We start from the raw sequence: 72,089 nt of genomic DNA, 5'->3' as shown, positions 1-72,089 counted from the left end.
AGCGTGAACTGGTAAGAACTGTTTGTTTTCGGCTACTTTGTAACATTCGAGGCTTGAATTGTAAACAGTCGGTTTATCGTGCGTTGACACAAAACATATTATATTGTAGTTTATAATTGATTATTTAACTTAATTGTTCCATCGTTGGTTCTTTAAACTGTTTCTAGAATTATGCGCATGGCTCCTCGGTGAGAATGGAATTTCGACGCACATTTTAACAGCAGTAGTACTACGGGGCAACCACGTTTCCCTTCTGTCGCTATGTGGCTTGTATGAATGTTACTTTTCACGACCAACAAACATTTGATCCATAATGTTCACAATTTAACTCATGTAAAATGGAACATGTTTAAGTAAAAATCACAGTGAAATTGTGATGGCATACTTATAAAATGAAGAGGGATAATTAATTTCCATTAGGAAATTAATGGAATGCCATCACTCAAAAGTAGGGCATACTTGATTTTTGCTTCACTCTACCTGGACTAGAAATGCCTTGAGTAATGTATGGGATATTCAACAAATCATGAATATGATGTTTGGTTGCAGTCTTCACAGTATTCTACAGTAGTGTTTTGGAGGAGTACACAACTTTCGCATGATCTTGTAAATGTTGTACATTAGCAATGATCAACTATACTGTTTTAGGTGTAGGACAACTTGTAAGTATGCTTATAAATGTTTTTTTCCCCTCCTGTTCCAGGTTCACAGCCATCTATAAAAATTCTGTCTCCACTTGATCACTAGCTTCAAACAACAGAACCATCATGTCATCCACAGAAGAGCCGTCTGGCACGGTCCTGCACCGCCTCATCCAGGAACAACTACGCTACGGCAACCCCACAGACGCACGCACCCTCCTTGCCATCCAGCAGCAGGCCCTGCGCGGAGGCAGCGGAGGGTCCCCTAGTGGAGGGCCTGGGAGTGGAGCAGGAGAGGGCCCCGGTGGAAGTCCTCGCTCCTCTCTGGAGAGTCTCACCCAGGAAGACTCCTCGTTCCTCCAACTGTCAGCCCGCCAGGAGCCCCAGGGCCAGGAACACCAGGGAGACTACCAGCACTCGGAAAGTAGCTACCAGCTTTACCAGCTCCACGGCGAGGAGCTGCCCACCTACGAGCAGGCCAAAGCCAACTCTCAGTACCTGGCTCAGCATTGGGCACCCGCCACAGGCGCCCACAAGCAGCTGCGCGAACGGGACTACCGTGCGGCGGATGAGGAGCTGATTGAGTTGAAGCGAGGGCATATGCGATCGCTGAGTGAGCATCTCCTGCAGCTGTCTCTGGAGAGGAATGGTGCCATGGCGAAGTCTGAGGCAGTCAAGAGCTCTTCACATAGCTACCCGGAGCTGGGTTACTACGCCCCCCCACAAGGCCTCCAGGACAAATGTAGCCCACACCCAGAGTACTCATCTGTTCCCATCATGTCCCAAGGATATATGCCCATCCACACCCAAGAGCCCCAGTGTGTGTACAGGGACATTCCCCAGCCAATCCAGACCCAGCAGCACAGGTACTAAGGCATTACGGCAAGCACAACCGTGTGTGTGGGTGTTGGCCGTACAGTGAGATCATGTAAAGGCGTTCTCGCTGTTTATGTGTTCCCAATGTCTTTGCCATGAATCAACAACGATCACACATTAAATAGTGTGCTAATTTCTGTGGCCATAGCCGCTCGCATAATGGATTCCAAGCCTTGTCATTATGCGTCCTGACTTCCTTACCTCCTAGCGTGCATTGTGAATCATTACATGCGTAGGTTGGAATTTCGATCGCCTTTCTGAAACACTATATGTCAACCTACCTAGGGTGGAGTTTATGTGTTCATTATAGTATAAGGTAGTTGTGATATCCGTGGATGCCAGACTCAGAGTGTCGCAATGTCGTTTTTCATCACAAAAGGGGCGGCTTCTTGTAATACGCTCCGGCATTCAGCGTACTTTTTTACTACCTGAAAATGATACACGGCGCAGAAGTCACAGCAGTGGGGGCAGTGTTGTCTCTTGGTTCTTTGATCTATAGTCTCTATAGGCAATTCATCAAAGTAACCAATTATGCATTGATCACCAAATATAATCTCAGCGACTGTTCAAACAGTAAATCAAACGACAAGAATCCACCCAAAAACGAGTAATTACAGGCTATTGTAATGGGTAGAACCTGCGGTAGCCAACTGGCTAGCCATGTGCTTTTTTCTCTGTGACCAAAACATGTCATTCTATTTTTAGCCGATATGGGAATGAATACAAAAGCAGCATATCAAACTGGGATAATGTTTTATAAGAATACTCGCCAGGGCATATTTATTTACATAGAGATGTGGGAAGCTGAAAAGGCTAGCTAGCTTGCTATTTTTTAGCCAGGCTAAAGCCAGGCTGCCAGGTATCTACTACTAGCAAGGGAAGGCGACTCTTCCTTGCTTTCACAAAATGAAAAGACAAAAATAAAAAACCGTTGAATCGCCCCCTTGTGAATGGGAGTGGGACTGGCAAGAATATCATGATACCAAAAGGTGTCAGCGACTCAAAAAAAATCCCACTCCACCCACATGCGCGGACATACGTAGATCAGCGGCGGTAAGCTTGTGGTAAACTTTACGAACAAAGGTTGCTCACGTAACCACAGTTCTATGAGCTAAGGTACTATTGCTAGCTAGTCACACTCATTGGAAGACGGTAGTGGCTAGTCACACTCAGTTCAACAACACACGTCCTTCTTCACAGGTATGTGGCCCCAGTTCTGCAGCAAACGGAGACCTGCTACAGCATGTTCACCAGTCGGCCCCCTGGTGTCGTGGAGGAGCCCAAGCAGATGGAACTGCTAATGCTGGAGAACGAGAGGCTGAGGCAGGAGCTGGAGGGCCACCGAGAGAAGGCCTGCCGCATCCAGAAGGTGAGAATCACACATTTTAATTGAAGAGAATTATATTGTATCTATATGGTGGGAATATTCTCCTTTCAGTCCCTCTCTAAAATGGCGGCATGCCATTGGATAAGTTTGTACTGTTATATGCATGAAAGAATGATATTACATTGGAGAAACAAATAATGTTCAACATTGGGCAAATCTCATTTGAAATCAATACACGATGAATGCACAACTTTGAGTTGCACACAACACATGTACCGTAATTTCCGGACTATTGAGCGCACCTGAATATAAGCCGCACCCACTGAATTTAAAACAAAATATTATTTTGAACATAAATAAACCGCACATGTCTATAAGCCGCAGGTGCCTACCGGTACATTGAAAGAAATTAACTTTACACAGGCTTTAACGAAACACGGCTTGTAACAAAAATAAATAGGCTTTAACGAAACACGGCTTGTAACAAACAACATTTTTTTTTTGCAGTAAACAGTTGCCTACCAAGAAAGTCATTGGTCACTATCTTCCTCCTCCTGTGCACTGAAACCACTGAAGTCATGTCCTTTAAAAAAAAAAAATGAAAGTGGGAAAAATCCATATATTAGCCACGTCATTGTTTAAGCCGCGAGGTTCAAAGCGTGGGAAAAAAGTTGTGGCTTATAGTCCGGAAATTACGGTAACTTCTGAAGTAGGCATGCCCACACTGAATACCAGAGGACTGTAGTCTGCAACATGTGTCCCTTAATGAAGGGAATGGAGGGAAACTCAAATAGCAGATAGCTTGTGTAGAGCCACCTCAGGCACGCTGCCCCATCTGTACAACTGCTGCTACCATTGACTGCAAATAGAGAACATATAGAGGCCAGAGTCTGCTACTGTGTCCACACTTCCTGCATTGTGCTGCAGCCAGGGGGTTGTGAGCATGTGCCCTTTAGCCATAGATTTTTTTTGGTCCTATCCAGGGCATGTCAGACAGCAGTCGATAGGGTTGTGACCCCTGGCACAGATGACATGCTCAAGAGTGCCCAGAGAGAGAGAGATATTCTGTTAGCCATGGCAGGTGGCAGGGCTACTGTGTGTTGAAACTGAACCCCCCCTTGTGTATAGGGCTGGGAATGGCCAGGAACGTCACGATATTACCATGATACACAGGTGCCGATACTATATGTGATGCGATCCTCACGATTCTATATGTATTGCGTTTCCATACTGTGATTTTATTGCGATTCGATGTTCCAAACATATTGCTAACTATATGTCTGCTGCAAAGAGACGAAAGAACATGAGAAAATACGTTTTGATGAGTCAGGGAACTAAAAGTGCTGGAAACAAATTGGCTCCCTATTTTAAAAAGAATCAAGATCAAGCAATAAAGGGAAAATACTGGAGTTTTGGTGCAGATACAGCCAACTAGCGCAAAAATAATATTGCGATATGTAACTATCTATTTCCCCCCCCCCCCATCAATACTTGAGTATGTTATTGCCTCTTATAAATCAAGATAGTAGAAACAGCATTATCTGACAGGCTTCAAATATTTATCTTGGTAGATGCCATAGAGGTAGATGGAGGACTAAAATAGGTTATATCCATCTTCCTATATCTTATGGTAAATGCATACTGTAGCAAGACTTTGCTGCTCTCCTGTGGAGTTACGTCACCCCACTTCTTGTGCTCCCTCAGCCTTAAAGAATGATAATTACTGGGTTGGAAAATTTCCCCTGACCGTCGGGCCGCAGCCCTGAGTAAACATGCCTTAGTGGCTGCTGTAATGGTGGGCGTTTCTACTTCTTCACTTCTCTGCCTGTTTCTGTTTCCACAGCACAGGCGTGTTACACCTTCCCCGCTATGACAACCCGCCCATACCTCTCTCTCTCTCTCTCTGTATGTCTGTGCGTGTGCTCGTGAACTACCCACACCTAGAACCATGGCTGTTAGCTCCCAGGAATGCAGATATCAACCACTCACACACGGGTAGTAGTGTTAGCTCAAATTCCTCTGGATTATAGGCATGTAGTGTATGTACCGTATAAACACAGTATGAATGTGCCCACATGTACGGAATGTGCTCCTAGGTATATTTATGTATATATGCCCATATGTATGTTTTATATACATGCCCACATGTTTATGTGCTGTACTGCACATACAGATGTACTAGGTCTGAACCAACATCCCCCCCATCTCTAGCACGCATAAAGATATTAAACAAACAAACAAGATGGCTGACCAAGAATGTTTTTCTTTCCCCTCCTTGCTTCTCTCTGTCCATTCAGTTGGAGCAGGAGATCCAGAGGATCTCAGAGGCCTACGAGGCTCTGATGCAGGGCAGCAGTAAGAGGGAGAGCCTGGAGCAGACTCTGAGGAGCAGACTGGTGGCCGAGATCAGGAGGCTGCAGGACTTCAACAGGGACCTTAGAGGTAAGGACTACAAATACCAGAAAACCTCAGGTTGGTTAGCGCTTTAGTCCAGAGCCATTTTTTAAGATTATAATGGTTTATAAAGAGTGGGACTGGTTGCAGGGAAACTTTTTCCCAACTCAGTTTTAGTGTATAATGCTTAACTTTCAATATTTGCGTTACAGAAAGCCTGGAAAATGCCAGAACACAGGCCGCCAAAGAAGTGGAAGCTGCTGACCACAACCAGCACATCATGACCAAACTGCTCGAGCAAAGTAAGTGTCACCCATCCCGTCTCCTTTCCCACCACTCCAAGTCTTAGACCCACTTCAGCCATGTTGCGCATTCCTCACAGGATTGGAGCATAGCACAGGGCCACTCTGTAGCTAAGCTACATCCTGTATGGAAGAATTTCCATTGCATAACCTCCGCTTATTTGGTGAGAACGCCTCAACAGTAAACGCAACCCAGCTACGAAGAAGGAGGAAGGAAAGGGAGCTATAAATGAGAACTGTTGAACTAACATCAGGTTCCTGGGGTTGTTGGTTTGATTTACGCTGTCTATTTAAGCAGTGGGCCTTTCCCAGGGCCAGATGAGAGATAGGGTTGGAGGTGTACGGCCCTGATTGGAGGAATGTTCCTTTTTGGAGGTATGTTCCTTGTTAAGTGGGTCAAAGGGATAGGAGCTTCCCCTCCTCTTTCTAACCCTCGACATTCCATGAATGTTTGAGCAAATGAAGACCGTCGGCCGTGGTGGCTGAATACTGGGACGTATTAGCTGGGTTAGAGCGGTGGTAGTGTGATGGCTTAAGACTTCGTCCAAGCTCTCATTTTCACCTTCGAAATAGCTTCATGTGGCCTTAGACTGGTTTTCATGCCTTGTTTCATGCCTCTTCTCCTCTTTCTTTCCCCCCATCAGGCGAGGAGCAGCAGTTTGAGCGTGAGCGTGCCGAGCGCGAACTCCAGAGGCTCCGCAACTTCGCAGAGGAGCAGGACCTGAGGGCGGAGCAGCTCGAGGAGGCCCTAGAGGCCCAGCGGTGCAGGGGCCGGCAGCTGGAAGAGGAACTGCGGCGGAAGCGGGCCTACGTGGAGAAGGTGGAGCGGCTGCAGAGCGCCCTGGCTCAGCTGCAGGCCACCTGCGAGAAGCGCGAGGGCCTGGAGATGAGGTTGCGGACACGCCTCGAGCATGAGCTGAAGAGCCTGAGGGCACAGCAGAAGCAGTCTCACCCGCCGGGCGTGACGGTGGGCTCGCTGCACGAGCGTCTGAGGGAAAGAGAGGAGCGTATCCTAGCCCTGGAGGCGGACATGATGCGCTGGGAGCAGAAGTACTTGGAGGAGAGCACCATGAGGCAGTTCGCCATGGACGTGGCCGCCACCGCCGCCGCTCAGAGGTGAGGGTCAGAGGTTTAACGTTAGTGGATAGATGGTTCAAGGGTTGTGTTCTGTATGCACATACGAGAGAACCTTTTCAAAACATCTAGGCTAAATAAATACGTTTATTATACTTCACATTTTTACCTGCATCCAGTTCCTAAAGGAATCTATTTTCTCCCTTCCAGAGACACAACCATCATCAACCATTCCCCCTGTCACTCTTCTAACAACAGCTTCAACGAGGACCTGCCTGTATCTGACTACCGAAACCAGGAGATGGAAAACCGGTATGAATATGGAACCTTTTTCCTAGAAATGATCCATCATTTATAGTATTGTTGCTGTCATGACACTTTCTATGCATTTAATATGTCTAATCTACTTTGTTGTATCAGATAGCAATGCTCAGAGAGCCACCATTTGTTGACTCTGACTCTGACATTTTTCTCCTGCACGTAGGATCCGTGCTCTCTACGCCCATATCCTGGAGAAAGATGCTGTCATTAAGGTATTCCACCAGCGTTTGCACCAGGACCAGGTCGAGAAGGGTGGGTTTTGTCTGCGCGCCGCCATGTCCACTTCTTCAATTAGCACGGCTAAGTGCGCCAGCATAAGCAAAGGTAAGGACGAGTCACGATAGGGTCAGAGATTAAAAACCTTTTAACACCTTTTTAACTATTACTTGAGGGGTCCCTCAGGGCTCTATTCAGGAGCCATTGTTGTTCGCTACATACATGCAATCTAATCGGAATATGAACTAGGGAGTTATTGTCAAAGATCATTTTGATGGACATTGAAGTGGATTTAGGGTAGAATTAGAGCACCTGTTTATCAATTAAATGTGTGCCAGACAGTGGTTGATATTTCACATGCTCTGTGTCGTAGGTAAGAATCTATCAGACGACCAGACTCCTGTCTCTCCTCTCCGGTGCTCCTCCCCAGCTCACCCGAGCCAGAGCCAGAGCTGTGGATCAGAGGATGGAGCTAAGGCCAAGGAGCCAACCACTGGTTCTAAACTCAGCATTGGTGAGTAGTCTGTCACACACACACGCACACACCCAAACCATTCTTTGTAATTGCATCACACTCTGTGTCAGAGCAGTCATTGATTTACCAACCATACCCCCGTAGAACCAGCCAATCGGCAATGGCCTTGTAGGTTGGAGGTTGTCTGTGGGCTGCCGGAATGTGCTATGTTGTCACACTTAGCCCTGATTATTGACTGCACTGATTTATCCGAATGGCTCATCCCAATGTGGAACAATCAGCATGTTTCTTTGGTTACAGATGGTGTACTGTAACAGTGGCGTATTTTCCCACTGTTTCCACTCTTCTCACACATTCCTCTAATCATTTGACCTCTCTGTTTTCCAGACAACACTGCTGCGCAACAACCAAAGTCCTCCTCCTTGAACACATTGAGAGGCCTGGATGACTTGGAGGCAGAAGCAGTGGAAATCTTCATTTGAGGAAGTCAGACTTTTGATCGTCGACAATAGATTCACTCGAGGGGGTGTGAGCTCTCGGGAAGCCGCGCAGAGTACTGACTACATCAATGGTCAGAGTTCTGAAGAAAAATGTACAAAAGACAAGAATGTTGCACAATGAGAGAGGAACGTATGGAAAAAGGACTTGTGCTTTCACATTTAGAGGGGAACTGTGTTCTTCCTCTATCTCTTTCTCTCTTAGCCAGGCGACTGCAGGCTAGCCATCTGGGTCTATGAGGCAAAATGTGAAACATTCTAGGTACTTGGACAGTATTGATGTTTTGTAATGGGCAACATACTACTGTCCTGTCAGTTTATGCCAACGTATTTATATTTGCTGCTTTTCACATATTTACAACACCTTTCTCATGTTCTGTCGTGTACAGTGATCCATGGAGTTCGGGAACTTCATATTCTCTTTTTAATGAATCAGATCTGTTTTTTTCTCGTTTCCAAACATTAACTGAAAGCCTCACGCTTTTCCAGATAACCTTGTCTGTCGAATTTATCTTTTGTGGACTTTTAACCCCCGTTCCCTCCCTGTGCAGAAATGTTGAGTGAATCTGGCCACGTTCCTGTGCCATGGAATTCTTCAGAGTTGAGCTAAACTCCCTCATCTCCATAATTTAATAAAAATGCCAAAAACTCTTAACGTTCATATTTTCACCGCCCATATTCCCTAAGCCTCAGTAGCCGGTTCTACAGGTTTAGAAATATAAGTTGTGATGGTTTATTTTTTTTCTTCTTCAGATTTCTAAATATGAGGTCAGGGAGACCTCATATACATATTCTTTTTTGCTTTTCACCAAGTTTTATTATTATTTTCCAAATGTTTCTTCGTGTGTATTTTCTGATGTGGTGAATCCGCTGGTCAGATTCACCATAGGGATTAAGCTGTAAACTACACCATTTGGTTTTTGTTTACCGTGAGCCTTTTTCTGAACTAACAGGTTAATATATTTTATACAGATGCTTGTATAATTATTTTAGATATGTAGTGCTATGAACAGGATGCCAAAGATGTTTGTGTGTTGTAAGTTATGTGCTGACAATCATGGTTATGTCCAGCTGTCCAACAACAGACAAAGCGTTGACCTCCAGCAAATAAATTTCTGTGAACTCCTAACAATATGAAGGTTGTGAATTTGAATTCAAACAACATTTCATAAAGCAATAAAATATTCTAATATATAACTCCTGTTACTTTGTTGCCATTTTTTCTTGGAAAAAAACTCTTTCTGAGAAGAATTGATGTCGACGCAAAACTATTTTGGCAAGTTTTTTACTACTTATTTTTTCTCTTTCCCTCACTCTACCTCTCATCTTCTCTGCACACGTTCCTTCCTTCTGGAGGAAGAGAGGGAATGAGGGCTCTCGTTAGTTAATGAAAGCCAGAGAAGTATTCTTCAGGCTCAACTTTCCCAAATGGCTAGCTCTGTTGTTATTCCTGTGCACCTTTTAAGAGCATGCTTGACATGGATAGCATTCTTAAAGGGACATGGAACAATATGAATAACAAAAAAGAATTGCAACTGATCCTGGTTGAAGTTGCCACGCACAACGGAATTCAGACAACACCTATAGTAACTTTGAATGCTTTGCCACCCCTGTGTGTATATTTACAGTATGTTCAGTATAGTTTTGAGTTGGGTTTGCTATATATACAGGTATATGGATATATATATATTTGGCATGTGCATCTTTCCCTGTCAAAGCAGTTCGATACGTATCTACACTGAACAAAAATATAAAAGCAACATGTAAAGTGTTGGTCCCATGTTTCATGAGCTGAAAAAAAAGATCCCAGAAATTTGCCATGCACACAAAGGTTTTTTCTCTCAAATGTTGTGCAAAAATTTGTTCACATTCCTGTTAGTGAGCATTTCTCCTTTGCCAAGATAATCCATCCACCTGTGGCATATCAAGAAGCTGATTAAAAAGCATGATCATTACACAGGTGCACCTTGTGCTGGGGATAATAAAATGCCACTCTAAAATGTGCATGTTGCCACAGACATTTCAAGTTTTGAAGGAGCTGTTGCCAGATAATTGAATGTTAATTTCTCTACCATAAACCGCCTCCAGCGTCGTTTTAGAAAATTTGGCAGTATGTCCAACCGGCCTCACAACTGCAGACCACGTGTAACCAGGACATCCACATCCGACTTCTTCACCTGTGGGATAGTCGTCTGACACCAGCCACCCAGACAGCTGATGAAACTGTGGGTTTGAACAACCAAAGAATTTATGCACAATCTATCAGAAAGCATCTCAGGGAAGCTCATCTGCGTGCTCGTCCTCACCAGGGTCTTGACCTGACTGCAGTTCGGCGTTCTAACTGACATTGTGCAAATGCTCACCTTCGATGGCCACAGGCATTCTAAAGAAGTATGCTCTTCATGGATGAATCCCGGTTTTAACTTTACCGGGCAAATGGCAGTATGGCATTGTGTGGGCGAGCGGGTTTGCTGATGTCAATGTTGTGAACAGAGTTCCCCATGGGGGCGGTGGGGTTATGGTATAGGCCGGCACAAGCTACGGTCAGCGAACACAATTGTATTTTATCGATGTCAATTTGAATGCACAGAGATACCGTGACGAGATCCTTCCTAATATTGATTTGCACCACCCCCTTTTGCCCTCAGAACAGTCTCAATTCGTTGGGGAATAGACTCTACAAGGTGTCGAAAGCCTTCCACAGGGATTTATTATTATTTAAAAAATGTATTATTTATTTAACAAGGTAGGCCATTTGAGAACAAGTTCTCATTTACAACTGCGACCTGGCCAAGGCTTGGGGGTGGCCAGTGAAATATACCTGCTGGAGCACGTGCTACGGGTGGGTGCTGCTATGGTGACCAGTGAGCTGAGATAAGGTGGGCCATTACCTAGCAAAGACTTGATGACTTGGAGCCAGTGGGTTTGGCGACAAATATGAAGCGAGGGCCTGCCAACGAGAGCATACAGGTCGCAGTGGTGGGTAGTATATGGTGCTTTGGTGGCAAAACAGATGGCACTGTGATAGACCGCATCCAATTTGCTGAGTAGAGTGTTGGAGGCTATTTTGTAAATGACATTGCCGAAGTCAAGGATCGGTAGGATAGTCAGTTTTACGAGGGTATGTTTGGCAGCATGAGTGATGGATGATTTGTTGCGAAATAGGAAGCCGATTCTCGATTTAATTTGGAGATGCTTAATGTGAGTCTTGAAGGAGAGTTTACAGTTTAACCAGACACTTAGGTATTTGCAGTTGTCCACATATTCTAAGTCATAACCGTCCAGAGTAGTGATGCTAGACAGGCGGGCAGGTGCGGGCAGCGATCGGTTAAAGAGCATGCATTTAGTTTTACTTGCATTTAAGAGCAGTTGGAGGCCACGGAAGGAGAGTTGTATGGCATTGAAGCTCGTCTGGAGGTTAGTTAACACAGTGTCCAAAGAAGGGTCAGAAGTATACAGAATGGTGTCGTCTGCGTAGAGGTGGATCAGAGAATCACCAGCAGCAAGAGCAACATCATTGATATATACAGAGAAAAGAGTCGGCCTGAGAATTGGACCCTGTGGCACCCCTATAGAGACTGCCAGAGGTCCGGACAACTGGCCCTCCAATTTGACACACTGAACTCTATCTGAGAAGTAGTTGGTGAACCAGGCGAGGCAGTCATGTGAGAAACCAAGGCTGTTGAGACTGCCGATATGAATGCGGTGATTGACAGAGTCGAAAACCTTGGCCAGGTCGATGAATTCGGATGCACAGTATTGTATTTTATTGATGGCGGTTATGATATCGTTTGGGACCTTGAGCGTGGCTGAGGTGCACCCATGACCAGCTCAGAAACCAGATTGCATAGCGGAGAATGTATGGTGGGATTCGAAATGGTCGGTGATCTGTTTGTTAACTTGGCTTTCGAAGACCTTAGAAAGGCAGGATAGGATAGAAATACAGTTGAAGTCGGAAGTTTACATACACCTTAGCCAAATACATTTAAACACAGTTTTTAACAATTCCTGACATTTAATCCTAGTAAAAATTCCCTGTCTTATGCCAGTTAGGATCACCACTTTATTTTAAGAATGTGAAATGTCAGAATAATAGAAGAGAGAAGGATTTATTTCAGCTTTTATTTCTTTCATCACATCCCCAGTGGGTCAGAAGTCTACATACACTCAATTAGTATTTAGTAGCATTGCCTTTAAATTGTTTAACTTGGGTCAAACATTTCAGGTAGCCTTCCACAAGCTTCCCACAATAAGTTGGGTGAATTTTGTCCCATTCCTCCTGACAGAGCTGGTGTAACTGAGTCAGGATTGTAGGCCTCCTTGCTCACACAAGTTTTTTCAGTTCTGCCAACAAATTTCTATGGGATTGAGGTCAGGGCTCTGTGATGGCCACTCCAATACCTTGACTTTGTTGTCCTTAAGCCATTTTGCCACATTTTTGGATGTATGCTTGGGGTCATTGTCCATTTGGAAGACCCATTTGCGACTAAGCTTTAACTTCCTGACTGATGTCTTGAGATGTTTCTTCAATATATCCACATACTTTTCCTGCCTCATGATGCCATCTATTTTGTGAAGTGCACCAGTCCCTCCTGCACCCCCACAACATGATGCTGCCACCCCCGTGCTTCACGGTTGGGATGGTGTTCTTCGGCTTGCAAGCCTCCCCCTTTTTCGTCCAAATGCCAAACAGTTCGATTTTTGTTTCATCAGACCAGAGGACATTTCTCCAAAAAGTACGATCTTTGTCCCCATGTGCAGTTGCAAACCGTAGTCTGGCTTTTTTATGACGGTTTTGGAGCATTGGCTTCTCCTTGCTGAGCGGCCTTTCAGGTTATGTTGATATAGGACTCGTTTTACTGTGGATATAGATACTTGTGTACCTGTTTCCTCCAGCATCTTCACAAGGTCCATTGCTGTTGTTCTGGGATTGATTTGCACTTTGCACTGAAGTACGTTCATCTCTAGGAAACACAACGAGTCTCCTTCCTGAGCGGTATGACGGCTGCGTGGTCCCATGGTGTTTATACTTGCGTACTATATTTTGTACAGACGAACGTGGTACCTTCAGGCGTTTGGAAATTGCTGCCAAGAATGTACCAGACTTGTGGAGGTCTACAATTTTTTTTCTGAGGTCTTGGCTGATTTCTTTTGATTTTCCCATGATGTCAAGCAAAGAGGCACTGAGTTTGAAGGTAGGCCTTGAAATACATTAACAGGTACACCTCCAATTGGTTTCAAACAATGTCAATTAGCCTATCAGAAGCTTCTAAAGCCATGATATCATTTTCTGGAATTTTCCAAGCTGTTTAAAGGCACAGTCAACTTAGTGTATGTAAACTTCTGACCCACTGGAATTGAGACACAGTGAATTATACGTGAAATAATCTGTCTGTAAACAATTGTTGGAAAAAATTACTTCCTAACCGACTTGCCAAAACTATAGTTTCTTAACAAGAAATGTGTGGAGTGGTTGAAAAACGAGTTTTAATGACTCCAACCTAAGCGTATGTAAACGTCCGACTTCAACTGTAGATCTGTAACAGTTTGGGTCTAGAGTGTCTCCCCCTCTGAAGAGGGGGATGACCACGGCAGCTTTCCAATTTTGGGGGATCTCAGACGATACGAATGAGAGGTTGAACAGCTGAGTAATAGGTAGCCAGGTGGAAAGCACGGCCAGCCGTAAAAAAAATGCTTATTGAAATTCTCAATTATCGTGGATTTATCGGTGGTGACAGTGTTTCCTAGCCTCAGTGCAGTGGGCAGCTGAGAGGAGGTGCTTTTATTCTCCATGGACTTTACAGTGTCCCAGAACTTTTTGGAATGTGTGCTACAGCATGCAAACCTTTGTTTGAAAAATGCTGGCCCATGTTGCTGGCCCATGTTGACTCAATTCGTTGGGGCGTGGACTCTACAAGGTGTTGAAAGCGTTCTACAGGAATGCTGGCCCATGTTGACTCCAATGCTTCCCACACTGTGCTTCCCACAGTGTGTCAAGTTGGCTGGATGTCCTTTGGGTGGTGGACCATTCTTGATACACATGGGAAACTGTTGAGTGTGAAAAACCCAGCGTTGCAAATCTTGACACAAACCGGTGCGCCTGGGACCTACTACCATACCCCGTTCAAAGGCCCTTAAATATTTTGTCCTGCTCATTCACCCTTTGAATGGCACACAATACACAATCCGTATCTCAATTGTTTCAAGGCTTTAAAATCCTTCTTTAACCGGTCTCCTCCCTTTCCATCTACACTGATTTAAGAGGATTTAACAAGTGACATCTATAAGGGATCATAGGTTTCACCTAGATTCACCTGGTCAGTCTATGTCATGGAAAGAGCAGGTGTCTTTAATGTTTTGTGTATACTGTGTATATAAACAGACCTTTTTAGATGCTTTCTGTCATTTGATAGGGTGTTGCACTGGATTCAACTCTGTTTGAAAGGGAAGATTGCTCCACATTGGCCTGGATTGGCTTTACTGGGGTTGTGTTCAGTAGGGATTGGTTTTGCTCCATCAACGTCAGCAAAACCAACATGCTGATCGTGGACTACAGGAAACGTGGGGTGGGCAACTGTCATCGACGGCGCTGCAGTGTAGAGTGTCAAAAGCTTCAAGTTCCTTGGCGTGTACATCATAGAGGACCTGACATGGTCCAATCACACCACTGTGGTGAAGACGCAACAATGCCTATTCAACCTCGGGTGACTGAAGAAATTCAGCATGGGCCCACGGATCCTCAAGAAGTTCTTCAGCTGCACAATCAAGAGCATCTTGACCGGCTGCATGACCGGCTGCATGACCGGCTGCGTCCTCTGCGTACAGAGGGTGGTGCGGATGGCCATTACATCACTGGGGGCGACCTCCCTGCCCTCCAGGATATCTACACCAGGCGGTGTCTGAGGAAGTTCCAAAAGATCGTCAAGTACTCCAGTCACCTGAGCCACGGACTGTTCACTCTGTTGCCATCTGTCAAGCAGTATTGAAGCATCAGGTCTCGGATCAATAGCCTCCGAGACAGCTTCTACCACCAGGCCATCAGACTGCTGAACAGCTAACCCTAGCTGTCCCTGCACCTCCCTGCAATTTAGAGACTATCTGCACTTGAGATTATTTGCACTGACTACTTACACATCCAACCCTTACACACACACACACACACACACACACACACACACACACACACACACACACACACACACACACACACACACACACACACACACACACACACACACACACACACACACACACACACACACACACACACACACACACACACACACACACACACACACACACACACACACACACAGTCAATACTGCTGTTCTATTACACTGCATGACCAAAAGTATGTGGATACCTGCATATCAAACATCTCATTCCAAAATCATGGGCATTAATATGGAGTTGGTCTCCCCTTTGCTGCTATAACAGCCTCCACTCTTCTGAGAAGGCTTTACACTATATGTTGGAACACTGCTGCAGGGACTTGCTTCCACTCAGCCACAAGAGCATTAGTGAGGTTGGGCAATTAGGCCTGGCTCGCAGTCGGCGTTCCAATTCATCCCAAAGGTGTTCGATGGGGTTGAGGTCAGGGTTCTGCGCAGGCCAGTCAAGTCCTTCCAAACCGATCTCGACAAACCATTTCCTGAAACAGGAAAGGGCCTTCCCGAAACTGTTGCCAAAAAGTTGGAAGCACAGAATAGTCTAGAATGTCGTTGTATCCTGTAGCGTTAAGATTTCCCTTCACTGGAACTAAGGGGCCTAGTCTGAACCATGAAAAACAACCCCAGACCATTATTGCTCCTACACCAAACTCTACAGTTGGCACTATGAATTGGTACAAGTAGCATTCTCCTGGCATCCGCCAAACCCAGATTTGTCCGTTGGACAACCAGATGGTGAAGCGTGATTCATCACTCCAGAGAATGCGTTTCCACTGCTCCAGTCCAATGGCAAGGAGCTTTACACCACTCCAGCCAACTCTTGGCATTGTGCATGCAGGGGCGGTTCTGGGGGGGGGGGGCGGTGCCTTGTGACAACAATTTTGGACCCCCTTGTGGCCCCCATAAATGTGGAGTATGAATTAACTGTTACATAATTCATTTTTGCTATCGTTCTTATTTTACATCTGTTATTAGACAGTGGCAACAATGATGATTATGAACATGGTCTTTTGCCTGCTAATGCCTGCAATGCAGTGAAGAAAATGACATGACAACAATGTCTAATGTAACTGGCCCCTCTAACAGTACAACTGGCCCCAGCTTGGCCCCCCCAGTTGAAATGTTCTGGAACCGCCACTGTGCGCATGGTGATCTTCGGCTTGTGTGTGGCTACTTGGCCATGGAAATCCATTTCATAAAGTTCCCGACGAACAGTTATTGTGCTGACGTTGCTTCCAGAGGCAGTTTGGAACACTGTAGTGAGTGTTGCAACCAATGACAGATGATTTTTTACTCGCTATGCACTTCAGCACTCGTTTTGTGAGCTTGTGTGGCCTACCACTTCATGGCTCAGCCGTTATTGCTCGTAGATGTTTCCACTTCACAATAACAGCACTTAGGGTTGACCAGGTCAGCTCTAGCAGATATTTAACAAACTAATTTTTTGGGAAGGTGCCACGTTGAAAGTCACTGATCTCATCAGTAAGGCCACTCTACGCCCAATGTTTGTGTGCTCGATTTTATACACCTGTCTGCAACAGGTGGTGCTGAAATATCCGAATCCACTATATTTGAAGGGGTGTCCACATACTTTTGTAGTTACAGTGGGGGAAAAAAGTATTTGATCCCCTGCTGATTTTGTACGTTTGCCCACTGATAAAGAAAGGATCAGTCTATAATTTTAATGGTAGGTTTATTTGAACAGTGAGAGACAGAATAACAAAAATATCCAGAAAAACGCATGTCAAAAATGTTATAAATTGATTTGCATTTTAATGAGGGAAATAAGTATTTGGCCCCCTCTCAATCAGAAAGATTTCTGGCTCCCAGGTGTCTTTTATACAGGTAACGAGCTGAGATTAGGAGCACACTGTTAAAGGGAGTGCTCCTAACCGCAGCTTGTTACCTGTAAAAAAGACACCTGTCCACAGAAGCAATCAATCAATCAGATTCCAAACTCTCCACCATGGCCAAGACCAAAGAGCTCTCCAAGGATATCAGGGACTAGATTGTAGACCTACACAAGGCTGGAATGGGCTACAAGACCATCGCCAAGCAGCTTGGTGAGAAGGTGACAACATTTGGTGCGATTATTCGCAAATGGATGAAACACAAAAGAACTGTCAATATCCCTCGGCCTGGGGCTCCATGCAAGATCTCACCTTGTGGAGTTGCAATGATCATGAGAACGGTGAGGAATCAGCCCAGAACTACACGGGAGGATCTTGTCAATGATCTCAAGGCAGCTGGGACCATAGTCACCAAGAAAACAATTGGTAACACATTACGCCGTGAAGGACTTAAGTCCTGCAGCGCCCGCAATGTCCCCCTGCTCAAGAATACATATACATGCCCGTCTGAAGTTTGCCAATGAACATCTGAAAGGTTCAGAGGACAACTGGTGAAAGTGTTGTGGTCAGATGAGACCAAAATGGAGCTCTTTGGCATCAACTCAACTTGCCGTGTTTGGAGGAGGAGATATGCTGCCTATAACCCCAACAACACCATCTCCACCGTCAAACACGGAGGTGGAAACATTATGCTTTGGGGGTGTTTTTCTGCTAAGGGGACAGGACAACTTCACCGCATCATTTGACGGGGCCATGAACTGTCAAATCTTGGGTGAGAACCTCCTTCCCTCAGCCAGGGCATTGAAAATGGGTCGTGGATGGGTATTCCAGCATGACAATGACTCAAAACACACGGCCAAGGCCACAAAGGAGTGGCTCAAGAAGAAGCACATTAAGGTCCTGGAGTAGCCTAGCCAGTCTCCAGACCGTAATCCCATAGAAAATCTGTGGAGGGAGCTGAAGGTTCGAGTTGCCAAACGTCAGCCTCGAAACCTTAATGACTTGGAGAAGATCTGCAAAAGGAGTGGGACAAAATCCCTCCTGAGATGTGTGCAAACCTGGTGGCCAACTACAAGAAACGTCTGACCTCTGTGATTGCCAACAAGGGTTTTGCCACCAAGTACTAAGTCATGTTTTGCAGAGGGGTCAAATACTTATTTCCCTCATTAAAATGCAAATCCTTTTATAACATTTTTGACATCCGTTTTCTGGGTTTTTTGTTGTTATTCTGTCTCTCACTGTTCAAATAAACCTACCATTAAAATTATAGACTGATTATTTCTTTGTAAGTGGGCAAACGTACAAAATCAGCAGGGGATCAAATACTTTTTCCCCCCACTGTATAGTGTATACACTATTTATTCCACCAAGTCATTACTCACTTTATAGTTGTAAAAACAGTCCATTATTACAATGCATACTACTTCTTCTATTACTTGTTATTTTGACTTGACTGTTATTATTGTTATTGACTAATGTGCTGCATTGTTGAGGGAGCTAGCACAAAAGCATTTCACTGCACCTTTTATACCTGCCTTAAACAGTGTACGTGACCAATAACATTTTATTTTATTTGACAATGTTCTGAACCTGAGTGAAACGGGAAGGTACTACTTGAACTTGCCAATAAGAACTACAATCTTTGTTTTCCTTTGCAAAATGTTTTTCTACAGGGTTGCCCTACAGACCATGAACACAGCTTTCATAGCTCTCATCTGTACACCACAATAAGGTGTCTGAGTACAGGAGAATGACAGAGAATGTGCTGGGGTATGGTAGTACCAGAGGTTCACTCACGTGCCTCAATGTGCCCTGTGTGTGTGTGTGTGTGTGTGTGTGTGTGTGTGTGTGTGTGTGTGTGTGTGTGTGTGTGTGTGTGTGTGTGTGTGTGTGTGTGTGTGTGTGTGTGTGTGTGTGTGTGTGTGTGTGTGTGTGTGTGTGTGTGTGTGTGCGTGCATGTGTGTGAGAGGGTGTCATTATGAGCTCCCAGATAATAATGTGGAAAACAAGCCAGACCATTCTATAGTTTTGACTAACTCTAGTGAGCAAGGATGTCAAACAGTCAGATTGTATACTAGTATCAAGACTACACCTATCAGTATGCCAGCACTGTAATGTGTGTATGACTGCTGTATTGCTTGATAGCTGTGGCCATGACTTCATGTTGACCTCTATGTATCCTGAGTTCCATCTGATCCATAACCAATCCATAGTTGCGCAACCGACCGATAGATACAGAGCTGTCGACACTAATTTCAAGTCAAGTCAGAACCCACTGGTCAAAAACGGATTGAATTAACATTGTTTCAATGTCATTTGTCAATGTATTGTGACATGGAATCTAGGTGGAAAATACATTGGATTTGAAAAAAAAGTTTGTGTTTTAGGGTGAAATTTAAACCACACGATTATGTCATCATGGTAACCAGATTTCAACAGACAAACAGACAAACCTTTTACAAAATATGTTGAATTTGTATCTTTAAACGCCCACACCAGTAAAAATACACTTTTCGAGCTGAAAGATGATGGCCAGAGCTTACCCATGATGCTGCACCATGATTTAAGTCAATACGCTGTATTCGGAAAGTATTCAGACCCCTTCTCTTTCTCCACATTTTGTTACGATACAGCCTTATTCTGAAAATGGATTAAACAGTTTTATCCCCTTATCAATCTACACAAAATACCTCATAATGACAAAGCAAAAACTGTTTTTAAAAGAAATGTTAGCAAAGTTACAAAAAACCCATCACATTTACATAAGTATTCAGACACTTTACTCAGTATTTTGTTGAAGCACCTTTGGCAGTGATTAAAGCCTCGAGTCTTCTTAGGTATGACTCTACAGGCTTGGCACACCTGTATTTGGGGAGTATCTCCCATTCCTCTTTGCAGATCCTCTCAAGCTCTGTCAGGATGGGAAGCGTCAATGCACAGCTATTTTCAGGTCTCTTCAGAGATGTTCGATCGGGCTCTGGCTGGGACACTTAAGGGCATACAGAGACTCTTTCCGAAGCCACTCCTGCGTTGTATTGGGTGTGTGCTTAGGGTCATTGTCCTGTTGGAAGGTGAACCTTTGCCCCAATCTGAGGTCCTGAGCGCACTGGAGCAAGTTTTCATCAAGGATCTCTTAGCACTTTGCTCCGTTCATCTTTCCCTTGATCCTGACTAGTCTCCCAGTCCCTGCCGCTGAAAAACATCCCCACAGCATTGGTGGAGTGCTGCAGAGATGGTTGTCCTTCTGGAAGGTTCTCCCATCTCCACAGAGGAACTCTGGAGCTCTGTCAGTGACCATCGTTTTTTAGTCACCTCTCTGACCAAGGCCCTTCTCCCCCGATTACTCAGTTTGCCTGGGCGTCCAGCTCTAGGAAAAGTCTTGATGGTTGAATGATGGAGGCCACTATGTTCTTGGGGACCTTCAATGCTGCAGAGATTTTTTGGTACCCTTCCCCAGATCTGTGCCTCGACACAATCCTGTCTCGGAGCTCTAGGGACAATTCCTTCCACCTCATGGCTTAGTTTATGCTCTGACATGCACTGTCAACTGTGGAACCTTATATAGACAGACAGGTGTGTGCCTTTTCAAATCATCACCAATCCATTGAATTTACCACAGGTGGACTCCAATCAAGTTGTAGAAACATCTCAAGGATAATCAATGGAAACAGGATGGACCTGAGCTCAATTTCCAGCCTCATAGCAAAGGGTCTGAAAACGTATGTAAATAAGGTATTTTTTTATCATCTCGAGGATGATTCATGGGAACAGGATGCAACTGAGCTCTATTTCGAGCCTCATGGCAAAGTGTCTGAATACTTATGTAAATAAGGTATTTCTGTTTGACATTTTTTAGTATTTTTTGCTTTGTCATTATGGGGTATTTTGTGTAGATTGATGAGATGAAAAAATAAATGAATCCATTTTGGAACTGTAATGTAACAAAATGTGGAAAAAGTGAAGAGGTCTGAATACTTTCCGAATGCACTGTAAGTCGTCGTTTTAGTCAAAGTGTGATATATTTGGTGACAAATCCAAACTGCCCACTTCGTGCAAATCTGTATTAATGCTGTGTCTTTTCCTGTGATATGACATACAAATGATTTTATTTGAATGTTACCACCCACCAGCATGACATTGTTTATGAATCAGAAACAGCTGAAAAGTTTTTCCTCTTCACGACTGAGATGAGACAAACAGCCTTGTGCCCACTTGGGTGCCTGAGACATGGCGCAATAGGGGGTGCAAATGTATGGTTTTGCACATCCACTTTTTGTTTTACTGGAAAATTATCATAATCTATAGGATAATTTGTACATTTTTACTTCCCTTTAAGAACAACGCATATCAGCTATCTTTCATTAGTGATCCATATTACTGGAGCTTCCTTTTATTCTTTCTAACTATTTCTATGGCAGAATCACTGCGGAAATTTCTGGAGGATGCCTAAACTTGATGACAAATTCAGCTGCTGAACCAGCCATAGAGCCAGCTGGCTAATCTTTTGAATACACTGTAGTTTAAAAAAAACAGCAACCGCAGATAACATTAGCTAGCTAGATAAGGTTAGCAAGATAGCTATCTAGCTAGATAAGATAGGCATGCTAGCCCTATTTGTTGATGTTTATCAACTCCATGTGGAATTTCTCACACCCAATTCGTGAATATGTATAAGTAGTTTTCATCATTCTTCAGAGGTGGAACCTAAACGTGCATTTCCTCTCTAGGACAAATTTGGAAAAAAAAAAATGAAATATTGGCAGCAACTTGCTCTGGGGGGATCCTTTAAAACTTCAATGTTATATCTACTATCATAAAATAATAGTCTAGACAGCACCTCCTCCTGGAGAGTTTATCTGCTACCCTTTGGTCACCCATCCAGGGTCTTAACCAAGCCCAGCTTAACAATGATATTTGTCACTAAATATTACCAATGTGCTATCGTGAGAACAATTGTTGAGAAATCTCTACTTAAAAACTAAATAGATTCACTGTTGCTATCGAAATCATTCTAAAGTGTAGGTTTAACAAGGTTTAACAGAGCAAATTAAATGTGACCATACTTTATCACTCATATATCATCAATGATGCTATTAGATTTTGCAAAGTCATCAACCGCTTCAATTGTTTCAATTCATTCCCAGATTCAACTACAAATAAATAATAGTTAGGCCTAGGGTTTCAAGATCTGGTTGATTTGAAATGTAATGATATTTAGTGATATTGAGTTGTGTTTGGTTGTCAACGCATCCCAGTGACTGTATATATGAATGGACAAAGCCATCAATAATGTGACACCATTCATTCCTACTGTATGTCAAGACTCAGTAGCGCATTGAAGCCAAATTAAGTCGGTTAATAAGATGGCATGTCATGGAGACATAAGTTGCGCAGTTTGAGCTACTCCAGGAAGTGGCGTTGCAGGCTAGCTCAGTGCTGCCCCCTCTCATTGATTAACTCAAGGTGAAGGTCGACCAGAGTACTGCAGGCTGCCATTAGCAACTCTTCTCTGTGATATTTTATAATAATCGGTTCAAGGATATACTTCTGGTGTGTTAGAAGCAATTATTTACATGAAGATTGACCACGAAGATTGCCATTTTTCCATTAACTATGATGGGGGATCCTGTTTTCTGCTTACAATGCCTGGCAGTACCATGGTCAGCCTTGAACTTCCGTGGCTCTCTGTAAGCGAGGGGGCAGTTGTTCTACCCTGATGCAACCATATATCAACATTTGAAGGAGATGTATATTCTGCTTGGGAAGTTAGATCTGCGCCACTGACTTAGTCTGGCTTTAATTCCAGTGTGTCTGCAAATTAATAATTGACATGTTGGATTCACATCTCCATATCAACCAAAAATCTAAGTCAAAGAATATGACTACATCAAATCAAAATGTATTTAAAGTTAGATTTGATTTAGTCTTATTTTACACCCCATTGAACTTTTTTTCACATTTTGTTGCATTACAAAGTGGCATTGAAATAGATTTAATTGTATTTTTTTTGTCATTGGTTTACTCAAAATATTCCATAATGTCAAAGTGAAAAGAAAATTCTAAAATATAGTTGCTGCACAATTATTCACCTCCTGTGTTTAGGCAATCCTAAATTAGTTCAGAAGTCAAATTTGGCTTTACAAATCACATAATAAGTTATATGGACTTTTGAATGACTACCTCTTCCTCAGTCAAGTATTGAATTTCAAGCACAGATTAAACTTCAAAGACCAGGGAGATTTTCCTCTCATAAAGAAGGGCAGTAATAGGTAGATGGGTAACAATAACAAATAGCCTAGTGGTTAGAGTGTTAGGCCAGTAACTGAAAAGATGCTAGATCGAATCCCTGAGCTAAAAGGTAAAAATCTGTAATTCCGCCCCTGAACTCCACAACAATGACCTAAATAACAGAGTAAAAATAAGAATACAAATATACAGAATACAAAACATGCATATGTAACGCAACAAGCCACTAAAGTAACACTACAAGAACAACAAAAAAACACTGCATAGGAATACACTTTTTGGCCTAAATGAAAAGCCTTATGTTTGGTGCAAATACAACACATCACTGAGCAACTGCCTCCTTATTTTCAACCATGGTGGTGGCTGCATCATGGTATGGGTATGCTTGACATCGACAAATACTGGGGACTTTTTCAGGATTAAAAGAAACGGGATGTAGCTAAGCACAGGCAAAATCCTAGAAGAAAACATGGTTCCGTCTGCTTTACACCAGACGCTGAGAGAAATTCACTTTTAAGCAGGACAAAAACCTAGCACATCAAGCCAAATCTACACTGGAGTTGCTAACCAAGAAGACAGTGAATGTTCCTGAGTGGCAAAGTTACAGTTTTGACTTAAATCCATGACAAGGCTTGAAAATGGCTGTCTAGCCATGATCCCTAACACCTTGACAGAGCTGGAAGAATTTTGTAAAGAATAATGGGTAAGTATTGAACAATACAGGTGTGCAAAGCTCTTATGAGACTTACCCAAGACTCACAGCTGTAATCGCTGCCAAATGTGTTTCTAACATGTATTGGCCAGTGGAGGCTCCTCAGAGGAGGGAGGGGAAGACCATCATCATCAGGGAATTTCATAAAAAATAAACATAGTAAAACATAAAAAAGTTATCCTTTTTAGATACAACTATACTAAATATATTCACGTCACCAAATAATAGATTAAGAAACACTGTTTTGCAATGAAGGTCTACAGTAGCCTCAACAGCACTCTGTAGGCTAGCACCATGGTGTAGCCGGAGGACAGCTAGCTTCCGTCCTCTTGGTACATTGACTTCAATACAAAACCTAGGATGCTCTTGGTTCTCACCCCCTTCCATATACTTACACAGTAATTATGACAACTTCTGGAGGACATCCTCCAACCTATCAGAGCTCTTGCAGCATGAACTGACATTTTGTCCACCCAATCAAAAGGATCAGAGAATTAATCTAATACTGAAAGCATACGCAACAGCTAGCTAGCACTGCAGTGCATAAAATGTGATGAGTAGTTGACTCAAAGAGAGAGACAGACAATAGTTGAAATTACTTTCTTCAAAAATGAAGGAGAAGCATGAGTTTTTCACTTTCGGTTTCACTTATTTAGTTAGCAAATGCAGCTAACTAGTTTAGCCTACTCAAACAGAAGGATGCTATGTTCGCTGGCTGGCTATGACTATCCAACACAACATTGGAACCTTTCCAAGTTAAGGTAAGCTTGTAGTTGTATTAATTCATTGCCACCTGGGCCCGCCAGTGTAACTTCTAAACTGCTAACTGACTATACACTGTAACGTTACTGCATGATTGTAGCAGGTTTACTAACACATTAGTTCTATTAGCTATGTTGACTATGACGTTACTTTAGCTAATAGGGTGACAACGATGTAGACTGTGTGTGACGGTTATGATATGGTTTGGCTTGGAAAGATTTTATCGCCTGATCACATACAGCTAATATGTTGTGCATTGAAGTCCACAAGCGAAGGGATTAGGATTACACCCTACTGTAGGTCAGCTAGATGCAGTCAAGAGTATGCAAGGCCGGTATTGAATGTGTCACTGTCTGTCACCTCAACTTTTTCTCTCGACCTGTGTGCACCTACATTGTAAACTTTGATTCATAGGCTAGGTTGTAGCAACCTCATAGTAGGCTAAACCTATTGATGTTACATTGAACTGGGTGAATGAAATATGAATGACAGCCATCCAATGGCGGTAACAGAAATAAGGCCATGTTCATGAAAAAAATCAATCGTCCTCCCTCATCATAAACGGCACTAACCGCCACTGGTATTGACTCAGGGGGCTGAAAAATGATTTTTTTAAATTACAATTAAATCAATTTCAATTCCGCTTGGTATCATATTCAAACGTGTAATCCAGAGACTTTCTATAGGCACTGTACTTTTAATGTCATGTCCTGACCAGTAAAGGGGTTATTTGTTATTGTAGTTTGGTCAGGACGTGGCAGGGGGTGTTTGTTTTATGTGTTTTGGGGTTAATGTTCTATGTTGGTATATTTCTATGTTTGTTCTAGTCTTTCTATTTCTATGTGTAGTTTATTGGGTTGACCTTCAATTGGAGGCAGCTGTTCCTCGTTGCCTCTAATTGAAGGTTCTATTTAGTAGGGGTGTTTTTTTTTCATGGGTTTTTGTGGGTAGTTGTTCCATGTGTAGCTGTATGTCTCACAGGACTGCTTTTTCGTCGTCGGTTTGATTAAGTGTTTTGTTTTGTTTTCTTTTCAATAAACAAGAAGATGAGCATACACATTCCCGCTGCGCCTTGGTCCCATCTTTACGACGAACGTGACATTTAATGTAATCTCGGCTGCAATCCAGGTTGGTTCCGCTATTAGATGAAGCACAGTGATAATACATTCATCTTGTATAAATAAACAAAATATCTGACATTGTATTCCCGTTTCAACTTTGCTGTCCTTTTAAATGGTTGAATGCCCTGTGATAGACATTTGGGTGACAACTAAACCAAAAATCAGTCATTGTTTTTCCATTGGAATTTGGTTGGGCTTTTAGATGGTTGAAAGCATAGTAATGACACTTCGGAAATTCAACCTAACTTTTGGCTGTCTTTCTGAGTGGGTGTATATAGGTCTCAACCAAATATTGGCCAATTATGTACGTTTAAATGAAGTGGTGTGCCCAGATTTTCACATACAAGCATCCAAGGCAGGCAACATTCCAACAGGCAGAGGTACTGTAGGTTGGATGATAGTTAGAGGTTGGCACCTCAACAAGTATGAACTTGGCAGGGCCATCCCTTGTATAAGCCAGGGAAATTAGATGGCAAGATATGGCTGATTTAATAGGAGCGGAAAAGCTTCTATGGGAACACAGGAACTGGAGGTATGCGCACGCCGCACAGCTATCAATCTCATTTATGAACTGAGTGTGTTTTTCTTCCCCCTTTCACTGACAGTAGTTTGAGGAGCTGCCAACATTCTTTCTGATTCTCTTAAAGGCGGTTGACATGTTTCAACCAAGGTTCTCTTTCCCAGACTTTAAATGATGGATAGGAATGTTGACAGGGTAACAGGTGAAATTCCGCAGTGGGGCTAGCATGTCAGGAGAGAATCCATTTTATTTTGTTGCTCAACCACTCGAAAGCTCTGCCTTGTTCTCCGTCAATTGTGATTAGAGGATCAAATCAGTTGATGTGTTACACACGGAAATGATTTATGTACACTGTTTTTGTAGCATTTGTGGCTTCTTGGGCCCTTTACGTTTTACAGCGTATGCCTAATAGTCTGGAAGAGGCGTTGTAGTATGCGGGCTTAGAACACTGATGGGGAAAAAGTGATATCCGAGCAGTGGGTGTTGTGGGAGGAGCTTTGGAAGTCAAGAAAACACCCTTTTCACATTACAGCCAAACCAAGCTGAGCCAAGCCAAGCTGTGCTAGGCTGGCCTGGTTAGGCATCCACCATAGTTGCTGGAACCATGCTAGAAATGACAATGTGAAAAGATAATCCCAGAGCCAGCACAGTATGTTTCGGGTTGGCATGATCGTGTGAATCAGGCAGTGGAGATTAGAGATCAGTCTTTATATTGAGCCTATCAACACATGGTATGGGTTGTTAGATGCACTTATGCAGAGCACTCATTTCAGACTCACTTTGGCTTTGGCAGGAAGTGCTGTAAAAGTACAATCCTTGAAAGGGGAAAGTGATTCAAGAGAAAAACACATACTTAATTATTCATTTATTTTTATTCCAAACATTAAACACCACAAAGAAATACTCAACATTTCAGTCTACTGCCTTGTCAAGGGATGGGCTCTCTGCTCTATGCTGGTAGGAATGCTGTGAAGCAATGTAATTTCCAGTCATCTGTGTTTGATGTTTGCGCAAACCAGTTCTGATCTTCCAAACTCGGATTGTGTCTAATTAAGTCCCCATGAAGCGCCCCACTGGGGCTGAGCTCATAGTATGTTGTTGTGACGCTTTCAGTGGTGAGATTGATTCACTTTTCCAAGGGCAGACCTTTCCACTATTGATTAATGGACACATGGAATAACGTTCAGAGCCCGGGTCTGCTCCAGTTTATTGGGATCTCTAAAACACCCAAAGGGGAAATGAATTGACTTAGCCGCGCGACATTTGTTTTTCTTGTCGTCAAACCAAAACATATTTTGGACCTTAGGTAATGCTTTAGATCCGCAGGGAGGTAACTGGCCCCACCCATTCGCCTACTAAAGCCAAAAGCTGTTAGTGGCACCACTAGCCCTTTTTTAATTTGCCCATTTGCTCACTCCCTCATTAGGATTGAAGCTGTTTTTTATGAGCATTTAGTTCTAATGTGATCGTACCATTTATTGACTGTGAACCTATTTAGAACTTGGGTAGACCTAATTAGGGAACTAAAAACGACACGTTAATCAATGTCTATTGATGATCACTAGGGGAAATGGCCATTTGGCAGATACGGTTGATGATGAATGAACAGGAATTTTACAATTGAGCTTTCATATTTGGAATCCTTCAGCAAGGACAGAGGATGGCAAAAACATAGGCCTAAATACCTCCAGAATGAGTTTTTCTTGACTTATTTTCCCCACTATACTCCCACAATGTTAACACAAGCAAAGTGTTGTTTTACTTTGGGTCCAAATTCTTTTTTTTTACCGCCCGTCCTTCACACTCATCTGGGACCCACCTCTCACTGACATCATTTCCCTTCTCCACACAGTGAAACATTGTCCAAACATCCCTCAGTGAAGAGCGAGTGATGCTAATGCTTGTGGGAAAGTATGTGTCATGTCTCTAAGCATTATCGGGTATGTGGTCCAGAATCAATGACCGCCAGTCTTTACAATGTAACGTTTTCAGGGAGCATTAAAAGGAAAAAGGGAGAAATCCACATTGTGTGAATGCTCCATTGTACACCAGTGTTTTTGCCCTTGACATGCAGTTATACTAAAACCAAATACTGCCTCCTAGTGGCTCTGACCAGCTTGGTTTATCAAATTCAATATGTCAATCAAATGTATTTTGGAAAGCTCTTTTTACATCAGAAGTTGTAACAAAGTGCTTTACAAATACTCAGCCTAAACCTCAGAAGCGCAGTGGTTAGGAAAAACTCCAAATGTTAGTAGTCAATAATAAACTCGTTCTTGCATTTCAATACACATGTTCTGTGCGGGTCTGGCTGTGGACCAGAATGACCACCCTAACTCTGAGGAAGATGGGCAAATAGGCAAATAGGGAATAGGGTGCCATTTGAGATGCAGCCCAGGTCACGTATACTTCACACATAACTATCTGACAGTCAAGAAACAACTGGCATTTTGTCCTGGTAGACGGTCTACCCTTTAGTCGTTTGACACATTTCTCTCTTGTTGGCAATGAATACATTTTTGGCAAACAATTTCAGCATAAAAAGAGATCAGCTGAGTGTAAGTACATGTTTATGGAGTTGTGGTCCACCTCTCTTTCTCTCCAAGTGAGCCTCCTTCCATATTTCCTCTCTGTCATTCAAAAAGTTGCTTTGCTTTCTTTAAAGCGTTGTCCACATCCTGCCTTCTTATTCCCATCTTAGATTAAATGTGCTTTTGTTCTTATCTTCTGTATTGTTTCTGTTTCTGTCCAATCCTCTTTCTTTGTGGATGTTATTAGCTGGTCGCTCTTCTGGGTCACTCTTCCACAGACATGTCATTTATCCCCTGCGTGAATCTGTATATGCCCTTTTGCGGAAAATGTTTGGTTAATTTCTCATTGTCCTTGAACCTTTTTCCATAGTCACCACAGCTAAAGGGATTTCTCCCCTGTGTGAGTCAGTATATGAGCGGTTATGTACTTACAGTTGAAGTCGGAAGTTTACATACACCTTAGCCAAATACATTTAAACTCAGTTTTTCACAATTCCTAACATTTAATCAGGTCAGTTAGGATCGCCATTTTATTTTAAGAATGTGAAGTCAGAATAATAGTAGAGAGAATGATTTATTTCAGCTTTTATTTCTTTCATCACATTCCCAGTGGGTCAGAAGTTTACATACACTCAATTAGTATTTTGTGGCATTGCCTTTAAATTGTTTAACTTGGGTCAAACGTTTCGGGTAGCCTTCCACAAGCTTCCCACAATAAGTTGGGTGAATTTTGTCCCATTCCTCCTGACAGAGCTGGTGTAACTGAGTCAAGTTTGTAGGCCTCCTTGCTTGCACACACTTTTTCAGTTCTGCCCACAAATCTTCTATAGGATGTCAGTGCTTTGTGATGGCCACTTCAATACCTTGACTTTGTTGTCCTTAAGCCATTTTGCCACAACTTTGAAAGTATGCTTGGGGTCATTGTCCATTTGGAATACCCATTTGTGACCAAGCTTTAACTTCCTGACTGATGTCTTGAGATGTTGCTTCAATATGTCCACATAATTTTCCTGCCTCATGATGCCATCTATTTTGTGAAGTGCACCAGTCCCTCCTGCAGCGAAGCACCCCCACAACATGATGCAGCCAACCCCGTGCTTCACGGTTGGGATGGTGTTCTTCGGCTTGCAAGCCTCCACCTTTTTCCTCCAAACATAATGATGGTTATTAAGGCCAAACAGTTCTATTTTCTTTCATCAGACCAGAGGACATTTCTCCAAAAAGTACGATCTTTGTCTCCATGTGCAGTTGCAAACCGTAGTTTGGCTTTTTTATGGCAGTTTTGGAGCAGTGGCTTCTTCCTTGCTGAGTGGCCTTTCAGGTTATGTCGATATAGGACTCGTTTTACTGTGGATATAGATACTTTTGTACCTGTTTCCTCCAGCATCTTTCTTTAGATTTTCCCATGATGTCAAGCAAAGAGCCACTGAGTTTGAAGGTAGGCCTTGAAATACATCCACAGGTACACCTCCAACTGACTCAAATGATGTCAATTAGCCTATCAGAAGCTTCTAAAGCCATGACATAATTTTCTGGAATTTTCCAAGCTGTTTAAAGGCACAGTCAACTTAGTGTATGAAAACGCCTGACCCACTGTAATTGTGATACAGTGAATTATAAGTGAAATAATCTGTTTGTAAACAATTGTTGGAAAAATTACTTGTGTCATGCACAAAGTAGATGTCCTAACTGACTTGCCAAAACTATAGTTTGTTAGCAAGACGTTTGTGGAGTGGTTGAAAAACTTGTTTTAATGACTCCAACCTAAGTGTATGTAACTTCCGACTTAAACTGTATATGTGTTTTCAGGTTTTCCTTCTGATTGAAGCTTTTTCCACAGTAACTACAGCTTTCTCACCTGTTTAGATCACTGCCCCTAATATTGAGTTGCACCCACTTTTGCTCTCAGAACAGCCTCAATTCATCGGGGCTTGGACTCTACAAGGTGTCGGAAGTGTTCTACAGGGATGCTGGCCCATGTTGACTCCAATGCTTCCAACAGTTGTGTCCAGTTGGCTGAATGTCCTTTGGGTGGTGGACCATTCTTGATACACATGGGAAACTGTTGAATGTGAAAAATCCAGCAGCACTGCAGTTCTTGACACACTCAAACCGGTGCGCCTGGTACCTACTACCATAACCCGTTCGAAGGCACGTAAATATTTTAAATCTTGCCCATTCACCCGCTGAATGGCACACATACACAGTCCATGTCTCAATTGAATCAAGGCTTAAAAATCCTTCTTTAAATGTTTTAACTAGGCAAGCCAGCTAAGAACAAATTCTTATTTACAATGACTGCCTACACCAGCCAAACCCAGACTACGCTGGACCAATTGTGCACCGCCCTATGAGACTCCAAATCACAGCCGGTTGTGATACAGCCTTGATTCGAACCAGGGTGTCTGTAATGACGCCTCTAGCACTGAGATGCAGTGCCTTAGACCGCTGCGCCACTCTGCAACCTGTCTCCTCCCCTTCATCGACACTGATTGAAATGGATTTAACAGGTGACATCACTAATAAGGTATCATAGCTTTCACCTGGATTCACCTGGTCAGACGATGTCGTGGAAAAAGCAGGTTTTCCTAATGTTTTGTGCACTTAGTGTACGTGCTTTCAGGTTTTCCTTGCGATTGAAGCTTTTTCCACAGTCACCACAGCTAAATAGGTTGTCCCCTTTCGGGTTTGAAGGTCTTGCCACAAATGGGGCAGGGGTACGATTTCCCGCTGTGACAGAGTCAGAGTCAGTCTTTGGTTTACAGGTGGGTTTACTGGGTCACTGCTTATGACTAAGCTGTGGCTGCGAGCGTTGTTTTGGTTATCTGGAGGGTCACAGGGAAGGTCGAGACTATAGATGGATATCAAAAGGTTTGAGATCAACTGGTTTTAGGGTCACTCTCTTGGTTTTCCTCAGGCTGGGTGAATGAATAACTGAATAACTCAGCCTCCAGCCCTTGCTGCTCTTCCTCCTGACTGGTCCTGAGGTCCTACTGTTCCCCTGTAATCTGTGTGGGCTCTAGATCCTCCTGCCCCACACTGCGGCTCCACTGCTGCTCACAGTGCTGCTGTCCAGGGGAAACCTCCTCTACAGAGACGGGAAGAGAGAGCTGCAGGGGGTCTGGAAGGAAGTAGAGAGGAACAGAGGCCTATCGAGTATGTTACAGCTTTAGACATTCCCTGGCCTAGTGCCTAGTGCCATGACATGCCATTTCAAAACGCTGTTCGTGATGCAGACAATTATCGCAGATAAAAATAATATTTCCTAAACACTTTGAGTAGAAATGTAGCTAGCTGCATTAGTAGATGACATAGGTAGCTGATCATTTTCCTCCTGGTACTCCTCTACTGCTTTCTCTAGTGCCCCAAAAATCTCAATGGCAGCTGCTGATAAATGCTAATTGACAAACACACGCAACGACTGTAATTTACAGATAGTGGACTGAGAGAGGTATTCAGTTGATATTTAATCTGGGTACCAGTCTGTTTAGCTATGACTCCATTCCTTGCCACTCCTTGTCATGTTTAGCAATGACATAGAGCACAAGGAGTGTAAATGTTAGCAAATCAGCTTCTATATTTCAGGCTAGCGTTGTCCACATGGGCCTTTTCTCAATTAGATTTGATCAACTTGCATCCTCTCTCCTCCGTCCTCTGGCCTCCTTTTGAAAAAGAAAACGTGCTTCCAGTCGCACATCATCAGGCAAATTACATTTGCAAATGAATGTATAAAGTGATCAAAACAAATGTAGCTATTTTATATATAAAAGGATAAGTAGCATATTGTTTGAAAATGTTTGCACGCTTTTCTCCTTCAAGATACAATAGCTGATTCAAAGGGTGTGTGGCAGATTTCAGATCTCTGTGAGGGACTCGGATAGGATACACTTGTGCTTCCTCGCCAAAGGAGGCTATCGAGGAGGGGAGGACCGTGGTCCGTTTGCCTACTAACGAATTAACACACTCCTTGACCACTTATCGGTTTCCAGGTCACGGAGGAGAAAGGACTGAGGTCGGACTTTGCCCAAACAAAAAAATCCCAAGGAATGTTAAAAATCCTAACAAACTCGCCTCCAATCTACTTCTGTGTTCTTCTTCTTCTGTGGATTTTATTGGCAGTTGGCAATTTCAATGGTGAATTATCTACCGCCCACTACTGGACTGGAGTGTGGACCAGTGGCAGGGAAGAAACCTTGCCAATATGGTGTTAGAACTCTGCCCCCACCAACTCCCTAAGAAAACAACATTTAAATATAGAAATCACATATCCGGTGGTTTACTAAGCATCTCTTTCATATCTGCCTCCTGAATGCTGTTAAACTCACCAGGACACTCTCCCTTTCCCTCCCAAATTGCTGACATGTTCCATTGTCTCCACCTCCTGGCCATAATCTCACCTCCTAATTGGGTGCTGCCTATGCTATTCAATGTAGTATGCTTTCAACCAAATATGACCCAGTCTTGGCCTAGAAATGATGGTCTCCCTTCTGTCTACTCTGTGTTGTTGTATGTGTCGAACTGCTTTGCTTTATCTTGGCCAGGTCGCAATTGTAAATGAGAACTTGTTCTCAACTTGCCTACCTGGTTAAATAAAGGTCAAATAAAAAAATAAAAAATGTCTGAGTACTATCTATCCTAAATGTAATGTCTATATATAAAAAACGATATATCTTTGTTATGTAACTACTGTGTATGAAAGTACCATGTATGTAAAATGTGTGTATGTAACACAAAAGCTGTAAAAACAAAAACATAACACAAGGTAACTTTTGTCCTCTGAAGAGTTGGTGGATGGGCCAATAAAAAAAGTACAACATTTGAATAAAAAAAACGTCCAATTTATGCACATACACAACGTGAGCTGCCATCTCATAATTCAAAAATGCTTTATTAATTTTGTTCTGTGAGGCAAGCCTTGTTTGTATATACACACGATTTGTCATTTTTTTCTAGTTCCACACTGTGGATACCGGTATTCAAAATTGTTATGAGAACCCTTTTACACACAACACAATACAAGGCACAGTGCCAATTCAATATGGCAACCATTACAAAGCTATGCAAAGGGGTTTAGACCAAATGAAAAGTAATCCCTCCATCAAATCACAAGTTGTATCCATTGGGTTTCCCTTCATGCTTGGTTTACTGTTTTATAAATTAATCTGCCTTGTCCTCCCTATTTCCCAGCAGGCATTAGGTAGGGAACATGGAGTTATTTCTGGGGCGCACAGCCTGCCTCTGCATCTCGTACATGTTCACATAAGATGATAGGAGGTCATCCATTTTGTAACCCTGAAGAGGAGACAAACACAGTTGTTGGGGTATGCACACTGAGGCAAAGTTAAGTCACATTCTCCAGTGAATAAATCACTACAATACAAGTGTTTGTGAAGATAACTTAGTACGCCCTCAACAAACACTATCAGCGCTTTGGATTCACACAAAATGTACACGTACTGGTTTATAGGAGGTAACATCTCTCATTTGGCCTCTCGTTTGAGAGCGAAGACGTAATGGCCACTTACCAATGAGGTCTCACAAAGGAAAGTGTTCCCTTTGACCAGGTTGCCAATGGTCATGTGGAAGTAGGTGCTCCCGCTGGACCAGTTGGTGATGCGGTTGAACGGGTGCATGACCAGCAACTCCTGAGGTTTAGGGTAAGATCAAAAGGTCGTGTTTGGTTAAACAGGGAAGGCCAATACTTTATAGTGCTGAAGGTGGCAGAAGTGGGATCCTAGCTTGGTGTTGTGGTGCAGCGTAAGATTTGTGGTTTTAAGGCAAGGTCAGCATAGTTACTGCGCATGACCATCTGGCAGTCAATGCCCTCTAGATGTAAGTCAAATGATCTGATAATGGTGATAAAATAGAAATAATCAAATAAAACTATTGTGCTTTTACCTTTGTTTTGGGGTCGATAAAGCTGACTCCTTGCTTGCTGATTGCAATCCGGACAATACTCGGGTAACTCGGTTCAGAGGTTTGCTGTGAAGCAAGAGCATACAGAAAATCAACACTGGCATGCAAAGTTTGGTGTGTCAACATGCATTATTTTCATATTTACATCAGACACTCTTGTCCAGGGCCTCGTTATTCTTATTGTGTTATTTTTAATTATTACTTTTTATTTTAGTCTACTTGGTAACTATTTTCTTCTTCTTGAACTGCACTGTTGGTTAAGGGCTTGTAAGTAAGCATTTCACGGTAAAAGTCTACACTTGTTGTATTCGGCGCATGTGACAAATAAAGATTGATTTGATTTGACTTTTTTGATTTGACAAGGGTTAAGTGGCTTGCTGAAGTGCACATTGACAGATCTTTCACCTAGTCAGCTCAGGGACTTGAACCAGCAACGCCCAACAATCTTAACCACTAGGCTACCTTGACTTGAGCTGTCTCCTACCGTACCTTTACTTCAAAGAAAGCACAGCCGAACGTTGGCCAGTGGCAGATGCCTTTTAGAAAGGCCACTTTAGCCTCGTCCAAGGTGATCCCGGCCTGCTTGTTGTAGGAGGAGATGATGTGCTTTAAGGGAAGAAGAAAACAACAGAAAGATTCAGAAATACGAGTTTCAGTATTTCTTTACTACTATATGCTTTCAATCATTGCCATATGTATGATGTAAATCTGGGCAAAATGTGTCATAGTGATGAGCCATATGCTTAGTAATGGCAGTGGTGTAAAGTACTTTCATAAAAATACTTCAAAGAACTACTTAAGTCGTTTTTTGGGGTATCTGTACTTTACTGTTTATTTTTTGTGACAACTTTAACTTTCTACATTCCTACAGAAAAGAATGTACTTTTTACTCCAAACATTTTCCCTGACACCCAAAAGTTCTCGTTACATTTTGAATGCTTAGCTGGACAGGAAAAGGGTCCAATTCAAGCACTTATCAAGAGAACATCTGTAATCGTCCCTACTGCCTCTGATCTGGCGGACTCACTAAACACACATGCATAATATGTAAACGATGTTTGAGTGTTGGCTATCTGTTAATGTTTAAAAAAAGAAAATGGTGGTGTCTGCTTTGCTTACTATAAGGAATTTGAAATATTTTATAATTTTACTTTTATTTTATTTAAGCAATTACATTTACTTTTGATACTTAAGTATATTTAGAACCAAATACTTTTAGACTTTTACTCAAGTAGTATTTTACTGGGTGACTTTCACTTTTACTTTGAGTAACTTTTCATAAATGTAGCTATACTTTTACTCAAGTATCACAATTGGATACTTTTTCCACCACTTAGTAATGGAGAGAGTAAGAGAGGCATTCCAAATCTCATATAAAGCGAGATAACATGAGAAGGACTGACAGTGTAGCAGTGTACAATAGATAGAAATACAGTTGAAGTCGGAAGTTAACATACACCTTAGCCAAATACATTTAAACTCAGTTTTTCACAATTTCTGACATTTAATCCTAGTAAAAATTCCCTGTCTTAGGTCAGTTAGGATCACCACTTTATTTTAAGATTGTGAAATGTCAGAATAATAGTAGAGAGAATTATTTATTTCAGCTTTTATTTCTTTCATCACATTCCCAGTGGGTCAGAATTTTACATACACTCAATTAGTATTTGGTAGCATTGCCTTTAAATTGTTTAACTTGGGTCAAGCGTTTCAGGTAGCCTTCAACAAGCTTCCCACAATAAGTTGGGTGAATTTTGTCCCATTCCTCCTGACAGAGCTGGTGTAACTGTCAGGTTTGTAGGCCTCCTTGCTCACACACACTTTTTCAGTTCTGCCCACAAAGCTTCTATAGGATTAAGGCCAGGGCTTTGTGATGGCCACTCCAATACCTTGACTTTGTTGTCCTTAAGCCATTTTGCCACAACTTTGGAAGTATGCTTGGGGTCATTGTCCATTTGGAAGACCCATTTGCGACCAAGCTGTAACTTGAGATGCTGCTTCAATATATCCACATACTTTTCCTTCCTCATGATGCCATCTATTTTGTGAAGTGCACCAGTCCCTCCTGCAGCAAAGCACCCCCACCACATGATGCTGCCACCCCCGTGCTTCACGGCTTGCAAGCCTCCCCCTTTTTCCTCCAAACATAACAATGGTCATTATGGCAAACAGTTCTATTTTAGTTTCATCAGACCAGAGGACACTTCTCCAAAAATCTTTATCCCCATGTGCAGTTGTAAATCGTAGTCTGGCTTTTTTATTGCGGTTTTGGAGCAGCAGCTTCTTCCTTGCTGAGCGGCCTTTCAGGTTATGTTGATATAGGACTGGTTTTACTGTGGATATAGATACTTTTGTACCTGTTTCCTCCAGCATTTTCACAAGGTTCTTTGCTGTTGTTCTGGGATTGATTTAAACATCAGCTATCTGAGCAGCTAACCGATCGCTGCAGCTGTACATAGCCCATCTGTAAATAGCCCACCCAATCTACCTACCTTATCCCCATATTGTTTTTATTTACTTTTCTGCTCTTTTGCACACCAGCATTTCTACTTGCACATCACCATCCGCTTATCTATCACCCCAGTGTTAATTTGCTAAATTGTAATTACTTCGCTACTATGGCCTTTTTATTGCCTTACCTCCTCACGCCATTTGCACACACTGTACATAGACTTTCTTTTTTTTCTATTGTGTTATTGACTGTACGCTTGTTTATTCCATGTGTAACTCTGTGTTGTTGTTTGTGTCGCACTGCTTTGCTTTATCTTGGCCAAGTCGCAGTTGTAAATGAGAACTTGTTCTCAACTAGCTTATCTGGTTAAATAAAGGTGAAATATATATATTTTTTTAATTACACTTTTTTTTCTTTTGATTTTCCCATGATGTTAAGCAAAGAGGCAATGAGTTTGAAGGTAGGCCTTGAAATACATTAACAGGTACACTGATAATGTATGATGATGTCAATTAGCCTATCAGAAGCTTCTAAAGCCATGACATAATTTTCTGGAATTTTCCAAGCTGTTTAAAGGCACAGTCAACTTAGTGTATGTAAACTTCTGACCCACTGGAATTGTGATACAGTGAATTATAAGTGAAATAATCTGTCTGTAAGCAATTGTTGGAAAAATTACTTGTATCATGCACAAAGTAGATGTCCTAACCGACTTGCCAAAACTATAGTTTGTTAACAAGAAATTTGTGGAGTGGTTGAAAAATGAGTTTTAATGACTCCAACCTAAGTGTATGTAAACTTCTGACTTCAACTGTAAAAGTCAAATTTGTGGCATCTTCCTCCTTCTCTTCTCTCTCCTCCTCCTACCTTCTTCCAGTCCTCTGGGGACATGGTTTTCATCTCATCAGCCGGCACCAGCTCCTTCAGCATCCTTGGAATCATGACAAACTGGGATCTGTCCGTGTCCACTTTGACCCTGAACAGCAGGCCAGCCAGGCTGATCATCTCCTCCTTGGTACACTTGTGGTAGCCACGCAGGTACTTTGGCAACTCCTGAGGGGGAGAGGTTTGTGTATGAGTGGTGGTGAAGAACTGGGTGGATCGATGGGTGTGTGCGTGCGTGCGTGCGTGCGTGTGTGTGTGCACGTATGTGTATGTGTGTTTTTCTGCTCGACCTGTGGGAAGTGGAAAGTAAGGTCAGAGGTCAGGTCTCTTCCTGGGGTCACGTTGAACCACAGCTTCCTCATGAAGATGACCAGGTAGGGCATGGTGGCTGGAGCTCCTGAAAAACAGTGACCCTCAGACCTTCTAGCAAAGCATAGCATAGCAGTTTCAATCCACTGACAACTTGGTGGGTGTAAGGGTTTACTTTGATCTTTAGCACACATTAAATTATGCTTTTGCCATTTTTTTTTTTTGCGCTACCATCTTAAAGTACTGATGGCTACATGTTCATCGTATCTGTTCAATTCAATACTGTGCCTTACCCTCCGTTTTACCACCTTTTCTTGCCTCTCTGACTTTCTTTGTTTTCTTAGGTTGGTCTGTGGTCTGCCTCAAACTGTCAAAGAAGTAGTTTTGATCCTCCAAGCTCATCACCTGAAAGCAACAAAGCAAGAAAATCTTTACGTACACTCATTCGCACTACCAACACAAACTTAAGCAGTGGCTTGAAAATGTTTTGTTTTTTTCTCCAAAAAGTTGTGATAAGAACTTGAAATCAACCTTGTTTGCCGTTTTCATGGAGAGACCGTAACCGTCAGCTGAGGACAGAATGAGCTTGTAGGCAATATTACGAACAAGGTCACGAATCCTAGTTGTTGAAGTCACCTCGAAGAGCTAAATGAAAGGGTAACACACGAGACAAGATACATTATATAGTGATAGACATAAGATAACTGTACTGAACAAGTACAATGGAAGCATGTGGCTCACCTCAGTTGACTCATTGGGGAAGTGGATTTTATGGAAGATCTGGTTGCTGTTCTGTTGAATGGCGTCCACCTCTACCTGATGGGGAGGCAGCTTCCTGGGCTCCATACTACAACCAGAGAACGGTAGCGTTCATTTCCCCCCCCACTCATTTTAGTACGTAATACCTCAATACCAGATATTGTAGCATCGTTAGCACAACACCAGAAACCTTGTCCAAGTGATTCAGATTGAGACCTCTTGGTAACTTGGCTTAGGTGTTGTATTCGCAGGGGCATTGGTTCGAGTCCCAGTCGCCCCCCCCAAATTCACTACAGTGTGTTTTGGAGCCGTACCTGAGCAGCATTTGGAGCCGTTGGAGGCAGTCTGCAGCCAGGGGCTCTCTGGGCCGTGACTCTAGGAAACGCTGGGTGTACCTCAGCAGGGACTGGCTTGGGGGGAAAAGGCCGGTGCACAGCCACATGAGCTGCCAACCATAGTCTACACTCATCCTGAGAGAGAGAGAGAGAGAGAGAGAGCATTTTTATCATAGAATAAGAAATCGAGCACCATACATACATATATGATTATTTCCTAGTAATACATGTGCAATAGCTGACATGACAGTTTATTGTTTCTCATTACCACACATACCTGCTGCTGTTACTGGTCATCTGCCTCATGATCTGGCAGTAGACCTCGTCCTGTAAAGGTACATGCTGAGTGGCCGGACCAAAGATCTGGTCAGTCAGCTCTATGGGCTGGCGCACCTGTTTGATAGGGTAATCTCCCATGTACTTTAGGATAGGTGAGGGAAAGGTTAAGGACAACAGGAAAACTCCACTTGGAGAGACATTTTTGTAGGGTAACTCGGTAAATGCTACTCCATTGAATTATTATTATTTTGATTCACTTTTAGAGGTCTTCAGTTCTAATAAACACAGGTATAATCAGTCCCTAGTGTCTTCTTCAGCAACTAAAATATCTCCAATTAGCCTCAATATCAACATGAACATCAACAAATGGCTCTAAATTAAAGGGGAAGTTCAGGATTTTACAACTTGAGATTAGATGGTTTTTCACCCTGAAAGTAATCTATGGGCCAGGAAAAACTGTAATCTGTGGTTCGGTATTCTCTAAACAGCCACTACAAATTTCAGATGAGTTTAGCCACAGCTAGCTAAAAAATATATGGTAGAGATAGGGGAATGTGTGCAATTAGGCAACATTTCATGGCCAAATCAACTCCATATTTTGTTTGATGTTACTCAAAAGGTGGAATCCACAGAAGGGGGAACAGCGCCATTGTCAGCCCCACGGCCATTGTTATTTTTGGGGGTTTTGTTGATGAAGCAGAGCTTGGGAGAATCATGCATCAAGGTAAAACATTTTTTTTTAAATGCAACACATATGCTGCTGTTCTATCGCACGTGCAATGATTTCCGAGTGGGAAACAGTGTTTGTGGTTTGCAGTAACTTCTTTGTTGTTGTAATATCGCAAAGGGACATGGTAGTTTTACCATTAAGGATTCCAGATTTAAAGGTCCAATGCAGACACTTTTTTTCCCCAATATCAATTCATTTCTGGGTAACAATTAAGTACCTAACTGTGATTGTTTTCAATTAAAATGGGCAAAAAGAAACAAAAATATTTTTTTGCAAAAAGCCATTTCTCAAGCAAGAATTTTGCTAGGGTTGTCTGGGAGTGGTTTGTGTGAGGGGTCTAATTGGACGAGCCTAATAGGAGGGATATGAAACCTAAAAACTAGCTGTTATTGGCAGAGAGGTTTGAAACTCTCTTTGTTATTGGTCTGTTAATTTATACCGCCTGGTGATGTCACCATGCAGCACAAAACTCCATCCCACCAAAACAGGATGACATTTCAGGTGGTCCTTTTAAACAGCTCTTGCATAATTTTCACAATTTCACAGTATTATTCCAACCTCATATGTGGAAATATATATAAAATACAGGATAACCACATTTTTGACTGCACTGGGCCTTTAGAGGTGATTTGGCCATTTAAAAAATTACATGAACACAAGAACCTATCATTTCAATTGATTGGTAGCTAATGGTGGCTAAAGTTAGCTGAAGTTTGTAGTGGCTGTTTAAAGAAAAACTGTAATCCATGGTTCAGTTATCATGGCCTATAGACTACTTTCAGGGTGAGGAACCATCATCATGTTGCAAAATCCTGACCTTCCCCTTTAACAAATAAAGTATTTCAGTAAAGGATATCAGTGAAGGAGATGCAGGCCAGATGGCTAAGGTCGGTGTTGCCCACCAGACTCTTCAGTAGGGGTTGTTTGATGGGTTCTTTGGAGGCAGCCCACAGTTTCTCCCTGCCTGCCCCTCTGGCCTGCGCCCCACGGCCGCCCTCTTTACCAGGCTGCCTGGGGAAACAAAAAAAACAAAGTTAAGTTGCTGCCTTGAGAATAAAGTGCAACTTTAAAATAGACTGTAAACCATGCAAAATGTAGTAGTGAGATAATTGGTCAGGTAACTGCAACATTGGAATCATAAAAAAAACATCATGGTAATTATTACATTTGAAATGGTTAGTCAGTGGTTGCATCTGTAATTGAAATAAAAGTGAGAGTGGATTTCGAGTGGATTTATTGAAGGGTTTTCTCTACCTAAAGTACTCAAGGGCAAACTCTTTCAGTGAGACGGGGGAGACGGCTTCTTCCCTTTCGTGGGCGTTCTGAGCCACTGTCTTCTTCTGGTCTGGGCTCAGATTCAGCAGACTCTGATGGTTCAACCAAACAAAAACACAACTTTAGTACGACCACAAGAGGGTAGTCTTCCCCTGCCACAATCCTGCTAAGAATGGCGACTGGACATGATGTGGACTTGCCCCACCGTAAGCATAACAATGCTCACAAGTTCGCCCATCCCTATGGGCAGCATTCCAACTAGGTATAGGTGTGCCCCACCAAGGTTCCATTATATTGTTTTCCCTATCTCATCTCTACAGGGGAATGACATACAGCCGTTCAAAGGACAACTATCTGGAATGGAATGTAGCCATGTGCCATTATTATCTTACATATGAAAATCTTATCATTCACCCTTGCACATCCACATAGGCACTATGTTCGTATCTCAATATAGTCCCATCCCTATTTTTTATCACCCTCTTCTGTGTTTGTACAATGTGAGCACTGTTTATTTTAGCCTGGTCCCAGATCTGTTTGTGTTGTCTCGACAACTTCTATGGTGATGTAAAGACAGCACAAATAGATCTGGCACCAGGTTACTGTTCCACGACCTATTCTTCTCACCATACGAATAAGTGTTTGAACTAAGTCTAGAACCTTCTTACCAGTGTGGTATCGCTGGGCTTTTCAAGGGTTGGCAGAACCAGGACAGTGTCCGTGGAGATGGCGCCGGTGTTCCCAGTCCGCTCGTTAGTGCCTTTGATCCATCCCCGGTCGGGGGAGTACTCTCCGTCCTTCACGATGACCAGCACGTCCCCTCTCTTGTAGCTCAGCAACATGGGGTCGTCTGCCGAGTGAGTGAGTGAGTGAGTGAGTGAGTGAGTGAGTGAGTGAGTGAGTGAGTGAGTGAGTGAGAGAGAGAGAGGTAACTCCCCCACGTACATAAGACAAACCATGCTGGTCATGCATGATCCCCAGCCAAAAATACCTACTGTATATGAATGGTCCTTTTTGGATATACTTGTTTTATTAAACACTGACTACCTACTAACTGTGTTGTCTGAAAGGGACAAACAAATAATTTTACAGTACAATTTACAGCATTAGGATTCTATGGAATACATCCAGATACACAACCGTCTTAAGCAGTGTTATACAGCATGGCCTTTGCCTATCTCATCCAAATAGATGAACCACGAGTTGTCATACTCACACACTGTCTGTTGATATACTATGATTCTGCCAAATGCATCAATCTAGCAAACCCTTTCGTAGCTCACAGATACACAGCTTAACCCAAGCCAAACCTATCCAAAAATCAGTCAAATCTAAGCTGTGAGGTGAGTGATCAAGTGATTCATTGTCATACTCCTACCCTGTTTGTTGACGTCCTGCAGGGCCACTGCGTAGACGGAGCGCTCCCTCAGGCCCTCCAGGTACCACTGGATCAGGTCAGCCATCTCCCCTGCCTCCACAGACTGCAGTAGGAACTGCCCTCTCAGTGTGGCCAGGCTCACAGACTGACCGCTGTCGATCCTGCCGTCATCACTGAGGAGCATATGAAACGTATGTGAAGTGTATGTGAAACATGTGAAGTGTATGGGAAACGTGTGAAGTGTATGTGAAACGTGTGAAGTGTATGCGAAACATATGTGAAATATATGTGATAACTTCATGGTGGATCTGGTGTCGGTATGAGGGAGTATGTAAACGGTGACGACCACCGCTACTTGACAACTGAATAATAAACTGCCACTGTAGAAAACTAGGTCGGATTGTGTGTTCTGGGCCCTGTTTGAAAACTTAACAAATGCATCCTTTCTTGTTTCCTTGAGGTAAGTACAGATCTATAAGTGATTGTATAGGTGAAAGTACGTTTATCCCTCTATTGCTTCCACAAATCCAACCAACTCAGATCAGTGATCACTTGAAGGAAGGAAGTGTTGGGTTCTGAGAATATGAAATGCACTTATTCATGTCTAACGTTTACATTATGTCAGGATATGTTATTGTTAGGGATCCTATGGGAGGGATCCTCTGGGAGGAGAAGAGACACTGTCTGGTACTAGTCACCATGACAGCCGTGAGTTGGGGAGGAGTGAGCACTTTTGGGGCAGAGGTCAGGTCAGATGAAGTGCGGAAGAACAGATATCACTAAGGTTCTGTCTAGCAACAGAGATGCATTGGCTGTTCAGATGTGTAGGAGGAGACTCGGCATAGTTAAATATCTGCGCTGTGTGAAAATGTGTTTGTCTAATGCAGCTGTATTGATCCTCTGGGAAGAATAAACTTGGTTAAGCTTTCATAATGTCTGTTGAGTTTTTTACGCTGAGAATTAGAACCTAACAGAAGGACGGAAGGAAAGAAGGAAGGAAGGAAAGAAACAAGGACGCATTTCTGATATATTTGAACAGGGCCTTGTCCATACCTGGACTTGTTCACCCCAGTCACCTCTGGGTAGGACAGCTCAAGGAGCTTCTTCTCTTTCTCATCCTGGAAGGAGATCCCATTCCAGTTGATGGCCGCAATAAAATTGCTTTTGGGTAGAGGAGGCCCTGTGGATATGTAAATACCTTAGTAATAAAATCATCTTTAACAAAGAACATTTCTATTTTGCCTGATGTAAACCAGCTACTGTAAAAGGTTCATCATGTGAAATGAAACCAACCTCACCTGGTACATTATCGCAGACATATTCCTGTTAGACTTACCGGACATTTGCGTAACCTCGTAGAACTTCGAGAAGTAAATGGGCCATTTCTGACGAGCATAGTCAACCACGTCCCCCTTCACGCTGTCTGTGCTCCTTCTGCTGTTTATGTAAGGACCCTGTAAGAATGATTAGGATGATTATTTGTTGATACATTTTGTCTGGCATCAACTTTATTCTACTCTACATAACTTAACAGTAACTTAACTTAACCTAACTTTTTACTTTACTTTGCTTTACATTACTTAACTTCACCATACTTGATTGGGATGACATACACTAATTCAAATTTAATTGCAGGATTTTTTTTAATATAATACAAATTGTCTGGCCATTACTTATTGCACCAGTGAGTAGCAGTTTACCTGTGTGTGTGCTGCGTTGACTAGCTGAATCAATTTTCCTTGTGACTTGGTCTCAATAAGTTCAGTAGTGATGCATTCCTCCACCACCTTCTTGGCATTCTCTCCACTGATGGCAGACCCAAACGTCACATAGTAGTACATTGCTGCGAGCTGCACAAAGTCATCCTCCTGGATGACAAAAAATAAAACAAAACATCTGTTTAGGTCCAATTATAAAGAAAGACAGTCTTGTTTAGTTAATAGATTTTCCACTTCAGGACTCCCGAGTGGCGCAGCGGTCTAAGGCACTGCATCGCAGTGCTTGAGGCGTCACTACAGCCCCGGGTTCGATCCCAGGCTGTGTCACAACCGGCCGTGACCGGGAGACCCATGAGGCGGTGCACAATTGGCCCAGCGTAGTCTGGATTAGGGGATGGTTTGGCCGGCCAGGGATTTCTTTGACCCATTGCGCTCTAGCGACTCCTTGTGGCGGGCCGGGCGCCTGCAAGCTGACTACGGTCGCCAGCTTGATGGTGTTTCCTCCGACACATTGCTGCGGCTGGCTTCCCGGGTTAAGCGAGCAGCGTGTCAAGAAGCAATGCAGCTTGGGAGGGTAGTGTTTCGAGGACGCATGGCTTTTGACCTTCACCTCTCCCGAGTCGCAGCGATGGGACAAGACCCGAACTACCAATTGGATATCATGAAAAGGGGGTAGAACATTTTTATAATCCACTTCAAACAGTCTTTATATCTTTACGTTTTTCAACAATAGTGGTAATTGTTCTTCTTTCATGACTTTTCACATAGAGTTCAGTGAGACAATGTGACTCCTAAGATCCACGCTTGGTTCATAGTCAATCTACCTCGACAGAGACATGGAGGCCACATTCACAATTACACCATTGCTGTATCAGTGATATGATATCCACATCGTCTGGGTGGGCTCTTAGGCGTGTGCACTGTCAAAAAACGGCTCACCTTCTCAGAATGGTACTCCCCAGACTTGAGGCCTCTGATGACCTGTCTGTAGATGAGATCCGTGCTGACGGCATCTATCGAGGAATCGTGCCAGGGTGTGAACAGCTCCTTGCGGAAGTAGAGTCTCCAGGGGGCGTGCTGCTCCTCCTCGCCCTTCCGTCTCACTTCCTGCTCGCACTGCGAGATGGCGTCCATCACATGCCTCCCGCCACTGCCCAGGGACCACACCTGGAAAACGCACAGTGACAAAACATGTCACAGGGATAGTCAAAACATGTCACAGGGATAGTCAAAACATGTTACGGGGCTAGTCAATGCAAGTTCTGAAAGCTAGCGAATATGCTAATAAATGGTAGTCATCTGATGTCAAGACTAATTTCAAAATCCTTTTTAAATGTTCCTTCTTAAAATGTCTCAATCCAGAAGGCACGATGCCCAGAACCAGGATACCACAGTAATGTATCCCCTAGCCATGCGACTAAGAAGAGAACCTATTGACACCGCTGTATTCATTATGTCTCTTCTTTGTTAATGTGTACTTCTTTTAGTTGCATGGCTAGGTGTGCCCAAAACCCTTGGGGGTTTCCTCACCTAAAAATTGTTTATAATCTATGCATAGTCACTTTAACTCTACCTACATGTACATATTACCTTGACTAACCGGTGCCCCCGCACATTGACTGTACCGGTACCCCCTGTATATAGCCTCAACATTGACTCTGTACCGCTACCCCCTGTATATAGCCTCCACATTGACTCTGTACCGGTACCCCCTGTATATAGCCTCAACATTGACTCTGTACCGGTACCCCCTGTATATAGCCTCCATATTGACTCTGTACCGGTACCCCGTGTATATAGCCTCCACATTGACTCTGTACCGGTACCCCCTGTATATAGCCTCAACATTGACTCTGTACCGGTACCCCCTGTATATAGCCTCCATATTGACTCTGTACCAGTACCCCCTGTATATAGCCTCAACATTGACTCTGTACCGGTACCCCCTGTATATAGCCTCCATATTGACTTTGTACCGGTACCCCCTGTATATAGCCTCCACATTGACTCTGTACCGGTACCCCCTGTATATAGCCTCCACATTGACTCTGTACCGGTACCCCCTGTATATAGCCTCCATATTGACTCTGTACCGGTACCCCCTGTATATAGCCTCCACATTGACTCTATACCGGTACCCCCTGTATATAGCCTCCACATTGACTCTGTACCGGTACCCCCTGTATATAGCCTCCATATTGACTCTGTACCGGTACCCCCTGTATATAGCCTCCACATTGACTCTGTACCGGTACCCCCTGTATATAGCCTCCATATTGACTCTGTACCGGTACCCCCTGTATATAGCCTCCACATTGACTCTGTACCAGAACCCCCTGTATATAGCCTCCACATTGACTCTGTACCGGTACCCCCTGTATATAGCCTCCATATTGACTCTGTACCGGTACCCCCTGTATATAGCCTCCACATTGACTCTGTACCGGTACCCCCTGTATATAGCGTCGCTATTGTTATTTTACTGCTGCTGTTTAATTATTATAATTTTTTCTTAACTTCTTAAAGCATCGTTGGTTAAGGGCTTGTAAGTAAGCATTTCACTGTAAGGTCTACACCCGTTGTATTCGGCGCAAGGGACAAACACAATTTGATTTGATTTGATTTGCACCTTCTCATAGAAGCCGATGTAGAGAGAGAATCCGTAGGTGTCCTTGATGTTGACTTTCTTGGCCAGAGCCTGGCACACCTCGGCGGAGGTACAGGCTGAGTCTACAGGCAGGCTGACGCTAAGGCCGTCCATCAAGGCCACAGACACTTGCGTGGTCTTCTTGGTCTTGACGGCCTACACATGAGAAGATGGAGGCGTTGTAAAAAGTAGTCCTTGTAGCATGATGTACTACTACAGTACCCATGATGCTCTGTATATATACTGTATATGTCTCCTTACCAATAAGGTCACTGTCATAAGATTAAGACTAAGATCGCTTTACTTGCCAATTGCACACAAGGCTGAACCCGCCGCCATAAAGGTATGTCGGCAGAGCAAAAACAGAGAACGGATCCGTTTTACAGGTCAGACGTTAACAATGGTTATTATAGCTGTAGTTCAGCAACTTTCACCCAGATAACTCTGATGCAACCTCTCATGGTATAGTGTGGGTGCCGGTATGTTTCTGTTTCTTTGTCGTCTTACCAAACCCGAGTCAAGAATACTGACCTGTAATGCTGACGCAGCAGCAGTAGTCCACACCTAGCAACATTGTCAAGAGATGTAAGCTTCTTTGGCTACGGTGTTGGACTGACAGTCGAAAGGACCCTGGATTTGAGTCCTGACAGGATTACCCCCCCCCCCCCCCCCCCCCTGCCAATTCTGTTGCATTGTGTCAGAACGGAGATGGCACGCAGATGAGTATCTCTATGTCTTGGATGTTGTGTCTTACCTGGAGCTCTATCCAACAGGGTGGTTCACCTCGCTCCCCATTGGCCACGATGCGACGCAGACGCTCAGCACAGTATGGACCATAGCTACTTGGTCCTCTGCCCAGGAAGCTCTCCAGGTACTGTGGAATAGAATCAAACAGAATAGAATCGAACAGAATAGAATCATACAGAATAGAATCGAACAGAATAGAATCATACAGAATAGAATCGAACAGAATAGAATCGAACAGAATAGAACACAATATAATTACAGTGTATGTAATTGATTGATTATGCATAAAATGATGATTATGCATAAAAACACAGCGCCTTAAGACATACAGAATAGCCATAAGTTAAAAAAATGACAACTTTAGACTGACCCGCATAAGGAGTTCTGTTGGGGGGAAGATACCCAAACAGATAGAGAGGAGGACCCAGCCTCTGAGAGAACTCTTCTGGCTCTTATTGTTCACCAGCTGTTTAATGATCTGACAATAGATCTCATCCCTACACGGACAAACAAGGACAGACAGGGCTCAAGTAGATATCTATCAGTTTAGATGGATCCAATTCATTTGCATTGCAACTGTAATCTACTATCAGTTCTGAATTGAACAGTCTTGGTATTAAAGCAAATCACCTTTCTAGACATTGATAACTGGGACATTTCTGGGTAACATTGTTAACATGTTGTAATTCGGTTTGGTACCTTATATCTCGTCTGGATAGGGCGTATCCAACAATAATATGCAGTTTTTCAAGGTCGGATATTGGCCGATCCAAGGTGCGCCCCTCTCCAATCAGAATGTCTTTCTCCTCCGTCATAGTCTCTGACTGGAGTAGGTGAGAAGCACAAAGAGCCAATTATCCTGTGTTGTTGCATCATGGATATTCCGCTTAATTTGAGTTCTTAGGACAAAATAATATGTATGTAACATACCTCCTCTATAATGGTCGAACCTTTTCTATTCCCCGTTCCTTGTTTCTTTCTATTTTTCCTTAGTATTTTCTGATGGATAAATGGATACGACATCTATTACATTTAGACATCTGACAAACTGTTATAGTGTGTCAATTCAGTCAGCAAAAACTCAGTAACAACAGTAACCTATTGGAAGCGTGTAAAATGACAATCAGGGACGAATAAAGTCGTATTGAACGAAATTGAATTGAATTTGAGGTTAAGTCCTAATGTACAGTACCTGATCCAGGCCCACCAGGTTGCTGAGCCTCCTGTTCTGCCTCTGGCCCAGGTTATTCTGGATGGAGGGCTCCTGGTTGATCAGTTTTGGCTCAGCTATGTCCCCCATGAACCTCAGTATGATCCACCACACTGTCAGACAGGCCTGGAGAGGAGCAGAGGAGCAGAGGAGAAAGTGGGGAATGGAAGATAAAAGAAAGGGAGGAAAAAAAGGGTGAGGAACAAAAATAAAATAAAAAATAGGAAGGAAAGCAGAGGAAAGGGAATAAGGAGAGGAGAAAGTAGGGTACACAAAGAGAAAAGATAAGAGGAGAATATGGAATATGTTATTGAGGAAGAAAAATGTCATACTTGCTTTGGATTCCTCTGAGATTACCACACTGAAGCCTGATATTGAGTACTCACCAGCGCGTCTCCCTCGTCCTCGTGGTAGAGCAAGGGCTGCCGCAGCCTCTGGGTGATGTGACTGTGGGTAGCAGAGCCCTGGAAGTGCAGAGCACTGAACTTGGTGAAGGAGAGCTCCTCATTCTCATCATCGTAGTCCACCACTGGTAGCTCCTCTGGTACTGCGATTGGTACTGGTTCTGGAGCTGGTACAGTCCGAGCTAGTGGTGGTACTGGTACTTGTATAACTACCGGAGCTGGGCTTTCTACTGGACTCTCCTCTCGACTCTCCTCAATCACCTCTAGGACGGTCAGCCTTCTCTCCAAGTCCTGAGGACGGGTAGGGAGAGTGCAGTTGGATACTCAGTTCATTTTTTTTCTTTTTTTTAAGTGGTAGAGAATAGTAAAATAGTATAATGCTTCTTCAATGAGAAGAAACGATCCGGTGAATTTGGTCATTCTATTAGCAGTGTTAACCATTGAGCAAGAAGCCTATGTTGATATACTGTGGAGATCCACCATTGGTTGTGAGCCTAACCTCAAAGCCCTCGGGAGCTAGTCCCTCCCGTCCTCCTACTGCCACTTTGTTGGGCAGGAAGCCAAACATGGTTTCCACCATTTCCTGCTCACTGACTGGCTCCGGCTTGGCAGCAGCCTCTTGTGATTGGCTGAGGACGTCCTCTAGCCTCTGCTGGAGCTCCGCGGCCTCCCGCTCCCTCGCCTCCCGCTCCTGGGCAGATAGGAAGACCTAACACACACACACACACACACACACACACACAAACACACAAACACACACATATATATATTGAACTCACACAGTTGCACACACAGGTGCACAAACACATTTTTCTCAAATGTCAGAACTCACATCTGTCTTCATCTTGTTGGTGGTCTTCCTAGCCAGCATGCCTCTGGTGTGGGCCTGGAGGACGGTCACAGCTTCTCTCTTGCTCTTATAACTCTTCCTGGCTTGGTACCCGCGCACCTGGGACTGCATTGTGACGGCCGCCGCCAGCTCCTTCAGGTAATGCCCTCGGGCCAGACGGGCACGGATCTTAGACTGCAGACGCTCAAAGCCAAGCTGGAGCTGATTGAACGAGACAGAGAGGAGTAGAAATGGTTCCAGAAGCAGCAGGTAAATGTGATCTAGTCTATAAAAAAGTAAACATGAGCAAATCTCCATCAGCACAATACTGTGCACTCCTAGAGCTACGGCAATGAATCAATATCATCTCAGTTTGTCTTCAGAAGTGTATCTGAAGTTGACTCCTTACCGTGCTCATGTTGACATGATATTAGTAGACCTTGACTGCCAGTGACTTACTTTTCCGTATTCTTTTTTCTCTCTATAACCTCTCCATCGCTTCTGTATAACCACGGCAGCTCTCCTTTTCTTCACAAAGCTCTTTCTACAAGAGGAATACATTTAAACAAAACAGGAATATCACTGACTGTTAGCAACTACTGTATTACAATAGGAACAACTGAAGTAACTGGGGTAAAACTTTAGATTGGGGTATTAGAGAATAACAGATAACACCATGTCAGTGAACACTGCCAGTGTGCTATGTCAGGTCCCACAACATCCCAAACCTGTGTCAGGTATGACACGTCGCCCGTCATTGTCTATCCTGTGTTCTGCCCAAATTGTGTGTCTCAGTGTTCATCCCTCACCTGTCTCTTTGGCCAAGCAAGACCCTCTGGATGATGAGGGCTTTCCTATTGAGCTCTCGCTCTCTCTCCCGCTCTAGTAGGGAGTCATGGGCATCCTGAGTGGGAAGAAAGTGAAAACCGGTTATAGAGGGTTTTCACTTTGAATTGCTACTTGTGACAGACATTTGGGATTCCATCACTACTGTTACAACATGCCAATGTTTGTGGTTGTCTAGTCCACACAGATATAACTGTACCTTCAGAAAAATCTTAGTCTTGCCGGTCTTCCAGCCATCCTGTCCTGTGATCACGGCCTTGCAGATGGCATTGCAGCAGGCTGCTGCTGACTCCTGAGTTAGGACAAGGAGGAGGATATTGGGAACCATAACCACCCCACGAAAAGCAATTGTAACCGTGGAGCTTTTTTGTGCTAACAAATATCATCATCATTGTTGTCATCTTCATCATCATCATCATATTCAAAATAATGGAGGTATATGTCTCACAGTTTTGGGGTCACAGACGGTTGTATTCAGAAGCACTCTGTACCGCTGCAGAAACTGCTTGAACGTGTGGCGGATCGGAAATCCCAGTTTCCGGATTTTGATGGTATCAATCATTCCAGAATACCGCAGCTGACGTATGCACAGGTTTCTGTCAAAAACCTGAAGACAGAGACATTCCTAAGCTTGACTAGTAGAGTGGAGTGCACTATAGTATGGACAAATTGGACTTTCGTGGAATTGTCTCATTTTCATTCTGTATAACGGCCTATATTGTTTCTGTTTTGTGCGAGTTTGACCTCTACCGATTGTGACATTGCACTGTAAAAACAACGAATCATGTCTTCCTGTATCTGGCCAAGTGCCACAAAACAATGAATCATGTCTTCCTGTATCTGGCCAAGTGCCACAAAACAATGAATCATGTCTTCCTGTATCTGGCCCAGTGCTACAAAATGGCTGCCTTATTCACCATGGACTTCTTATCGTCGTTGGGTTTGAAGCAGCGGATGAAATGGGGCTGGCATTTGGACAGGGCATTCATGAGGGAGTCCAGAGACTGACGGAACTGACCGCTCAGCGTGGACACCTGCCTCCTGCCATCCGCCTGGGCCACCTGCAGGGAGAAAAATCACAATGTCAACTGCGTGGATTTTTGGACCGTTGTCAGTGACTATCTCTGCAGGAAAGCTAGGTGAAGAAACTGGTGGATATAGCCAATGGGAGTTGGCGTGAGAGTCAGAATCTTTAATAGTAACAACAGCCACAAACCCGTAGAGAGCTCTTGGGTGTCAAAACGATCCTGTTGTTGCTTGCAAGGTTCTTCACCACATTTGCAGAGAGCTCCTTCTCAAAGAGCTGTGGCAGCAGCTTGTTGGTGGAGGCGCCAATCAACTTGAGGATGTCTGAGTTAAGAGCATCTCTGTTCTTCTCCAGGAATCCTGAAGGAAAAACATACAGGATCAAATGGTGTCCCCCCTCCCAAAAAAACGGGACAATATCCAATTGATCATACTCCTATGTTTGAGCGAATCAACTACTGTTGTATAGGTGTGATCCCTTTTTTTCTGTTTACCTTTTGAGTCGTAGTGAACAACCCCAGCAAAATGGCAGATCCCAAACTCCAGGTCGTGGGTGTTCTTGGATGGAATGTACTTGTTGCACTTCGCATGAGCCTGGTTCATCTTGTTCAGCATGGTGACATCTGTGCCCTGGAAGAAACATTCAAGGTTGTCACAAACCTCACCAATTCAGACTGCCACCACAACATGGTTGACTAGAGGAATTTGAGATTGTTTACCTTGGGAAAGTGGCTCTCCTCGTCGATCAGGGCCAACACGTTGAGGGGCTTCCCAGCGAGGAGATCAAGGGTGTCCGTGTTGTCGCTAAAGGTGATGTTCTTCCAAACAATGTCCTCCTTGGTGTACTCATCCTGCTCCAGCTTGAACACATGACGCACAAAAAACTGCTGCAGCTGCTCATTGGCAAAGTTGATGCATAGCTGTTCAAAGCTGCGAAAAAGCATGGGGAAAAGGTTTGTGTTATTGACTGGTTGGTTATATACCATCAGGGAGAGAGGATGAAGGACATACAAGGAGTATATTGCACACACAAACGACAAGGGAAATTAGTATTTGACATTGACTGGCATACCTGTTTGAGTCAAAGTTCTCAAAACCAAAGATGTCCAGCAATCCGATGGAGTTACGGACGTATTTGGGACCGTTGGTGGGAGTCTTATGGATGGCACTGTTGATTCTCCCAACGATCCAGATGAAGAGTTTGCCATATATCGCCTGAAGAAATCATGAGACAAACAACACACATTCTGTACACTTGAGTAGAATATGGACCAAATCCTAACTTGAAATGTGCATGTTTAACTCAACAATCAAATAAATCATGTATTGATGTCAATGGAAGACTTGTGCGAAAACTTGAGTTACGTCCATTCGCCCACGGATCTCAAGTTAGGATTCGGGCCTATGTGCCTTTGTGAATATTTATGTTTATGCCTCCTCTCTTGTTACAGGCGATAGCCTATTGTCTATCTTGCCTTGGTACCTTCAAACAGGAGCGGCCTCATTACCTTGACGAAGGCGTCCCTGGAGTCGGCTGCCTGTTCAGAGTTGAGGGGTTTGGACACTCGCTCTCTGTTGGTCATGAAGGAGCGGTAGGTCAGGCTCGCAGCCAGAGCCGCAGGCTGCACCTGTAGGAAACAGACAAAGACTATGTATATAGTAGGCCTTCATTGTAAATAAGAATTTGTTCTTAACTGACTTGCCTAGTTAAATAAAGCTTAATTTAAAAAATGTAAAATATAAACTACTGTATATTTAAGCAATAAGGCACGAGGGGGTATGGTATATGGTCAATATACCACGGCTAAGGGCTGTTCTTATGCATGACGCAACGTGGAGTGCTAGGACACAGCCCTTAGCCGTGGTATATTGGCCATATGTCACAAACCCTCAAGGTACCTTATTGCTATTATAAACTGGTTACCAAAGTAATTAGAGCAGTAAAAATTCATGTTTTGTCATACCCATGGTATATGGTCTGATATGCCACGGCTTTCAGCCAATCAGCATTCAGGGCTCGAACCTCCCAGTTTATAAGTTATTACAGAACATACCAGCAAAGAATGAAAACGCCAATAAACATACATACCTCCAGCAATTTGGCAGCAAGGGTGAAGTGATCAGACAAACTGACATCAGAGCTCTCCATGTTATTTAAGATGGCGGCTGCAAGGCAAATAACAAAAGAAAACTTGGTCAATCACAGCTTTCACATAGAAAAAAACAACAACATAAACATTTCAGTTGTACAACTGACTAGGTATCCATCCCCCTTTCCTTTCAACATTCAAGTATTTCAGGGTCTCAATACATTTGGCCATCGGGGTTGGGGGGGATGACAAGGCGCAGGTCATGTTCCCTAAGAACTCCGGTCATAGATCATACACTCAGACATTAACTGAGTCATACACCCAGAGAGGACCCCACCTTCGAAGCTGACATTGCCCAGGTGGAGGAGTGCAGCAAGCAGCTTGAGGATCTCCCAGCATTGGGTCTCAGTGAAAGTGAGGATCTTCAGGGCCGTGCGGATACGGGTATAGTCCTTAGCATCGTCACGTCCATCGCAGACAATACAGTCACCCTATAGAACACAGGGTCAGAGGTTATACTGTCGGTTGTAGCTATTGCCCCTTCTCTCTACTTAATTACAGCTACTATCGACAAGGGCTGTGGCGGTCACGACAGCCGGTGATTGTCAAGCAAATAATTATCGGTCTCACGGTAATTACCGTTAATTAACAAAAACACATTTAGCATCTCCTGGCTTCCACACAAGCCACTGATGCGGACCTTTGGAACGTCTACATTTTAAAAAGTCTAATAAATCCATGTAGCCTACACCTTCACAATAAATACATTATTTATTTTAGACAGGTCTAAAGAAACATGATATGAAGAAAATGTAGTCTATTTCAGAAGAACAGAATAGCATACTCTGAGTTGTCCTTATGTTAGGCCTTGATCTGGTTCTGCCGTATGGCTGTAGACTACACTAGTTCATTTAGAGAACAAGATTTGCTTAGAATTCCGTGGCATTATTTTATATTATTTAATAGTATGAAGAATACAATTGAACAAAGCTGAAAAAAATAGAAAGGACATTTTCTCCAAGCGATTTGAGGGAGTGCGCACATGTGGCTATTCTGTGTTGAGCGGTTAACAAAGAAATAGGTACTCCTATATGCTTAATTTAGAGTTATTAAGGTAACTTTAGTTGTTCTACAAACTTTGGGCTATATGCTTTGATTTTTAATACATTGTAAGGCTGCATGATGAGACTCTAATGATGATTAGAATAAAGTTGCTTGAAAGGCATGAGCTCTGATTTTTCTTTTTTTTTTTGGCGCAGGCTGTACAGTACACACTTCAAAATTTGAGAAGCACTTGATAATGCTGTAAATTTCCTGGCGGCATCCCCTTTGTGTGGCCATAATGCACCCCCCAAAAAATACATGCCTTTTGAAGTCCTTCACCCTGAGTGCTGCCTGCTCCGAAGCATCTCTCACTCACATGGGCTCTCCATCACGTGACTGGGTCTTTCTCACAGGCTACAAGTGAAGACAGACACATTGGGGACGCAACTGCGCGTGTCCTTATCCAATTCCAAGGTGCATATTGAAGATATTGGAAGAACTGTCCACATTTACTTTTCGTCAGCCAACAAGATGAGTAGGCCTAACGAACAGCAAGAGCACTAGCCTATGTCAATCTACTATCCCTCATAGTACAAAAGTTGACTTATTCTATTCTGTGCGAGAAATAAATATTCCAAACATAGTCTGGGACAGTTGTGGGATGCGATAAATCCCAAATGAATACAACCACTAGCATCAAAAAAAACTTTTTATGCAATGAGGCAGACGCACCAGATCAGAACGTTTAGCTTAAAATGTTGATAAACTATTAGGCTATTTCTTCAAATAATAAGTGCAGCAATGTGCACATGGCAGTAGGTTATAAGTGCGAATGTTCCATTAGCTGGAAAACACCATCATCAAAAGTGACCACAAATGCAATTATGCATGTAATGCTTATATTATAAAGTTGCATTTTTATGGTGAAAATGATCTTCCTCAAACTTGAAACTCACGCGCTGCTTCTGTATGACAGTTAGGCTCTACACCCCTTGTAAAAGCGGATTAATGTGTTTAATTTTAATAAGTTATTTGACCACTTTAGTTGTGATACAAACCTTATCAAAACATGTAGGTCTATGGGCTAGGCTACATGATTCGAAAAAGTTTAAAAAAAATGTTTTATTGTTTCTTGCCTTAAGCTGGTCGTCATTCACAAGTGATAATATATCATTCACAAGTGATAGGCTAATACTGTCACCCATCAGACTAATCTTGATTTAATCTTGTCTTTACATGTACTAAATAATATATGTGTGAAATTAATTTTGATTTAGAATGAACCATTATCATGCACCTGTCTCGAAACAGGGGCAGGGGGGGAAATACATGTCATCTATGCACTTAAATAGCGAATGGAGGACGCTTTTCATGTGGTTCATTTTAATTTTCACGGTAGGCTATATTCCTGTTGTAAAGAGAAGCAATGTGCTTAATATTAGGAAAGTTGAGAAATAAATATAGTAGGCCTAGCCTATAGAGAACTGATGGGATCCTCCTCTTTTAAATAGAGGCCATCACTCTGTTTTCTCACGCAATTGCATATCCTATACAAAATGTTGTGCAACATTAGCGCATGGGCTCTCATGAAGTGTTTGATTAGATTTTCGATTACATTTGAATTGATGCCAGAGTGATTAGAGGGACAATAGTGTGCTGAGTACGAGGCAGTTGGCAAGGTTTGTAGGCTACTAATGACCATCAGCAGCATCAGAGCTTGGAGAAGTCTAATTACTGTGACTAAATGGTCATGTGGAATTTGACTGCCGTCATGACTGTGACTGCAGGTGTGGCGGTAATACGGTCACCACAACAGCCCTACCATCGACCCATCTCTTTCTTCCATGGTGATCCTAAAGCAAATCATATTTGTTAGGGGCTACAGCGTTCTACAAAGTTATAGCTACTATTACCCAATCTCTCTTCAAATGGTGATACTAAAGCAAATCATAAATCATACATGAGTTTGTTTTTCCAGCTCTGGGGCAGTTTCCTAGAAGCATTGTAAAGAGGGCGTCAGTAAAGAGGACGTCAGTGAAACTTAGTTGTACTCAGTAAACATGTCCTTAATGAGGAAGATGTATGACTGTAAGTGGTAAAACCTGTAAGTGAGGATGTTTTAGTAGTGCGTTGCTATTACCCTCTTGAGGTAGCTGAATTCAGCGGCATTTCCCAAACACAGCGTTTTCTTCTGTTCTGCCGTCATCCCCGCTAACATGCAGTAGAATATGTGGTAGTTCCGCTCCTCCATGGCCTAGGGTTAATTAGTAAAAAGGAACAGTAGTGTTACAACTCACTGTAAGTCGCTCTGGATAAGAGTGTCTGCTAAATGACTAAAATGTAAATGAGGATGAGAGACAACATCTCTTGACATTACACCATTTTGCCTGGTTACTGGACAATCCAACAATGGATTTGGTCCTCTTCCAAGTTCGAACAAAGCATGTCAATGAGACTTAAATTAGATACAACTGTTGTTTATGAGAGATAGTTTTGAAAGCAATTCACTTTGAGGCAATTAGCTATGAGATTTCTACATTTCATTCAAATATAAGGACAACAGCAAAACATCCTTGTTCACCAATTGTTTTGATTTTACAGCCTATGCTTCCACACCTGATGGCAGACACGAGACTTCTCCAGTAAGTACTCTTCCATGCGAGCCCCTTCGATGGCGCCATCTTTGTTGAAGAAGATTTCCACGTATTTCCCAAAGCGGCTGGAGTTATCGTTGCGAATTGTTTTGGCATTCCCAAATGCTGGGGGAACACAGAAATGGGAAGTGTGTCATGGGTAGCAACAGTTGTGATAATGTGGGAGAGAGATATTTTAATAGTAAAGAGATCCTACCTTCCAGTATAGGGTTAGCCTCCAGTATCTGCTGCTCTATCCAGGAGTGCTGTCCACTTACTGCAGCCAGGAACTGAAGGACCAGCTTGGTGCTCTCTGTCTTCCCTGCACCTGACTCTCCACTAACAGGAAGAAAGAGATAGTGGGTCATATTCTTGGATTTCAGTTTAATTCCAGTGTAAATGTCAATATAAAAAGTATAACTTAACCACTCAAAAGAGCATCTTCCATAACATTTGAATATGTGACTCTTGGTTTGGTTTCCTTTTGTCCAACCGAATGACTTGGGTGTCAAAAGCAGAACATTGCCCATCTGGGATAGATGTACTTTTGGCCTCACCTAATGATGCAGCACTGGTCTCGGTTTTGGCGGCGCATGTTGAAGTAGCAGGTATCTGCGATGGCAAAGACGTGCGGGGGCAGCTCACCCAGCCTACGCCCGCGGTACAGCCTCACTTGGTCGGCTGTATAGAGAGGAAGCTCTTGGTAGGGGTTGACTGCCACCAGCACAGAGCCTGTGTAGGTCTGGACACGGCACAATAACAGCGATTTAGGCTTGTGCCGCCAACATTTTTTTTGGAGCACCCTGTAACAGCGACTAATGTTATAACACTAGTTAATGTAATAACTTTTCTATTTGTAATACATTTTCAATTTTTTAAGTAGTAAAACCAGCTAATGTAATAACTTGCTGGGTAACGTAATAAAATGTTGATTGGTTAATGTAATAACTTTACCAGCTAAATGTAATGTTATTACATTAACCGGTGGTTATTACATTAACTGGTGAGTAACAACTTTTTTTGATGAATAGTGTAATAACTTCAACCAGTCATGTAATAGTTTTTATGTAGTGCACATACCACCACCTACTGCCAATTACAACACAAACAAACTCATGCACATCATACATGAATGCTCATACATAGAGACACTCACAAGCACACATTGAAATGTACACCCTTACATAAAAACCACATGATTTCACACAAAATTTCACGTGAAACCGTGTGAAAAATCGTGTTTTTGGAACACTTCACATGCGATCACGTTTTCACAGTATGCTACAATCCGCAGAAACACTACATTAATTACTATAGTATATACTACAGTTTTCTTTTACTACAGTATTATACTATAGGTAACTGTTAATACTACAGTATACTACAATATTCAACGTAGTGTTTTTGCTGTCAGTGAATACAATAATATTCATACCATAGTGCACTATAGTATTTTGTCATGTGGGTGTAGTACATCATTATCCATCAGGGGACTCACATAGATGATGCCCTGCCTGTGTCGGACCAGCAGGTTCCTGAGGAGCCCGGCCTCGTTGAGGTCCCCCAAGCGGATCATGTCGTCCACCCCCTCCACTGAGGTGGGGTGCATCACCCTGATGGAGCCCTCCTCCTTCTGGGAGAGCTTGTGTTCCTGGAATGACATAGGACAATTCAGGAAGTTATATGGCTGTGCGATGTGAATTTTCGCGCAAATCTTCCATTGACATCAATGTAGGATTTGTTAGAAATCTTTGGTTACATATCACGTAACTTTGTTGAGGCCTGAAGGTCTGAAAACGTAGGATTTGGTTTAATACCATTCATTTAAGTTTGTGGGTTTGGCATTATATTGTTGTATGACTGACCAAAGCAGAATGCAAGATCGTTGTCTATGGAAGTACAGTAGAAAGACATGATGTCAACATTCTAGAGTGCCCAACTTCTATAGTAAATGAGATATAGTAGTTTAATAGATTATTCCCTACAGGTAATGACTTAGATCTTGAGCTCATTTGGAGCTCCCTAGTGGCGAAGCGGTCTAAGGCACTGCATCTTAGTGCAAGAGGCGTCACTACAGTCCATGGTTCGATCCAGTCTGTATCACATTCGGCCTTGATTGGGAGTCCCATAGGGCAATTGGCCCAGCGTCGTCCAGGTTTGACCGGGGTAGGACGTCATTGTAAATAAGAATTTGTTCTTCACTGACTTGCCTAGTTAAATAAAGGTTACACGCATTTACATTTGAGACCAACAGTATATTCAAATACAGTAGACACACAATTCAACACAATACATGTAATAAAGAAATGCCATGGTCACCTTTCCTTCATCATCCACCAGTAGCTGGTGTCCAGTATCGGTCAATTTGACCCGGGCTCCGATGGGCACCCCGATACCAGGGTCCACCCACACCCACTCACCCTGAAAGCAAGCAGCACAGTGGATTCATGGTCAGAGTCATACATTGAAAGAATGCAGCTTTTACCCTTAATTTAATTCAATTGAAGAAAGCAGTGTGCCTGCAATTCCACCAAACTGGTGAAAATAAAGATAAATAAAAGAGCCTTTCGTGAACTAACACGAGCACTTGATTTCTTTCCCTCATACTAGCTCTGACTGCTGATAGCTACTTTATTGAGGAGAAATGTACTTACTATGACTGAGATAGGTGGTTGTCCCATCTAGCCACTGTATCTTAAGATGAATGAACTAACTGTAAGTCACTCTGGGTAAGAGTGTCTGCTAATTGACTCAAATGCAAACGAATATGAGAGCCACTAAATCATTTGTGGAGCATCAAGATTGCAAGTGTGCTAAAGATCATTGTTTGTGCTGTCCTATTGGCCATAGGAGTTGGTTATATGTACAGCGCAAACAGATATGGGAAAAGACTAAGGATTTTCCATTTCAAGCCATTTCCTGAAATGAATGGCAATGGCATTGACTCCAAACCCTAGACGATCACATCCAGACACAATTGGCAGAGATTCTCCATAGAATGACTAGGCAATGGAAGTGTTGATTACATTACATTTCAAAAACCGTTATAATCAAAGCATGGCATTCAGGTTACATTGATCAAATAGTCAACAAAGATTATGTTGAGGATCTTACCTTTCTCAACATCACCATAATATAACCCTCCTTTTCCCTAAATTCAAGAAACAAGAAAGACAAAAGTCATGCATTTTCAAAACAATATCTGTGGACTACATAAGTCTGGACATAGTGTGATCTCAGTGTGTGTCTTCTCAATGTTGTATGAAAGACTTCGCTGTCATTCCATTTTTAAGATCCAATGGTGATTATATGGTGACAATGGTGTGCAATAACTACAATCATACATACAAACAACATACATGGCAAACAGTACAGAACTTCATTTAATAATTCTGCTACCTTTCTCTATAAGCATGACTGAAATGACTGCACATCGTTACTCTACACCATTTAGCCTAACAATTCTATAAGGGTGACTGAAATGACTGCACATCGTTACTCTACACCATTCAGCCTAACAATTCTATAAGGGTGACTGAAATGACTGCACATCGTTACTCTACACCAAAACAACCACACAACAAAAAAAACATATCAGCCATCTTACTTACAGCAACTCAAGTGATGGTCCTCATTGAAATCCCAGTCCTTTAGTAAGTCCTGTGCAGTTGTTGTGGAGCTCAAATGTTTGTTAGCTGACGTTCACTCCAACCCACCTGGATACCACAAGGAACAAGGAAATGGGTGGCACCCTTGACACATCTCCTTTATGGCACTTTGACTTTGATCTGTCATGCTGCAGACTCACAGCTCAAGAAGACAGGAGCAAAGTCACCTCCTACCCACTCACTCTCCTAACGTGTTTGGCTCAATTTGCCCTTCAATTCTGGGCCTTCTTCTAACCATAAATAGTGGAAAGACCATAATAATATATTTAAAAATCTACAACTTCAACTACAGAATGCGTTAAGATAGAGTTTGTGAGTTAGGGCCACTTATGGGAGTGCCCTTTGGACCAATGGGTTGAAGTCAGATGTCACTGGTCTCAGTATTACAACACGACTGAAGTAGTAAATCACTGAGATAGTTAGCCATCTAATACAGTACTAGGAGGGAGACCGGTCCCCATACCTGCCTGTGTCACTCTGATAACGATTAGTTGAGGAATTCCCTCTAGATAATAAGACTTGTGCGTCACCACACACACACACTGACAGTCATTGGCTGTACAATAATAAAACGTTTATTTCCTACAGTAAGCACCGTGTCCCGTTCAAAGAGCACATCTCACCGAGCAACAGCAAACTACTCCAGACTGACATCTAAACTCTGCGGTGCCCTCAATCTGTGGTGGCCATTGTCCATGATTGTAAAATAGTAATTGTTTCTTCACTGAACACAAATGATATGAAAGGAATGGGGTCCAGATTGAGGGCAGATTTCCTTGTGGAATTAGAAAACAAAACAGGTGATATACACCTGATGAGGCGCCACACGAGTCATATTACATACGAATGAGGGAAGTTGATGTAACCAGTTCTGATAAGGATATCATAAAGGTATGTCAATATCCTGGATTGCTTATTGGAAGGAAATTAAAGTAGGAAACGAAATGAACAACTCCCTGTGACTCTAGTCACTGCCCTGACATTATTAGCTTTGTAAGAGGTCAAGAACTTATTTTTTTTACATGGGTTGAAGAAGGGTCAGGGTAAGCTAATGTGTTTACTGTAAGTAAGCTATGATATCAGCTGTTTTTCTTTTTACCGCTGAAATCCTGATACACAAAATGATGCAGTGTTTTCAACTATGGAAGTACACAGTTGCGGTCTAATATGGCACAATCACACATTTCTTAAATAATTCCCAATTTTTTGGTCAAATAAGTTGAAATTGAAGAAATTTGTCAGCGATGAGTCCAGATTTGAATCCCATCAAAAACCTAAGGAGAGGTCTGAAAAGATATGGAGCAGTTTGCCACTAAAGAGTGGGCCAAATTGCCGGTAGAAAGGTGGAGCAAGCTCTAGGATGGCTACAAGAAATGTTTGTAGGCAGTTATCTTTGCCAAAGGCTGTGCCAAGCACTAGCTCCTAGGTGCCAATCATTTTGTCAATGCCATTTGTTTTCACTTTCTAAATTTAAAAAGCTGAGGGTTGTGGCTGGTGAAATGTAACCACTCTCAAATTCATAAACAGAGTTATGGATGCAACAACTGATAATCAATGATATCAAAATTATAGTTTTAACCATGTTTGGAGATACAGTGTACGATGGTTGAACTGAGCATTTGTAAGTTATATTCTTCAAGAATCAATGGGTACGTATTATTCATGTATCAGTCCAAAAATGGATGACTGCTGATTTCCCCTTTAAGTCACCCCCCAACAACAACAAAAATGTGCTCTGCAATGTTCCAAATCCAACAACAAGGTGTGAAGACCCCCCCCCCCCTCCCCCAAAATTGTGAAGACTGCAAGACGCCAATATAGCCGCAACGTTAAGATCGAGTCCACTTTCATTTTGGCTATGGGTTCATCCAGTGCACTGTTGCCATTGACCTCACCTTGATATACAGTCAGTGGCTACAATCCAAATAATCTTATCAGGCTCATATTGCGCTTATCTCCAGTTTATATAGTCATCTTTGCATGGAGTTTCTAGGAGCGGTACACAGTGGATATGGTCAGTAAATGAGTGCGGTGAGCAATGGGGCAGAGTAAAGATACAGATAGGCCTGGGTGTATACATGGGAGTTGCTACATACAATCTTTAATTTATTAACTTACAATTGATAGTCTCCTCCTCCATGATGTCATGGAACCCTGTTGGGTCATGATTCATGAGGGTGAAACCTTGACAATGTTCCATATATATATATATATATATATATATATATATATATATATGACAGGTTGTTTTGTCATGGGTTTCGTAGACAACGGGGCTTTTTAGGAGATAGAAATGTGTTGTACAGAACTTACATGACTCTGAGATCTTTATATTTGACTCTGACATGATTGTGTCAGGTGACAAAACAAATTTGGCAATCTGCCATCTTCATAAATTGTTTATACAATTCAGTATCGTTTTACTGAGCTGTGTATCCATAGGGTAATAAATCCTTTCTAGAGATTGCTACGGTTATGTCATATTAACCCTTGTGTAATCTTAACATTCTGTATACTCCCCTTTGTCATAAGGGTCAAAAATGACCCGCCTTCACTAAACTAAGCTTAATTGAATTTTAAACCCCAAATCTATTTTGCATGAAGAAACAACCTGTCATTCATCACAAACTTTGTGAATGTCTGGGTTCTCTCTTCACAATTCAGAAAGACTGCATTTAATCAGTGGACACCACTCGTTTTTATTACAACACACCTGTCATAATTGTTTTCTTTACTAAAGTAGAGATTAATTCTTATTGCTAAAGATACTGTAGAGGTGTAAACATACACTTTTTAGCAAGAGATAGCACTTGTATAGCCTAAGCAAGTAGCAGAAATGTGCAGAAAATAGTTTTGAATGCATTTTATTGAAGGGAAACAATAATAGTTTGAACTTTTTTGGCAACATAGTGATATATTCTTATATACTGTACAATGAGGAATTCAACTACAAAATACTAGTCTTCTCCCATTTTTTTAACCATTGCCCCACCCACAAGGTGTTTAAACAACACCAATAAATAAGAATAAAATAAGATAAATACAAAACAAAAATGTGAAAAACATAAATCAATCAACTCTAATTAGCACATGTAGGACAGTATGCATGTGTGTGTTAATGGACTTTGCAGATGTATTTCTCACATGTGCAGCACATAGTATTTGTTCTACAGTCCTTCTTTGGGGAGCAGAATTGGCATCTCCTCCTCTTGCCTGCCCCAGCTGCAGCCTCAGGTGGATCAGGACAAGATTCAGCCCCCTGAACAGCTTTCACAAGCGCTGCAGAGGCTGCTGTGCAGGGGAGGCGCTCCCTTCTTTGAATGTGTGGGGTTACAAGTGCCTTTCCCAGCTGCTCCAGGAACACCCTCCTCTTGTTCCGCTTACCAGGCATCCAGGTGGGGTTGATCTTGTTCCATATCACAAAGGTATTGTATGAGGACACATCAATGATGTTATGGAAGATGACCAGGGGCCAGCGGGCAGTCATCTTCCTGCAGCTGTAAGTTCCAATCACCTTGTCCAGGTTGGCCACACCTTTGTTGTGGTTGTAGTCCAGGATTATGGCTGGCTTCCTGTCATCACAATCACTGATCTCAGCCGTTTTGTGCAATGTGCTCAGGAGGACCACATTCTTGTTCATCTTTGGAGGTAAGAAGCTAGAGTGGTGGTGGGGTGAAGGCAAACTTTGATGAGAAGGCCCCTCTCCCCCTTGTTGCGAGGAGTGCAGAGGGGAGCTCAGGCTTGTCCTTTCTAACTCTGCCAACCATGGTGATCTTTCTCTTCAGGAGCTGCTGGCTGAGTTCATAAGAGGTGAAGAAATTGGCACACGTGACATTGTGCCCCCTCAGTCCATCTGTCACATCAAGCACAACCCGCATCCCCTGGTTCTTCTCCGGGCCTCCACTGGTCAGCTTCCCTGTGCAGACTTGTATCTTCCAAGCGTAGCTGGATTGTGCGTTACAGGCCAACCATATCTTGATGCCATACTTTGCTGGCTTGCTGGGCATATACTGCCGGAAAGGACAGCGACCTTTTGACAGAGGAGATCACTATCAGTAATTAGTATCAGTGTCACAGAAAACAATCACATAAATCAATGATATGACAGCAATACATAATAAAATTAACAGTGAAAATCACTTACATTACAGATATGAAAATTAAAATGTACCTCTGAATGGAACCAGTTTCTCATCCACTGTTACTTCAGGCCCAGGGATGTAGAGGTATGGCCTCATCCACTGTTACTTCTGGCCCAGGGATGTAGAGGTATGGCAAACGCTCCACCCACTTCTCCCAGACCTCTCTTATGGCCGCCAGTTTGTCTCTCACACGTCTTGCAGGTCTTGACTCACGGTAATCAAATCGTAGCATTCTTGAGAAAGTGTGAAAGACTTTCAGTGGCATCGTGGCACGGAAAATCACCCTTCCACTCTCTGCATCCCAGAGACTATATGTAGCCTCGCCTCGGGACCTATACACATCTACTAAGATTAGCAGCCCTATGTAGGCACGCAGGTCAATCTCATCCATCCTTTTCCATTTGTCTCCATATTTACAGAAACCCTCCTAATGTCTCATCTCCAGGATGATTTTTTCGATGGCTTGCGTGATGAACATGTAGAATGTTGAGGTGATGTCCTGGGCATGGGCAACTGCATATATTGTGGGCCCTGGGATCATCCTTATGACATTTTGTGCTGACATCCTGCCCTGGTTGCCATATGGTGACAAGGACCATGCTACTTTGCTGTTCTTTGACAAAAATGTCTCTCTTTCAGCTTGGGGGATTTCTTCTTCATCTGAAGATGATGTATCGTGCTCTGGGTTGTATTATTCCCCATCTTCTTCAGATACCTCCTCCTCTTCTAAATAATTGTTCTCTTGTTTCTCCTGGACATCTGAAAAGAAATCAGATCTATGACCTGTTGGGCAATGAAACGTGCACTCATAGCTTCAGCAAAGCAAGAAATGGGGGGACTGTCATCTGCAGCACCTTTATAACATCTGACTGCATTCCCCATTAGTAAACAATGCTTTCAAGAAATGTTTATTTTGTCTGAAATTGTTTTTATTTTGTCTGTGAACTTGAGTCATGTGTGGGGTCGTGGAGGGGAGATGCTGCACGTGCACAAGGACGTTTTAGTTTTGTCTGAGTTCAATCAGGAGCACACAATCTCAATTTCTCATTGTGTGTGTGTCTCTTTGTGGTTTTTGTGGTGTGTAAATTATTTTATAACTGCCAGGTCAAAAATGGCCCTAAGATAATCTTTGTACCCCGGTGGTGTACAACTTTCATGGAAATATGAACAAAGGCGATGTTTCACCTTTTCTAATGTTGGGGTCACTCTAGGAAAAGTCCATTTTCAAGGTGAAAAAATATCATTTAGGGGGTTTTCTCTGCTGTTAAACATAGTGGCGGGTCATTTTTGACCCTTAAGACACAAGGGTTAATACTTAGTGAAAGTCTACAGACTTTGCAGTCTTCACATTTTGCTGCCTAAATATTACATCTAAAAAGGGATTCAATTGTATTTTTTTCCTACGGATCTACACAACCTATTCCACATTTTCAAAGTAAATTAAATATATAAAACATTTTCCAAATGAATAATGGTCTTGATCGTGTATATCTTCACAACCCAGAGTTAATACTTGGTGGAAGCACCTTTGGCAGCCATCACAGCTGGGAATCATTGAGTAATATTCTACCAATGTTGTGCAAACATACTGTAACCATTGTTTTTGACAAATTTGCTCAAGCTCAATAAATTTGGTTGGGCATCACTGATGGACAGCAATATTCAAACCTTGTCTCTGATTTTCAAGCAAATTTAAGTCAGGACTCAGGACTAAGACTAGACCACAAAGGAACACAACACCTCTTGGAAAGTCATTCTGGTGTGTCTGACAAACATTTGTGTAATCATATAATGCTGTGTTCTGCAACATCTGATGCAAAATGTATTTTGAAAGTTACATATCTTGAAAACTTGAGTACTGACAAGCAAAACATTTTTGGGAATATGTCAACAACGGACTAATGAAACAAATACCAAAATATAGGTTTTTGAGTGGAATGTTCTATAAATCTGCGACAAAGGTTTGAATATTGCTGTCCATCAACGATCCCCAACCAAATTGACTGAGGTTGTGCAATTTTGACAAAGAACAATTTATATAGGTTGCCCTAAGCGTTGTATAAGGTTGGTACAATGTTATTCAAATGCTTCCCACAGTTGTGTCAAATTGGCTGGATGTCCTTTAGGTGATAGACCATTCTTGATACACACTGGAAACTATTGAGAGTGAAAAACCCAGCAGCGTTGCAGTTCTTGACACAAACCAGTGCGCCTGGCTCCTACTACCATACCCAGTTCAAAGGCACTTCCATTTGTCGTCTTGCCCATTCACCCTCTGAATGAAACACATACACAACACGTCTCAATTGTCTCAAGGCTAAAAATATATATATATATACACTGCTCAAAAAAATAAAGGGAACACTTAAACAACACAATGTAACTCCAAGTCAATCACACTTCTGTGAAATCAAACTGTCCACTTAGGAAGCAACACTGATTGACAATAAATGTCACATGTTGTTGTGCAAATGGAATAGACAACAGTTGGAAATTATAGGCAATTAGCAAGACACCCCCAATAAAGGAGTGGTTCTGCAGGTGGGGACCACAGACCACTTCACAGTTCCTATGCTTCCTGGCTGATGTTTTGGTCACTTTTGAATGCTGGCGGTGCTTTCACTCTAGTGGTAGCATGAGACGGAGTCTACAACCCACACAAGTGGCTCAGGTAGTGCAGCTCATCCAGGATGGCACATCAATGCGAGCTGTGGCAAGAAGGTTTGCTGTGTCTGTCAGTGTAGTGATCAGAGCATGGAGGCACTACCAGGAGACAGGCCAGTACATCAGGAGACGTGGAGGAGGCCGTAGGAGGGCAACAACCCAGCAGAAGGACCGCTACCTCCGCCTTTGTGCAAGGAGGAGCAGGAGAAGCACTGCCAGTGCCCTGCAAAATGACCTCCAGCAGGCCTCAAATGTGCATGTGTCTGCTCAAACGGTCAGAAACAGACTCCATGAGGGTGGTATGAGGGCCCGACGTCCACAGGTGGGGGTTGTGCTTACAGCCCAACACCGTGCAGGACGTTTGGCATTAGCCAGATAACACCAAGATTGGCAAATTCGCCACTGGCGCCCTGTGCTCTTCACAGATGAAAGCCGGTTCACACTGAGCACGAGACAGACGTGACAGAGTCTGGAGACGCCGTGGAGAACGTTCTGCTGCCTGCAACATCCTCCAGCATGACCGGTTTGGTGGTGGGTCAGTCATGGTGTGGGGTGGCATTTCTTTGGGGGGCCGCACAGCCCTCCATGTGCTCGCCAGAGGTAGCCTGACTGCCATTAGGTACCGAGATGAGATCCTCAGACCCCTTGTGAGACCATATGCTGGTGCGGTTGGCCCTGGGTTCCTCCTAATGCAAGACAATGCTAGACCTCATGTGGCTGGAGTGTGTCAGCAGTTCCTGCAAGAGGAAGGCATTGATGCTATGGACTGGCCCACCCGTTCCCCAGACCTGAATTCAATTGAGCACATCTGGGACATCATGTCTCGCTCCATCCACCAACGCCACGTTGCAACACAGACTGTCCAGGAGTTGGCGGATGCTTTAGTCCAGGTCTGGGAGGAGATCCCTCAGGAGACCATCCGCCACCTCATCAGGAGCATGCCCAGGTGTTGTAGGGAGGTCCTACAGGCACGTGGAGGCCACACACACTACTGAGCCTCATTTTGACTTGTTTTAAGGACATTACATCAAAGTTGGATCAGCCTGTAGTGTGGTTTTCCACTTTAATTTTGAGTGTGACTCCAAATCCAAACCTCCATGGGTTGATAAATTGGATTTCCATTGATTATTTTTGTGATTTTGTTGTCAACTAGGTAAAAAAAAAGTTTTTAATAAGATTATTTCTTTCATTCAGATCTAGGATGTGTTGTTTAAGTGTTCCCTTTATTTTTTTGAGCAGTATATATATATATATATATTCTCCTCTTCATCTACTCCGATTGAAGTGGATTTAACAAGTGACATCAATAAGGGATCATAGCTTTCACCTGGTCAGTCATGGAGAGCAGGTGTTCTTAATGTTTTGTATACATTTCCACACTATGAGGTTGGATTAATACTGTGAAATTGCGAAAATGATGATAATGCCATTATAGTGTAAGAGGTGTTTGGTGGGATGGAGTTTTGGACTGCCTGGTGACCAGGCGGTAAATTAGTTTAAAGCCCAATAAGGGAGTTCCAAACCTTTCTGCCAATAAAAGCTCGTTTTCAATTGTCCCCTCCCCACTCAGACATTACATTACATTACATTTAAGTCATTTAGCAGACGCCCTTATCCAGAGCGACTTACAACTTGGTGCGTTCACCTTATGATATCCAGTGGAACAACCACTTTACAATAGTGCATCTAAATCTTTTAAGGGGGGGGGGGTTAGAAGGATTACTTTATCCAATCCTAGGTATTCCTTAAAGAGGTGGGGTTTCAGGTGTCTCCGGAAGGTGGTGATTGACTCCGCTGTCCTGGCGTCGTGAGGGAGCTTGTTCCACCATTGGGGTGCCAGAGCAGCGAACAGTTTTGACTGGGCTGAGCGGGAACTGTGCTTCCTCATAGGTAGGGAGGCGAGCAGGCCAGAGGTGGATGAACGCAGTGCCCTTGTTTGGGTGTAGGGCCTGATCAGAGCCTGAAGGTACGGAGGTGCAGTTCCCCTCACAGCTCCGTAGGCAAGCATCATGGTCTTGTAGCGGATGCGAGCTTCAACTGGAAGCCAGTGGAGAGAGCGGAGGAGCGGGGTGACGTGAGAGAACTTGGGAAGGTTGAACACCAGACGGGCTGCGGCGTTCTGGATGAGTTGTAGGGGTTTAATGGCACAGGCAGGGAGCCCAGCCAACAGCGAGTTGCAGTAATCCAGACGGGAGATGACAAGTGCCTGGATTAGGACCTGCGCCGCTTCCTGTGTGAGGCAGGGTCGTACTCTGCGAATGTTGTAGAGCATGAACCTACAGGATCGGGTCACCGCCTTGATGTTAGTGGAGAACGACAGGGTGTTGTCCAGGGTCACGCCAAGGTTCTTAGCACTCTGGGAGGAGGACACAAGGGAGTTGTCAACCGTGATGGCGAGATCATGGAACGGGCAGTCCTTCCCCGGGAGGAAGAGCAGCTCCGTCTTGCCGAGGTTCAGCTTGAGGTGGTGATCCGTCATCCACACTGATATGTCTGCCAGACATGCAGAGATGCGATTCGCCACCTGGTTATCAGAAGGGGGAAAGGAGAAGATTAATTGTGTGTCGTCTGCATAGCAATGATAGGAGAGACCATGTGAGGATATGACAAAGCCAAGTGACTTGGTGTAAAGCGAGAATAGGAGAGGGCCTAGAACAGAGCCCTGGGGGACACCAGTGGTGAGAGCACGTGGTGCGGAGACAGATTCTCGCCACGCCACCTGGTAGGAGAGACCTGTCAGGTAGGACGCAATCCAAGCATGGGCCGCGCCGGAGATGCCCAGCTCGGAGAGGGTGGAGAGGAGGATCTGATGGTTCACAGTATCAAAGGCAGCAGATAGGTCTAGAAGGATGAGAGCAGAGGAGAGAGAGTTAGCTTTAGCAGTGCGGAGAGCCTCCATGACACAGAGAAGAGCAGTCTCAGTTGAATGCCCAGTCTTGAAACCTGACTGATTAGGATCAAGAAGGTCATTCTGAGAGAGATAGCAGGAGAGCTGGCCAAGGACGGCACGTTCAAGAGTTTTGGAGAGAAAAGAAAGAAGGGATACTGGTCTGTAGTTGTTGACATCG

General features: G+C 43.1%; 2 protein-coding genes across 2 annotated transcripts in view; one reads left to right on the top strand and one right to left on the bottom strand.

Annotated features, from left to right (window-relative positions):
- LOC115156684 (angiomotin-like 2a) overlaps positions 1 to 9,320 on the top strand; it is a 9,526-nt gene extending 206 nt beyond the window's left edge. Inside the window, exons 1-10 of the mRNA XM_029704230.1 lie at positions 1 to 11; positions 704 to 1,507; positions 2,718 to 2,886; positions 5,142 to 5,286; positions 5,451 to 5,540; positions 6,185 to 6,656; positions 6,825 to 6,926; positions 7,099 to 7,259; positions 7,525 to 7,665; positions 8,014 to 9,320. The exon at positions 1 to 11 is cut by the window's left edge and continues 206 nt beyond it. Coding sequence (XP_029560090.1) covers positions 768 to 1,507; positions 2,718 to 2,886; positions 5,142 to 5,286; positions 5,451 to 5,540; positions 6,185 to 6,656; positions 6,825 to 6,926; positions 7,099 to 7,259; positions 7,525 to 7,665; positions 8,014 to 8,108 — 2,115 coding nt within the window. The 5' untranslated portion in view covers positions 1 to 11; positions 704 to 767 and the 3' untranslated portion in view covers positions 8,109 to 9,320. The remainder of the gene's footprint in view (positions 12 to 703; positions 1,508 to 2,717; positions 2,887 to 5,141; positions 5,287 to 5,450; positions 5,541 to 6,184; positions 6,657 to 6,824; positions 6,927 to 7,098; positions 7,260 to 7,524; positions 7,666 to 8,013) is intronic.
- A 24,572-nt stretch (positions 9,321 to 33,892) lies between these two features.
- Positions 33,893 to 62,279, bottom strand: myo7bb (myosin VIIBb). Its single transcript, XM_029704228.1, has 48 exons — positions 62,159 to 62,279; positions 61,662 to 61,698; positions 60,867 to 60,968; positions 60,046 to 60,198; positions 59,105 to 59,289; positions 58,765 to 58,886; positions 58,531 to 58,673; positions 58,055 to 58,168; positions 55,208 to 55,361; positions 54,870 to 54,946; positions 54,289 to 54,408; positions 53,853 to 53,995; positions 53,500 to 53,710; positions 53,275 to 53,410; positions 52,971 to 53,140; positions 52,672 to 52,815; positions 52,203 to 52,361; positions 51,954 to 52,046; positions 51,718 to 51,812; positions 51,368 to 51,452; positions 50,912 to 51,130; positions 50,579 to 50,788; positions 50,062 to 50,370; positions 49,658 to 49,801; positions 49,396 to 49,464; positions 49,165 to 49,289; positions 48,836 to 48,962; positions 48,473 to 48,592; positions 47,701 to 47,874; positions 46,011 to 46,238; positions 45,054 to 45,221; positions 44,690 to 44,807; positions 44,407 to 44,533; positions 43,354 to 43,526; positions 42,644 to 42,825; positions 41,955 to 42,067; positions 41,557 to 41,711; positions 39,969 to 40,122; positions 39,671 to 39,826; positions 39,339 to 39,444; positions 39,129 to 39,242; positions 38,891 to 39,002; positions 38,579 to 38,685; positions 38,271 to 38,456; positions 35,441 to 35,557; positions 34,934 to 35,017; positions 34,561 to 34,680; positions 33,893 to 34,327 (listed from the first exon to the last, which is right to left on the bottom strand). The coding sequence occupies exons 2-48, from the start codon at positions 61,677 to 61,679 to the stop codon at positions 34,229 to 34,231; spliced, it is 6,540 nt and encodes a 2,179-aa protein (XP_029560088.1). The 5' UTR covers positions 61,680 to 61,698; positions 62,159 to 62,279; the 3' UTR covers positions 33,893 to 34,228.
- Between the last annotated feature and the right edge of the window lie 9,810 nt (positions 62,280 to 72,089).

The sequence above is a fragment of the Salmo trutta genome, chromosome 21 (genome assembly GCF_901001165.1).
Source record: "Salmo trutta chromosome 21, fSalTru1.1, whole genome shotgun sequence".
Classification (NCBI taxonomy): Eukaryota; Metazoa; Chordata; class Actinopteri; order Salmoniformes; family Salmonidae; genus Salmo; species Salmo trutta.
The sequence above is the reverse complement of the archived record's forward strand: the minus strand, read 5'-3'. Positions and strand labels throughout refer to the sequence as shown.

Coding starts and splice junctions, on each gene's coding strand:
- myo7bb (XM_029704228.1), bottom strand. Junction 47,875..48,472: donor CCTGTTGGATAGAGCTCCAG/GTAAGACACAAC, acceptor TCTCATGTGTAG/GCCGTCAAGACCAAGAAGAC. Junction 42,826..43,353: donor GCAGGACGTCAACAAACAGG/GTAGGAGTATGA, acceptor CTCACTCGGCAG/ACGACCCCATGTTGCTGAGC.